Source organism: Electrophorus electricus, chromosome 6 (genome assembly GCF_041902795.1).
Source record: "Electrophorus electricus isolate QZ-2024a chromosome 6, ASM4190279v1, whole genome shotgun sequence".
Lineage (NCBI taxonomy): Eukaryota > Metazoa > Chordata > Actinopteri > Gymnotiformes > Gymnotidae > Electrophorus > Electrophorus electricus.
The window spans coordinates 16,992,625-17,055,000 of NC_137502.1; the positions used below are offsets into that span (position 1 = coordinate 16,992,625).

The following is a 62,376-nucleotide window of genomic DNA, read 5'->3' on the forward strand; positions in this document are numbered from 1 at the left end:
CAAGAGCATTACCCTTATCTTATTGGACATTGAAGAAAATATTTATCAAGCCAAATTAGAGGAAACCACCTCCCAATGGACCCACTGATGGCCCATTCAAAGTCCACCGGAGAGTATATAAGGTAACATATCGCAAGAGGAGTATCTAGCAACTTTCATACCTCGAGCCTACCCTGCTGCCTCACCTGCCTATTAACGACTGGCCACAACTTGTTCCTCATTTAAGGACTGATTAGCTCTTATTCCCTTGTCTCACAGTTAGTCTTTGCAAGGTCCGTTTTATCTGGAGTTACTATAGACAATATAGTCTGTGTCTCTGGTTTTTGATCCCTGTTTGTTCTGTTCTCATAATCTGGATTTTCCTGTTTTGGCCTGTGCCTGTAATTTTGACTATTCTCAGGATTCCCAATAGTAGCCTGCTTGTCCCTATTTTGCTCTGCCTGTCTTACACTTTACACCTTGTCTTACCGCTTGCATATTCTGCCATCTGTACCAATCTCCATTCTGAGTGCCCGTTTTGATGGGAGAGAAGGCAAGAAACGAACACAGACACAGAGCAGGAAGCAGAAGCTTATCCTATAATATTTTAGCTCCTAACGTGCGCAGTGGACATTTATTTTCATTTATGCTCTGGTGAAGTTATTTTTCCTATTTAAAAACATTGTAAGATAATCTTTATCAAATAAATTAAAGAAATACACAAGCATGAAATTGACACATATATTGCATGTACCAAATGTTTGCACATCAGGCCTGTGCAATATTTAAACTGCCATCCGGGGAATAAACAAATGCAATGAACAGGAAATCAACACAGCATAGGGGATTAAACAGTAACGCCACATGAACAAGTGAGAAATAAGATAGTTTTCCTCTACATTGTGCTACACAGAAGGGCTTCTCCATCTAGTCCTTAGAGGCCCCTCATACAGTCTTTTTTGTTATGTTCTCTTTCCTAAAACACTCGAGGTTTCTCCAGCCCCTAATTACCGGAAGAAGGTGTGTTCAGAGCAGGCGGCAAATAATCATGTGGACAGGCTTGCCCCGAAAGTTTGCAATATGATGTGGTACGATATTCAGCGGTAAGAAACATTTGTCAGGACCTAAAAACATGGTTTATATCTTTACTGAAATAATTTCAGCCATACCCATAACCACGAATCTCCTCTTTTTCTTTATACTGATTAAAATGATCAGAGTTACTGATTCTGATCACAGTTCTCAGGTTTATGTAGCAGCCTTGTTTCATCACGTAAGTAGAGGTGATGTATTTTAAAAGGTTTTAAGTGAATATACAAGCAGTCATCACCACATCCCGAATTCATAACAGGACCCCGAATTCATACAACGCAAACGTCCCATCCAACCCTCGCGAGGTTTTCCCCAACTTTGACAGAAGAGCAGATGGCACAAATCGCTGCTATAGAAACATAAGCAAATGTAGCAGCTGTCCGCCGTTAATATATCCGTGAATAGCATATTACGTTTCCTGCCGCGCTAGAAGAACCAAACAAAACAAAGAGCAGAGGCAAGATAGAAAAGGGTAAGTGCCGTGTGTTTCGTGTTTTTTTTTTTTTTTCGACACAGTGTTTCAATTTCGGTATCCACAAGCCATTGATCGCACCCATATATACCCTTTTATAGTCCGAATAACATCTTACGTTTCTGAAACCACTTACGCCTTTTAAAGGGGTTGATTCGAACGAGGTCTATTTATACGCAGCGAAATGATTGCCACCCCATTAATCCGACTGCGTTTGGAGGCGTCTATATATTTAGATATAAGCATGCTTAATTGTTCACGGCCTTTTATGCAACATTTACACGGCCATCCCATGGATTCCCTTTTGTCGCGATTCTTTCCTGGGAATCTCCCATTTGCGTCATCGGGCTCTCAGTAGTTTCACCACATTCAGGTTAGCCGTTATCAGGTCATTTCAAGTTCCTTATAAGGATTCGTGAGGGCAGTTTTATTTAGCCACTGTTGTCCTCATAATTTTTCTTTTTACGAAAGAAGTGCATTGCGTTTTATATTGTTCTCTAGAACGCCATGCCCTACAAAGTGAGCACCTTCACTATAACTTGTGTCGCCCTATAACTTGCTTTGCGTGTCTGTGGTTTGCTTAGATTAGTAAAATTTCACGGTTTACTCCTGTTTTTACAACGTTTTCAAATACATGAAAGAAATTTGACAGCCCCCCACGTGAGATGTAGCCTATCAGCAGGATTGCTGTTGCAGTCTTTATCTCTTTATAAAGCAGGGGTTGGACTGCATCTGTACTGTTGGCCCGGCGTGTGCCGTAGAAACGCTGGCAGTTCAAATAGACGCCAGTAGGAACCATTGAGACCAGCTGGGCTGGGTCAGTAGCTGCCACTGGATCACTTGTCTAGACTTTCAGAGGCATGGTGCACTCAGAGTGCACAGGTCTCATAGTATTTTCAGCTCACTGCAACTACTGATCCTCTGTTACTTGATAGGTGATTCAGAAGCATTACTCTTGGTATCTCCTGTGTGTGAACATTCGAATGACCAGAATGACTGGTTCCTCTTGTAGTCTTCTATCTCATTCACAGGTGCTTATAAATACACTTTAGGATGAAGCAGATGCATTTATAATTACAAGCCTGTTTGTATATACCAAGGTAATTGTGCAATGATTTGTTAAAGAGCACATGTACCAGGTCATGTGATGCCTGTAGGTCTGTCAGAGAGCTAAACAGCTGAGAGTCTGGGGCCATCTATGCTTCCAATAATACGTGCTGGTCATAAACCCTTGCACTTGGGCAAGCCACTGGGACAAATCTAGATTAGGCAACAGTACAGGCTGTGACTTGTTTATTGTTGATGTAATTACATTTAGCCTGGTGTGTGTGTGTGTGTGTGTGTGTGTGTGTGTGTGTGTGTGTGTGTGTGTGTACCTGTGTGCACCTGTGTGCATGTATGCTATGTTCAGGGGTTTGAAAGGACATTTCAAAACCAACAACAGGTGATTCAGAAACATTACAGTTGCCACTAGAGCTGTGTGCGTGTGTGTGTGTGTGCGCGTGTGTGTGTGCGTGCGCACGTGTTTGATTATTTGTTAAAAGACAGGCATGCACTGTCTCTCAGTAGCTGAACTTTTGCAGACAGACATCTAATTTGATATATATCCACTGGCCAGACTTTAGAATATCACCTGGATGCCTCTCTCTCTCTCTCTCTCTCTCTCTCTCTCTCCTACTGTTTAATTTCATTGGTTTCCACAATGTTGTGACACAATGCCTTATAACTGTCTTTAGCTTTTTACATTTTATATCTTCTGTTTTAAGTATTTTAATTCTCATTTATAAATGCCAATATAGACTTGCATTGGTATGAATATGATCCTTTTATTGTAATCTGAGACCCACGGTACCGATTATCTTATACAATATCCCATTTCCATGAGTTCTCCACTGCTATGGTTCAGGAAACGTGACTACATCACAGTGCCCCATTTTAACATTCCAACTATTCCATGGTGATTTCCCATAAAAAGCCATACTGTTTTGCTGTTGCACCAAGCTGCATAGATCAAACAGTCAGAAGGATTGTTTTGAAATTGTCAACACAAAAGACACATAATAAATTATGAGCGATCTGTACTCTGCAATGGCTAGATAAAATCGCTTCTAAATGGAGTTGTGATGACCGAGCCCTGGGAGATGGCTCACGCCTCCCCTCCTAGTTGATATGACCCTTAGCCATGACTCCTCATCTCCTCCCAGTTCTCCATGACTCCTGCACTCCCCTCTTGGGCCACCCTACAACAGCAAGCATCCACCTCCCAACTAGTCAGATCAGTCAGTAAAGGGTTTGGAGGCCTTTCCCCTTTCTTGTGTTTTGCAAACCATAATTCATTGGCTTCAGGCATGGTCTGCACTTGAAAATTCCTGCTTGCTGCAACTGGTGTTTGAGACACCAAGCAAAGGCAGACCCAGGCCTTAACCCATGTAAATAATCTTTCAGTTTGATTTCTGGGAGTACAGATGAAGCCTAGAACCCCAGAGAATGTGATCAATTTTGTCCTCTTTTTGAAAAATATGATTGTTAATTGTGATTAACAACAGCACGCTCTGCTGGGATGCTCAAAATGTGCTTGAGATTTTCTTCTCTTTTGAGGGAAAAAAAAAAATGCTCACACAGTGTGCATGGGGACAGGCTGGTGGTTGAGCACGCTCAGTACACCCCCGCCTGAAGTCGCCGTGATCTGTCAGAATGCTCCCACTGTCTGTACCACTGCTTATGACTATCTCCTGAACTTTCCTTCTGGTCAGATAGTCTGTGCTTCATATAAGACTTCCAAAAAGAATAATCTGTGTTGGCTAAATAGGTGTTATTGCTATCACAATGGAACATTAGCATGGACTTCTAATACATTTCCATCAAACTATATTGAACTATATTTGATATTAAAGTATATATTTAAGTCTGTACTTTCCTAAGTGTGTCAGATTTAGTTTGATCCACTTAATAAAAGAGCTTCAGCACATTCGCTTAAGGTTGCTTCCCAAATGAGCTGTAGCCTGCTTGATGTGATAACCAGCGGGTTTATGGTAAAAGCGATGATCCGAGAGGCATGGCACATGCTGTGGCTGTATGGAAGCACTGAGGGACGATCTCCACCTCTTAGGCACTGACCAGCTCTGGGGGTTTGTTCTCACTGATTTATTTTTAAGCACCTCTCTTCTGTATGCAGGGCTCATCTGAATGGGGTTATTTCCAGGGTTTGTGAGAGTGTGTCTTTGGCAGTGTTAGTACCAGAACTGGGGTATTACCAGAGTCTGTTGGCAGACTGGTGGCAGACTGGTGGCAGACTGGTGGCAGACTGGTGGCAGCAGTGCCATGCTATGATTGCGTACTGAATAATGGCTCAGCTGGAACTGCTGGCACATTCGCAGTGTGTGTCTTGCTGCCGGACTGGGTACTTTACAAGGTCATGCCAGTATAACGGGTTCGATTCTCTCTGTCTGTCTGTCTGTCTGTCTGTCTGTCTGTCTGTCTCTCTCGCTCTGTCACTCTCTTTCCTTTTCTCTTTCCCTGGGCATGCATTAACCTTGGACAGGGATGTTTGTTCCCCGAAACAGGGACAGATAGTGTTGTTAGTACTAGCTCATTTGTTCTGATAGCACTGGGGCCCCTATGCTGATGAGAGGGCCAATTCTGACAGAACTTCCTTCTCCTGATGTGTCAGTTTCACTTCACACATTGGCACATTATTTTATCTGGGCTGTTGGGCTTAGAGATCAACACCGCAAGGCTCCGGGCCGGCCTTTGAAGACACTTGAATCATCTCTGTGCTCTCTCAGAATACAAATGCCATTATTTTAGTGCCAGTAAACAGGTGCCCTGGTGCTTCGCACACTGAATCCTTATTAGCTCAGCCTGGTGTTAAATTGCAGAGAGGGTTATGTTACTTGTGTACATACATCCTAATGTACATGACGGCTAATAATAAGCTGAATAATGATCAGCTCACACCGTGGACAGTATCGTTTTTCAGTCACTTCTCAGCATTTTTGCCCATACTCTATTCTTTTACTCCCTAAAGAAAAACTTGTGATGAAATACTGTGAATTTTCAGTATGCGCTTTACTAAAACCATTTCCAAGGCCGACGGCCGCGTTGTCCCCCATCTCTGGAAAAAAAAAAACGACCAAGGTAAGTGAAAAATAAAAGTAGGCCAAAAAGCAAAAGAGCACCTTTTGTGTTCCCGCAGCGGGGCCTTTGTGTTTCCTGCGTGACTCACTCAGAAAGTTTGTACTAGTTTCAGAAGCTGAATAATGTGTCGTCGATGAGTGAGTGGCGGAGATGACATCAGTGTCGAGAATCTGAGCGCAGGTCTACACTGGATGTTGATCCAAGGATGGGTTGCATGCCACCAATCACAGCTCTCCACTTGGAACTCCAGAACCAAACAGCAGATTGCGTGGGGGTCTCGGACAGAAGTGTCCGTGACGTCCGCAGCTGTTATTAACGACTTCTTGACCATGGAGATAGTCACCGGACTATGGCCGGCAGAATTATTTCCGAGAGAGAATCCTCACTCTCGGTTCTGTGGATGCCAAACACGTGTGGGCAGATCTTTGGAGTTGTTGTGCACCCACACTGGGCCAATATTGATTGAAAAGGCGAGCATGCAGATTTGATGAGTATGTAGGATTCTCATTAGCATTTTATGAAATGGCATCACAAGCATACTGACAAGGGCCCCGTTTCCAAATACCATCGCAGCATGATGACCATAAAGAATGGGAGAGACTGGTGTTGTTAGTTTACGTGTCCGTCGGTAGCACCTCAGCCTTGCCTTATTCACCCAGTGCATTTATGATCTACTAATTGTTGTCTGGTCACTCGATGATCTACCAATATTAAACTGGACATTAAATGGATTTTTACATAAATTCTGTAAAACTGTGCAGTGTGAATATTGTTGGAGATGGGAAGGTCAACCCGATTCTCTTTGGGGACTTGCGCCGAATGATTAGACGTGTAGGGAGAGAGAAATGAGCTGAGAAGGGCAGAGGGAACCTCTCTGTTCTTCTGAGTCTCCCACGACACAGTCTCAACCAGCCTCAGTGTGTGAGTGTTGTTAAAACAGAGTTTCCCAGAGAAGTGTGCTTTGAGTGTAGGGGTGTGTGTGTGTGTGAGTGAGTAAGTGTGAGAGAATGAGAGAGAGAAGTGGGTGATTGAAAAACAAATGTGCCTATAGTCTTGATCTGGAGGGACTAAATGGAAGAAAGAAGATTGGAGGGAGAACTGGCCTTATCTTTTTTTCCTTTTGATGCAACATACACCAGAGATTAGCAAATTCTGTTTATGCAGATGTGGGTCTAAAGAACACGTTAAAAGCCCTTTGGGACACGGTGACATTTTACGTGCCATTTCTGTGCACCCGATGCTCATGATACGATAATAACGCTGCTGTCTGTCTGATAAAGCAGTCATTAAATGTTCGAGTGGCATTTGTCCCAGCGGTCATCTCTTTACATTGCAGAGCCTGAGCCTCATGGTGTCAAACCATCACCATCGTTTTATTTATTTATTTACTTGTTTGTTTAAATTCTTATGTGTGTTTCATGAATAATGATATGAGCAATGCATGTCAAAGCTTAGAAATTGAATATAACCTAATGGGAAACACAACAGACGCTCACTCTTTCTTTCCCTGAAGGTTTCTGCTTTGGGGTTCCATCCGTCACGCATGAAATTGCTGGGCTGGTGGTCTCCTTACGTTTGGGGAGTTTGTCACACTTAAGATGACTAAAATGGACTTGAGTGCTTTCTATGACCTTGCATCTTTTTAGAGAGAAAATGCCTGGATCAGAGGCGCATATCTTCCCGACAGAGATTATTCTCCCTTGTAAAATGAAAGCAGAGACAAGCAATTGCTGGTGATCCAGCCTGTGTACAGGTTAGTTCAGTCCATACTAATGCTCTCACTAAATGCCTGCAAAGATTTCATGGATTTCATGCAGCCTGGCAGAAGTAGATGTTTCAATTGATTTTGAGCACGTTTTATTGTTCCTGTATTTTACCTTCTCTAATGCACTCGACACAGCTTGTGAAGGGCATGATAACAGCCTGATGAGGGCAAATGATGGAAAAAATGTGTAAATGGAGTCCTCAGGACTGGTATTAAAAATCACTGAGTTACGGAGGCCAACCATCCGCTTTAGTAATAATAAGAGGGCTTCACTTAATCATATTTTATCATAGAATCAACTGAAAGTAGGAATTCCCTTATAGCCGCTACGCTAGTTAGAGGCCTAATGAGGGTTTGATGAGATTTCAAGGGAGAAAATAAAGTCAGTTATTAATTTAGCATGTCACAAACTCTCAATGCACCTGTCCAAAATGCCATCACACTGCCTTTAGAAAAAGCTTCAGCATGGCTTACATTGCATTTGCCAAAACTGTGTTCATTTTCACAAGCACAGGAAGTATCAACCTTTTGGACTGTCTTATGCAGACCATATTATTCAAGCAGGATTAACCCATTATCACAACAATCAATAAGGGCTTCTAATTTTGGAAATTGATCCCCCCGCGGCAGTTGAGTAATCGGGGATAGTGCTCTCCACTCCAGAGACGGGGTAGCTGGGCCGACTCTTGCTGACTGAGTCACTGAGAGCGTTTTGATCGTCTCTGCCTTCCACTCCATTGGGTCTCAGTTGTACCTAAGATGTCATTAATGGCTACCTGTCTGTGTGTGTTTCACCTAGCCTGTGCTATAGCTGTTGTGTAACAAGTATTAAAACGCAGTGTCACAGAGGAAAATGTTCTAATCTAGTGGCATCGCTTCCGGTGTTACAAAACATTGTGTGACTCCATGCTGTTCTTCTTTCTTCTTTCTTTTTGTCAAATCAGACAAGAAGACACCATGGTGAGACATTGTGTCAGCATCTCACTATGGCTCTTGGCTTTTCTGTTGCTCCATCCAGCAGCAGGGCAGGATGAACTGGTGGTGTCCACAAGCAAGGGAAAAGTCCGTGGGGTAAGGCTCCCTGTGCCTGGCAGCAATGGCCCTGTGGTGGCCTTTCTGGGAATTCCCTATGCGAGGCCCCCTGTGGGTGTGCTCCGTTTCAGTCGCCCAGAGCCTGCTGTGGAGTGGGGTAGCATCCGAAACACGACCAGCTTTTCTAATTCCTGCCTGCAGTACGTGGACGCAACATTCCCAGGCTTTGCTGGGGCTGAGATGTGGAATCCCAACACCAGGCTCAGCGAGGACTGCCTTTACTTAAATGTATGGACTCCTAGCAGACTTCAGGACCCCAGCCAGCCCTTGGTCCCTGTCATGGTATGGATCTATGGAGGCAGTTTCTCCACAGGCACCGCCTCCTTGGACGTGTATGATGGACGGTACCTCAGCCAACTGGAGCAGGTCGTGGTGGTTTCCATGAACTACAGGGTGGGAGCCCTGGGCTTTCTGGCTCTCCCAGGCAGTGAGGTTGTCCGAGGCAATGCAGGCCTGTTTGACCAAAGGCTGGCTCTGAGCTGGGTCACAGAGAATATTGCAGCCTTCGGGGGAGACCCATCCTCCGTGACTCTTTTTGGGGAGAGCGCTGGCGCAGGGTCTGTCGGGCACCACGTGCTTTCCTCCGGCAGCCACGGTCTGTTCAGTCGCGCGGTCCTACAGAGCGGCACCCCAAATGCTGCCTGGGCAGCTGTGGAGGCAGCTGAGGCCTGGAACCGCTCCTTGACCCTTGCCCAGCTTCTGGGCTGCCCGCTTGGGCCTTCTCCCGATGAAGGGCTGGCCTGCCTACAGGCTGCAGATCCAGAGAAGATCATTGCGCTCCAGTTCGATGTAGTCCGTGACTCCATGATTATAAGTGTGCCCTTCCCTCCGACAGTGGACGGTGACTTCCTTCCGGACATGCCTGATGTCTTGATCCAGTCCGGACATTTTTTGAAGACCAATCTTCTGTTAGGCCTGAATAAGAATGAAGGCCCCTACTTTCTGATATATGGTGCCAGGGGCTTTAGTATCCACCACCAGAGCTTGATTAGCAGAGAGCAGTTCTACCAGGGGGTCGCCAACAGCCTCCCAGACTTCAGTGAGATGGCGCAGGAGGCCGCCGCCTTCCAGTACACAGACTGGACAGATGAGCTGAGTGGGCAAAAGAACAGAGATTCCCTGGGCTGGTTGGTCGGAGACCGCTACTTCTCCTGTCCTTTGCTCGACTTTGCCCGCAAGTACGTGGAGCACGGAGGCAATGTCCGACTGTACCTGTTTGGCCATCGCTCCAGCTCCAACTCCTGGCCTGAGTGGATGGGGGTGATGCATGGGGATGAGATCGAGTTTGTGTTCGGGATTCCTAATAACCATTCTCTTGGCTACACCGAGCAGGAAGTTGCCATAAGCAAGAAGATGATGAGCCACTGGGCAAACTTTGCTAAGACTGGGTGAGTATGAATTCCACATATTTAATGTTCCTAAAATATTTTATTTAATGCTTATTTATTTATGAATGAAATCTCCTGAAATAAGAGTCAGATTTTACTTTTGGGATTACATTTTTTTTTTAATGATCTGGGGATGTTTAATCTATTCAAACAAAAGATGAAAAACACAATGTTAAAATGTGGTCATGACAAAACAATTCATTATATCAACTCACTTTATTAACAAAATCATCTAACTTCTGCCAGGAGACAAATATATTACTTAGAGATAGTAAACCAGGAAGGCAATAAGGGCACATTGTATCTAAAAGCACCTATAACAAACTGAGGGCCACACTGTGATGTCTGTATTTTGCAATGGAACTGAGTGACTGTGAATGACTTTGCATGCTTAATGAAGTCAGCTGCTCACATTCGTGTTCTTTGTTTCCGGAGTTTGGGTTTCGACGCCCTTGGACTTAGAAGGCCATGAGCTGTTCTTTAAAGAAGCATGTAAACGTCTTGGCTATTGAATAGTTTCATTGATTCCATCTGATGGCTGTTTTGCTTAAGTGCCGTAATGTATCGATGTAACTCTGTACATAAAATTACATTTGGGCTGTTTTTCTGCTGCTTGTTTTGTTTTTATTTCCTTTTTTATTTTTATTTTTTGGTTTTCAGGGATCCGAGTGTTGACGGATGGGCATGGCCGCCCTTCACCGTGGAGCAGCAGGAGTATGTCACGCTGGATGGCCGGCCCCCGCAAGCTCTCAGGATGCTCCGAGCCCAGCAGTGCAAGTTCTGGGACAGCTTCCTACCTAAACTACAGCACGTCACTGGTGAGGGCGTCAGCTAAGGCAGAGGGAGTGGGAAAGAGAGGACGTGTGCGCACACACACACACACACACACACACACACACACACACACACACACACACACACACACACATTTCACTCCCACACACAGATCAAGCACTGCACACTGAATACGCTTACAGAAGCCTCGTATCCACCCTTAGACCCTTCAGTGTCATTCTGTCTTTGGATAGCTCTGCCTGCCCCGTCACACCTCGGCATTAAAAGGTGCTTCTGTGGTGAGGCTGTTCGTGGTAGGGCTGCCCTCCTCGGCTGCCTCTGTCTTCGTGATCCTGGACCTTGACGGCGGGCTGTAGGAGACTCCGGTTGTGCAAGGTCGACCCCTGCCTCAGAGCGTGATGCTTATTAGGGCATGAACAACACCTGCACTCTGCTTAGTGTGCTTATTATGCAGACACGAGCCATAGCCCTTGTGGTTTTGAAGATGGAAAATTATGTATCCCATGTTTTTAAATGTTTCGACTTGAGATTTCCATGTATTTTGAGATATCAGGTCAGGCTGTTTGGATGTTCAACTATTCAGCCAACTAGAAGTCACTGAAAATAATAAGCAGTACTCTGGGCAGAAAACGAACGTGCAAGGTCTCTTGGTCGAGGATTACGTCATATTCGAAGCAACATATGGCTTTTCCAGGAAAACGTGACTCTTTGTGAACTGGAAAGGAAGCCTTTCACTATAGTTAGCTTGATCATTTAAACCATGTGAAAAAAATGTGATGCTCTTCTGCTATTTGCTACCCAGGACTGGAGGCTGTGAGCCCTATGTGCTGTACTGAGAGACAGAGGGAAACGTTATTCTAAGAGCTTTATGCTGAGAGTTGTTGCTTGCACATTAAAAGGGCTGCAGCAATCGCCACAATTCCTCTTGTAAGCCTTGGATGCTATTTTAGAAGCAACTTTTTAGATATCGTTGCACCTTAAACCAATGAAACTTGTTTTGTGCTTTTATCAGGATTTGGAGGTCTTTGCAAGGTGGTGTTTAATAGTACACTGGATTGGAATGCTTGAGATGTAAGCTAAAGGAGGAGTACAGCTGCAGTTCCAGGCAGTGCAATCTTAGGGACCAGAATTGAATTTGACACTGAGATGGAATGAATCAATTCTGTTTTGCGCTTTGGTGAACAACTGCACACAGCTTTGCTTGAATGAGCTTCGTCGTCTTTATTTATTAGAACACACATACAGTTCAGGCTCACACGCACGCGCACACACACACACACACACACACACACACACACACACACACACACACACACACACACGTAAACTGACCAAACCTCCACCATGAAAATAATCCAGCAATAAGGAATGCCTCTACCTCAAGAGATCAATTGATGGTGTAGTATTACGGTACATTCTGCAATAAGAAGATAGAATAATAGTAATACATCTTTATATAATTTTAAAGCATGTTCACAAAGACTTTTACAACATGATGAAACTAAAACAGATTATGAAACTGAAAAAAAGACAATAAAATTTGATAGATTTCAAATAAAATGTACTATATACGACACTGTATCGCATGTGAATGCAATTGTGCATAATACAGTCGGTATAAGTTTTATACATCATATACACTGTTCATTGCTGGTATTGCTTTATCTCTCTTTCTCACTTTCTGTCTCAGCGTGGAACACAGAGAAGAGTAGCATTCTGTTGCTAGGCAATTGATAATTCCTAACACCTATCAGTGTTGCTTCACTTCCTAGTGGAACTAAAAATGTAACATCATAGTTTCCTTCCAAATATCACTAATTCACCTACAGAAATTGCAATGCAAACTTTACCATTACTATGGGATATTTAGTGTATCTGTCTCACTGCATTACATGTACAGTGTTATTTGATGTACTACAGCATGGAACAAAAGACAACTAATGAAATGAAACTTCTGAGCAGCATGCATCTGACTTTTAAAGGCCACTGTAAAATGATAGATCGGCAATCATCATCACTGACTTGCTGGAGTCTTAAAGACATCTGAAAATTGTTCCTACTGGCCGCTGCTAGAAAACGTTTCCTACACACCTTCTGGTTGACACCTTAAGAGCAGTGTGTGAATATTGTATGGCCAAGACTATAACCTTGAGAAACAAGGCTTGGTTGGGAAAGGATAGTAGATCTGGGCAGTGTGGCTGTGAATGATGCATGCACAGTTAGTTGTGCACGGAGAGAAAAACAGTGTGTGAAAGGGCTTTAGTCCTGTGGTACATACGGGTGTTACCATAGCAATTAAGTTACAGAGAAATATGCAGGCAATTCAAATGAGGACTTGCTGATTGTGTGGCTTTCTGGTCTTTATTCTTTTTTTTTTTTTAAATAATCTTTTTTCTTTACTCTCCTTTCTGTTACTCCTCTCTCCTCTCCTCGGTACAGTGAGTATTGATGAAGTGGAGCTACAGTGGAAGAGTCAGTTTCATCGCTGGCTTTCTTACATGCTGGACTGGAAGAATCGATTTAATGACTACAGCTCAGTGAAAAAGCAGCAGTGTGCGAACCTTTAACGTGGCCATGCTTTTCTTCGTCAGCCCCGGCTAGTGTGCTTTACAAGTCAATAAGACCACAAAAGCCAATGCGTGCGCAGGCCAGGGAACTCTCTGTATTCTTGTGTATGATCCGACTACAGGCATACATGCATCTTTTTAAGTATGTGCCTTGTTTTTCTCCAGTCGCACAATCAATAGGCCTCAAGCAAGACTTGTTTTTTTGCTTGGCAAGTGGGTCAGATGTTGCAGAGTTTATAATGGAACGTTTTCTTATTTTTCTTTTTAACATTTATTTTAAACTCTTTACATTTATGATACATGTACTTATTGATTCCTTTGTACATATTGCTTTGAGTGAGAAATGAATTTCACAAACTGTATATGTGAGTTGGTTTTTGTTTTTTTTTAAGTTGCAGTGTATTCTCTTGGTTGTTTTGTGTGATGAGGAACAGACATGCATTCCTTTTCAGTTTTCACTTTTTTATGTTCTTTTTAGTTTAGTGTAAAGACAATTAAAAGAGCCAGTGTAGGGTAGTCATGTGCCATTGCAATCAAACCTACCCCCTTTCTCCCACAGAGGAGGAGAACATTCCAGTTGATTTGTTTCTGTTAAATGCCACAGATAAGGGTTATGTTCTACAGTTAACCAACACAACACTCCTACAGGGCCACTACTACAGGCATTTTTGTCCTATAAATAGCTTGTATGAGAAGTTTTGAGAGAATATGGTGCTCATTTTATCAAATTATCTCTAGAAATGAACAAAATTTAAAAGTCGTCCAAATACATGGACTAATAGACTAAATTTGACTTTTATTCTGCCATTCTGCCATGGCATTCTAAATCACAACAGAAGCCATTACTTTGACTGACAGGCTCTGATGCTACACACTGCCACTGACGTTATATAAAGTGACAAATTAGACTTAAAGTTTATTTATGTCATGCAAGTTTTAGTCATTAAACCGACTTTATGTCAAGCCATCACGTGACGGTACGTACATTAAGTGGTTGTGTGAACAACAAAAGCTTTGAGCTTTGGCAGCTCTTGGCTTTAGCCACTCCACCACTGGTGTTGTTATGGTGATATGTTTTCTCTTTCCTCCCTTTGGTGGCATTTTTATGAATGTCACTTCCAGACACCATGATAAAAGCATTTAACCTTATATGGAAGTTTTGGGATGTCATTTGCTAATTCATAGTTGCAATGAAGACAGAGCAGTGACCACACCCATGGGATGATATTATGGAGCCGCTGGGAGTGTGCTCATAGATAAATTAAACCCTCACTGAGGGGAAGGTGTACAAAGCCCCGGGGCATGGGTGTAACCCGGAATGAAGGGTGGATGCATAAAGATTATATGGAAAGTGAGATGCACAGGGGTATAGTCCCCTAACGAGATGGCAGTGTGACAGAGAGTGTCACTCAGGTGACTGCTTTGACCAGAGATCTGGCTCTCTGGTCTGGTGGTCATAGTGCACCTTTACCACATGGAAGTCCTGATAAATTGTCTGCTTGTCCTACACATTGGCAGAGGGGTAGCTGTTTTAAAAAGGAGAGTTTTTTGTTTTGTTTTGTTTCCATGTTATTTTCTACTGTGCCAGATGTATGCCAAAATGTATATATCTAAAACTTCCTCTATCTATCTATCTATCTATCTATCTATCTATCTATCTATCTATCTATCTATCTATCTATCTATCTATCTATCTATCTATCTATCTATCTATCTATCTATCTATCTATCTATCTATCTATCTATCTATCTATCTATCTAGCATCAATATATTTGATATATTTTGATATCTGCATCACTCACACACACACACACACACAAACACAAACAGACAGACTTTTCTTTTAAGCACTCACACTTTATTTGGGCATGAGATTGGTTTTGTAATTTAGAAGATGGCAATATGGTAGTGGCCCTTAAACTTTATACCATCTGTTAATCACTGCAATTGTTTTTAAAGAATCACTGATGTTGTGTACCCAATCATTCTGTGCTGAAGTATGTTAATTTGTAAATGTGTTTGAACCTATACATGTTGTAATGTTCTTACTTGTAGTGTTAATAATACACTTAATATGAGATTAAGTGCATGATCATACAAAGCGCATATCTGATTAAAATGTATGCGTATATAAACGTCCAAGCTGTTTGCTGTTGTATTTTAGCCTGGAATACTGTGGTAGAGATTTTGTGTGTGTGTGCGTGTGTGTGTGTGTGTGTTCGTTCGTTCGTGCATGCCTAAAATTGTTTGCCCACCCTCCGGTTCATATTTGGCTGAGAGGAGTGTTTGGTGTGTGGTAGTGTGAGCTTATTGGTCGAACAGATGGAGTATGGGCCTTAAATGCCAAAGCTGTTCATTTGTACGCTAATCATTTAGGAATGCTTCATGTGTGACCTTTTAGAAATGGTTTGGTGGAGGATGACTTTTGGCTTTCTTCCAGACAAAAGGGACAACAAGAAGAGAGAAGCAAAAAGAACAAGAAAAAAAATATACTTTGTAATAGGATCTGACCTTTTTATTACATTAATGACATTGCAGTATAATTTAAGAAAATATTTGATGTTTCTAAATATACTCACAATGAAATAAATAACTAGCTATTTTCTTGCTCTGCAGTGTTTTCTTAGCCTGTGTTTATGGTTGTGTGTGGGTGTGGGTGTACATTCATAATGTGAAGAAATCACACCAAACTGCTGTCTTTAGCATGATTTGAAACTAATTTGAATTCAGCTCTCTGCCAGAAAAACCAAACAACAATAGCTGAACCTCTCATAAACATAATAAGGCACTGTAGATGAAAGACATCGTCCAGTAAAAGTGAACCGCAGAGAGCACATCTCTGAGAGAATTTTGACCTTCTATTGAGTTTCAGGCTGTACAACTCTGCATGCAAAAATGCAACCTATTTACTGTTTTCTACACTGAAGTGGTTATCGCTGGCCGCAGCACTGTATAGCAGACTAAGCATGGGATCAGAATTTGTGGGTCAAATGAACAATTTTGTACACTCTGCTGTTAATTCAGGGAGTTCACATGTGTTCATGCATCATCTTTAAATGCCAAGAGGACCTATGGTACACTTTGGACACAACCTATTTCAGCACATTTTATGAGTGCTGTGGACATAATTACTAAAAGGTGGGCAATCAAAACAGCGCACTATGGTGAGAACTGGGAATGGTTTAGGATACAGCCATGGTGTTCTGCTTTCCGTGGAGGCCTGACACCATGCATCGAAAGAACAAGAAAGTACCAGTGTTTCTAAATAGGGCAGTAATTGCGATGCAAAGAAGGGGTGGATCTGGGTCGAGTTTGTCGCTTTCCTCGCTCGTTTACGTTCTCGGGACGGCCTCGAGGGGGATCCCGCAGTAATTATGTGAAGTTTAAGAAACGCAGGAGCTGGGAACAGTCAGGCCTCTGTTGCTGATGTAGGTCAGTCTTCCCTGTAGAGACAGTGGTTTGCTCTCACCACACAGCAAGAGGAAGAGTTTTATCTCAGGCATTAATGTGTTTCAGCTTAAGGTATATACCTTTTTATATGCATAGATACAAGCTATTTAGTTTCTCCACAACGACTTATTAACATAAAACTGTCACAGTGTGAAAGTGTATTGGGCATTCATTATGGATGTCTACATTGGGTCAGCTGTCTCACTTTCTCAGGATAGACTTTTCTCTTGTATGCCTACTTTAGTCTGAGTCCCTACTGAAACCATGTCAGGATATTGTGTATATATATCAAAAGGTGCGAAGGTTAACACATTAAATGGAGGGCCTCCAGTGAGAATTTAGTCTATGACTTCCTTCATTTGCTGTAAGGATGGCTGATCCCAAAGACGCTAGCCAACAAAGGGAAAACAAGCTCCAACGTGCTTTAACATTTGGGAAACTTTTCTTTCCTCTCATGTAAATCCATCGGCTGGCACAGTTTGAAGCAGGAGGGTGTCAGGCTGCCTGCAGCGGCATGGAATTCTCAGATCTGGCAAGCCCTGGAGGGCTTCCCTCTGCTCCGGGAGTCCGTCGGCTCTTCCGATCCGGAAGGAGACAAGTGGGAAAGTGGAGGCACCATGGCAACACGGGACGAAAGGATGACCTCAGCTGCCAGTGAAGGATTCCACGTTACACCATTCAAATGAGCAGCAGGCCAAGATTAGATGTTGGTGAACAGGAGAAGAACAGAGAAGAGGAGCGGCGGGTGGACTATCAAAGTGGGCTGGGATTTCTTGACATTGAACAGCTGAGGATGAGGCGGCCTGGATACTTAAAGTTATTTATAATACAAGAGTTGGGAAAATGCAGAGTGGTGTGTGGGCTGCTTGCTGCCAGTCCACTCACTTTAAGTTTCTATTCACACGATGTCAGGGCGATGATTGTTCGCATTGGTGCAGCAACCATTGTGTGTTTGTGTGTGTACGAAGACCAATTCATGCTAGGTTTTTATGTACATGTAATTAGTCATTTGTTGTATTGGTATTATTTCATGAGGCCTCTTTCTCTTTTCTCTCTTCTGTGCTATGTAGTTCAGTTCATTGAGCATTTCTATCATGAACTAATTAGTTTCTCTCTCTGGCTGTCTGCATTTCATTTTCTCTGTGTTTAATTTTTTTGTGTAGATGATGGCTGCTTTATTGCAAGTGAGCTAAGTAATGGTAAACTAGGCCAAGGTGGGTGTATTGATACTAGAATAGTGTTAACCTTATCAATCTGCCTAAAATCCCACTCTCTCTGTCTGTCTGTCTGTCTCTCTGCGTGTGTGTGTGTGTGTGTGTGTGTGTGTGTGTGTGTGTCTTTAGCAGGCCAGTTCAGGTTGGGTTGATTGGCAAGATTGCACAATGTCTGATCGGCTATATATGTTAGTAAGAGAATCATACTGTGTAGGAAGGTGAGTTGAGTCAGTGTTCAGGGCTGGTGAAATGATTGGGCACCGTGTCACGACTCGTGAAGGACAGAGAAAATGCATATGTGATTTAGAAACAGTTCGGTTCAGTACCGATCTTTTAGCAGAAAAGGTTCATCAGCCAAAGCAAACTACGGGGAGCAATGCATTTCTATGTGGAACAGAGGGTCCGTGAGCTGCAATTGCTGGGGGGTTAGGAGAGGGTCAGGCTAGTCCTTAAAGGGTTTTGAATCTACTTTGGCTCGGAAGGGGTGGTGAGGAAGAACTTTGGTGGAGGAGCGCATACCTTATCGATACCTTATAGACTATCCAAATGTAAGTGGCTGCTTTCTTACAGTGGAATAGTGTTGATCTCAACACTAATGGTGCCATTGACTGTGCTGAATGTCCTTCATAGTCTGATAAGAAAGACTAGGCCTCTTTTTTTAAGTTCTGAAGGTGTGGTCTTGCGTCTCACACATCTGTGCCTCGTTTGTACAAGGCATGAGAGCTTGTGATTGCTATATGTGAAATATGTGGAGCACGAGGGAGAAGAGCTACTCCTTCATAACCTGTTGATTTCTCAGGATGAACTCAGTTATTCTGCCAAAAAAATGATTGATGAGAGCTGGGCTATCTACCAGTACTGAGCCATCTGCCAGTACCAGGCATTGCCATGGTAAAGCCTGCGGGTGAAGCAGAGCATCTCAGCTCAGCCAGGGCTTGTTGAGGAATTACCTGGAGATGCTCCTCCACTGTTTCCGCCAGCGACAGCCACTGCTGGACAGTGGCGAGAGGGTAGCTGCATGTTACGGACCCTAAACATTTCCAAGCCTGTGCATCTGTGTGAGGGTGATAAATATGAGGGCCTTAGTGGAAATAAGAGCAAAGACAGGCGTGCTGGGAGACTGGTGCATAACATGGTTTCAGTGGTGACTACTGCACAAGCTACCAGTACCACAAAAGGCTGGAGATTTGCATTGTAGAGCAACCTATGTGACTCTAGAAAACCAATAAACATACGACCAAGGGGGTGTTTTGGTCAGACAAAAATGTTAGAATTTATAGAATGTATTGATGGGGATAATAATGTTTGCATATATTGTTCTTTCTCCTGGCAGGGTACTTTGTAATGAGTATGTGTATTGGTGGTAGCTACAGTGAATGCTTGGGGGTTTATATCAGGGGATAATGGGTAGTGGGTATACGTTGAAGGGAGCTTCTTTTAAAAAGGGTAAGCTAATATGTTAAAAGCTTCTTAAAAGAAGTCTGTCCTCTACGTATGTGCCTCTTTTTCTCTCTTTCTCACACACACATGCACATACACACAGAGTGGTCTTTGATGTAGGATTCAGACCACACAGACCAGGAGACATGATCAGATAAAACACTGCAAATCTCAAGGAGGTAAGCAAGAAAAAACGACAGGGACAGAAAAGGAGAAATGCGTGACTTGTTTTCTGTTTGAGTGCATGTTCAAATCGTGTCACAGTAGAAAAGCTCCACACTAAGTCATATGCACTGTAATCACTGATTGACATTTAACCACAATTTATCAAATCCTGTTACCAAGCACGCATGTACTGCTTGTACAACGTATCATGAGCAGGCAGTCGCACTCTGCCGCATGGCCAGGATGATAAGCATAGCTTCACAGCATGATGCCATCATCCTAGAACCTGTCCTATCCTCTTAATATATGGGAGAGAGAGAGAGAGAGAGAGAGAGAGAGAAGGCAGTGGGAGGAAGAAGAGAGGGCCCTGTAATCAGGAGGGACGAGTATGGCCCCTGATTGAGGGACTGCAGGAGGAGAACGTCACCCGTGCTGCTCCGCCTGGCTTCATCATTTGCAGCATGGCTTTACACGGCAGGAGAAGCTGAGGACCTCTAAGGGCCTGGACTGCACCATCATCCCCCAGACAAGGCTACTGATGAGAGCCTGAGCAGCGGTGTGATGTCCTGATCCAGTTGCCTCTCCTTATTCAAAATCATAGAGATGGTAGAAGTAGACTGATATTGCACTGATGTTATAGACTTGATACACTGATAGTACAAATAGTAGTGGAAGACAAACTATGCTTTACACCCTTTTGACTTGGCTAGTAGAATATTTTGGATGTGAGTAACCGAGCATCTCGTGGAGGGAGAACAAGCGCAAAGTTTTTTGTCTTCTGTGTCTTAGGCTTTGGTCTCTCTCTGTCTCTCTCTTTTTCCCCTCAGCTGGTGATTCACTTTTCATCTTAAGGAGGTTTAGGGCCACTGCTAGCTCCCACACTGACATCATCACATCAGCTCTAAGTCTCTCTCTCACACACACACACACACACACACACACACACACACACACACACACACGTACAATGTCTCATCTTTAGACTTGGAATTTCAAAGCAGAGAGATACGGAGAGCTTAGAAAAATGAGATTGGCATGCCATAGTTAATTTGATTTGCAATAATGGAAACTGCCGTACGCTCTATGGGCCTGTTTTCTGTTCGAGGTGCCTCCAAGCATCTGAATTATAAGTACATGACAGCGGATGTCATTGAGGAAGACAAGACAGGGAAGAGGCCTGGGTCAGAGGCCTGGCTTTGGACAAGCATCCCCCTTCTCTCCTCTCTCTTCCACACAAAGGAGGACTGAGGACTGTCGTGTGTTGACACTGAATGGGAACTCTAACGGCGCTGAGGGTTTGGAAGACCCTCCATGAGGGTTTGGAAGAATAAAATAAAAGTCTGGGTTCACTTTTTAAAGTTTCAGGAAAAATAAAATTTTCCACTTACCACAAATGTAGTTAATGAGCCAAAAATAAGTTTTAACAGGTTTAAATTTTAATTTAAAAGGCTCCCCTAATAGGCACAACCATGACTTTATTAATTAGACTGCATCATTAAAGGAAACTGACAGGTTTTGATAAAATGTACCACCACACCCTTCCCTGTGTGTGGAATGATTAATGGGTGCTGTTTAAAGTTGTAACTATGATGGATACTAAATGTGGCAAAAAGTAGACTAAGAAACATGCTTATAATACATAAGATTCCCTCGCACTTATTAATCCTACTGTCTGAACGCAGTATTAAATTCGCTTTAATCAACGCAGGTGTATAGGGAGCTGAGAAAAAAAATCCTTGAACTTGCTGACACATCTCCTCTTGCTTGCTCTGAGCCCCACGTGCAGTGAGGTAGGAGGGAGCAAGAGAGAGATCAGAAATAAAGTAAGTTTAAAAAGCTGGATTTGGCTAAGAAATAGAGCTTTTGTTTATTTAGCCATCCAAGTTCCTTCTTTGATTGTATCTTTAGCCAGCTACTCTGTGCTGTCCCTATAACTTCTCACTTTTCCTTTGTGTCTGCATCTCTCTCTCTTTCTCTCTGATTCCCTACCAAGGTAACTCTCTCTGTCAACTTCTTTGTGTCCGTGTCTTTCTCCCTTTCTCCCTTTCGCACGCACGCACGCACGCACGCACGGGGCGAGCTTCACTTTCTGCAGCCCTTTCTCCTGCCTCTTGTTCGGTCTCGCTTTCCACACACCCTACCGCTCCTTCAGCAAAGCTTCCGCTGAGAGAAACGAAATCTGTAATCAGCTTAGACACCTCATTTCATCAAAATGTTTAATCAACAGTTTTCAAAGACACACGTGAGAGGGTGAGTGAGCTTGTCTGAGCTTGGAATCACCATGAATTCAGGAAGGGCTTCTCCCACTTTTTTTTTTTTTTTTCATTATTCATTTATTATCAAAATACTGTTTCCATATCTTACCCTGTTGCACTTATCCTCATTACTGCCGCCTTACTGTCTCTTAGGATTGTATTAAACTATACATATGCAACTAATTTAAACTCAATGGGACAGTTCGTATTCAGTCACAGATGCAGCATTGGGTGAAGATCTTTCTGCCATTCAGGAGCTACAGAAATAAAACATGAGCAAACCAGAATCTTGCGCTGTCATTGAGTTTCGAACCCTGCTAAATACTATTGCATAACTGGACTGTCCAGTGTCATGCATATTAAAGAGATTTTCTGCTCCTTTTCTGCATGAAAGGATTCCTGACTATTTTGTGGCTAAAACCTAAAACCTATGTATCTTTTTTGAGTGTGCAGTAATTTCATATTTCATATAACAGTATATTGCAGAACCTCACATGGAAATCAGATTACTGCTGGTTTGTAAAAATGGGAATTACTGCTGGTTTGTAAAAAAGGAGCATCTGTGAAGTACCAGTAAGGATGTCATTTTACAGCCTCACCTTAGATAAGTCAGAATGCACGAACTGACCTAGTAGGCAATGCATATATGACAAACAAATGTAGTTTTTCATGACTTTTTTTTTTTTTTTTTTTGCAACTCACAATATCTTTGCAAAACTATTGAAAACAAACAACAGCAAACACATATACAAGAGCTGGGTTACCAGGTTGCCAGTGGTGCTAAAACTCCCAGATTACCATAGGGTGTCGTCTTCAACTCATTTGTGTGAGCACCTTTAGATGACAGGAAGTCATCTGAGCTGAGTTCCCGTTCTGACTGACCTGCTGAAGGTTGCTGATCCTGCATCACGGTTGACAGCATGCTTAATATGAAAAGGAAGTCAGCCTGCACCGCACCCGGGGAAGAATCCTAATGACCATCGGATCGATATGTGGGAGGTGGCACAGAGGGGTCTACCTCCGCCAGCTACATTAATGTAATGCACTGTATATATTTACACAAAATACCAGTCAGGGTGGGACAGCTCTATCATAATTGAATTGGCATCTGAATAAATGGAGTTATATGACTTGGACGGTCATGGCATCTTCGTTGTGGGAGAGAACATGTTATGTAGATCATTGGAGTGTGCACGTGAAAATTGGGAGTGATCCACAGAGGGTGTCTGTGTGCCCGGCAAGTGTCCTGTTAAGTCTCTCCCATTTTTTCTCATCTGTCCTGCATTCCCTTTGGTTGTTTACCACACACTTGTAGGAATATTTTATTTAAAATGAATGTGTATATAGTTTCTTTTTTCCAGTCTTACCCAGTTTCAAAGGTCTGCTTACCAAAAGAATTGCATACAGACTAGCGTGCATTCAGTGGGACCGAGGTTCATGTAAGAGCTATCTACCACTGTGTTAATCTCAAACTCGAACCTCACCGTTGCTTATTTAAGACACACCGTTCTTTGGTTGAAACACTCCCAATGGTTATTGCTCGATGAGCGATCGCACCGGTACCTGAACTGTTTCCGTGGTGTCTCTAACAAAGACCTGAGTGTTGCCTTTATTACCAGTGAGATGGATCCTTTAATCTCCAATGACCTTTACAAAAAGAGGAAAGAGATCAAAGGAGATGCCTGATGGACAGGTTGTTGTAGAGCAGGCTGTGAAAAGAGAAAGCATCTGTTTGTGCATCCTTACATTTTTTTACTTTCTCGACCTGGTTGTTAATAATTTAAAAGAAGTCTGCAATCAAAAGAACACGCAATTTACTACCTTGTACCATAGCTCATCCATATTCAACAGCCAAGACCTATTTAGCAGCTGGCTTTGCCTGCGTCTCACCACACGGCACAGCAGGAAATGGAATCAGAATTCTTTTTTTTTTCTGACATTCTGCAGTGAAGCACATCAAGTTCCATCCTATCTCTCTCTCCCTCTCTCGCTCCCTCCCTCCCTCCCTCTCTCTCTCTCCCCCTCTCTCTCCCCCTCTCATACTTTCTGCATGTGTCTATGTGCGCTTGTGTTTGTCTCTTCCACTTCTTCTGTTACGCTTTCTAGTACAGTAAATATATCTTAAGTTATGTGTCATTCAATAATCACACAGCGCAGAAACGTGGGCCTGTGCTTATCTCTAAGTGGAGTCACCAGGCCCCCAACCCTGCGTTGTTTTTAGAACACCCTCCTCCTCCTCCGATCCCTGTGTTCTCTTTTCTATATTGCCTCTCTGTCACTGTTTGAGTGCCAGGCCGATAATGGCCCGGGTATTACATCATGCTTGCAATGAATTTGGACTTTATCACCGTTCAGGCGAGTTTTGTGTGACTGACCTTGAGTGGTTGATTGCTTCGCAGTTCTCTTAAGAGTGCTGAATGCAAAGTTCCCATCATGGGATCCTTCACACTTTCAAAGAAGGAAAATGGTTTGTTGTGGCAGGCTTGGGGGAAAAAGGGAAAAAAAAAAAAAGCTTGTTGACAGTCAAGCTGATGGACATTCTTGTAAAAGCAAGTCAAATGTTGCGTTCACCGCAGTAAATGTTTGTACAGTTGGCTGGGTTCTTCTCTCTATCATTTTATCTTGAACATACGCGGGGGGGGAATCAATTTTACTGCTTAACCTCTTGCTTCTTCTGCAATGGCTCAGAGCTCTTCCACATGAGAAAGAAAACAGCCACATAACCGTGTCACTGACCAGGCCAAAGGTCAATGCTCAATTCATGTAATTTCTCATCTGCTGTTTATTTCAGTGTTCCTTTTTTAACACACAACCAGGGACTGTGACTCCTGATTGGTTAGTAGAGTATGAAGTAACACTTTGACATAGGGGTCTTATCACCCTGTATTAAGCTTTAATGAACTACTCTACCCAGTGTGTTAAGGTCAAAGCAAGACATCTTCAGTATTCCTTTTATAGATCTGAAAGGGAAGTTCATTTTATCATCTTTCTTGTTTCTAGTGACAAGCAATATTATTCCACAGATATACCATACACACACCTGCCACTTTAAACACGTTTACTTGTACAAATAACATCTGTGGTCTAGCTGCTGTCATGAACAGGTTGTGTTAGCTGTCTTGTGTTAGCTATCTTTGGATAGAGTTGACTGGATATTTTTGGGTGGCAGAGCACTCTGAATCTAGCAGTGATACTGACATTTGTAAAATGTCCAGCAACATTGCTGTGGCTAATAAACCTCTAACAAATCAGAAACTACATTTGTGCCATTACCATGTCAATGTCACTGCTGGGTTGGCTGATGAACTGTAGCTACTTGCCCACAGATACAGTTTATAGTCTATAACCCTGTAACAAAAGTGTAGTTTAGAAATTGGCCACTGAGAATATATACTTGGGTTCTCATAAAGTGACTTGTGATAAGATACATAAAATTCACTCCCAAAAGATATGCAACATTTTATTCAGTCTTCATGTTGTGTCATTCTGTCAGCTAAAACCTAAACCAGTTTAGTAGGATTCCCCACTACTACTTACTGTCTAAATCACCATTTCCAAAATTTTGACTAGAATTTTCCTCACAACAGCTTTGTCTCTAATTAACTTATATACCACATACTGTTTCTACTTTAACAGTTTTTATATGATAGAATAGTAAATAGGTTTTTTAGATTTGTGCACTTTTAACAATTTTGGAGTTTTTGTTTATAATTTGTGAGATTATAGGGTGTGTAACTGGGAAAACAAACTATGTAATGTGAGCATTTAAGTGATGCTTTGTTAACATAACTCACGGAAAAAAAATGGTTTCAGGTGAGCAAATGAGAGAGAAAAAAAAATCCATTGCGAAAAGACAGAGAAAGAAATAGATTGTAGAAATGGTGTGAGCTTCATTTCCAGTGGTGTCTTGCACTGAAACGCTGTGGTTCTAACCATACTCTCCCAGCCCCTCCCTCCTCTGATGCCCCAACCACGCAGAGCCACCCCTGCTGAGCCACTCAGAGTATTTGACCCAGAGAATGTTTAATACACATCCCCCCCCAGACGCCCAGGACCAAAGTGCCTGGAAGAGTCACGGCTGATTAGGAATCAGGCCAGAGGCCGGCCAGACCGCAGGGCCTCGAGTCAGAATTCGGTGGGGGAGCCGTGGACAGCCTACTGGAGGCTTGGACAGCTCTGCTAAAGAGGATGGAGTGCAGAGAGGCCTTTCTAATCACAAGCTGCCGTCGTTTGCGGCTCCCGCGAGCCGGCTGCAATCATGCCACAGCGCGGCGAATGGATGTTCATAGGGCGCATTATGTAGAAAGAGGCCCCATTTATTGCACTCTGATTAGAGCTGTCAGAGATCATTCCAGGCATGTTTATTTATTTATTTATTTATGTATTTGTTTGTATTTCAGAAAATAAGGCTGGAAAACTGCAAGGGAATTTGTAGCTTTTATTTAACAGTAAAGGGGCAAAGTGGAATGGGATTTTGTTGGTAAAAAAAGGAGAGAGACTGTTTGCAGAGGCAGAGTGTAACAGACACAGAGAGAGAGAGAGAGAGAGAGAGAGAGAGAGAGAGAGAGAGAGAGAGACTGAGTGAGAGAGAGAGAGGTGAGTCCCATTCTACACAATGAAAAAATACTTTAGCCATTAATCAACCTATCAGAAATGTTTAATTCTGGAGAAATTAGAGAGCGTCCCCCGAGCTGTAGTAGCCTCACTGTTCTCCCAGTGGTCCTCACTAGCCTATTACTCAGATAGCAGCAGTACCAGATCATACTCCCCTCTTACAAGAAGCTCCAGCCTGTTTATAGGACAGATATAGAACTGCACAGGAACACAAATAAGACAGTAGACCATTTTCCTCTGATGACAGAAGCTGGTTTTACCATATCCATGGAACAAAAGAATGTGTAGTAAAATATTCTGCATGTTTGGCTCTTCCACAGGCACTGTGGTGAGAGGGTGGGTCAAACGTTCAGTGGGACTTTTGCTCTTGACTGAGTAAATAAGTAGGTTATTGACCCTTAGACCAGCTGCTTCATCCATGTGCACTCTATTCCAACTCTGTGGCCAGCATTGAGATCTGGCTCAGTGCAGGTTCAACTCCCTCAGACTGAACTTTCCTAATAATCTACAGTGCAGAGGGACTTTCTGAAGGGATGCGATGCAGTAGGTCTGGGGTAGACCCTATATCTTCACTGATCTTCTGTCCGTGGTCCTGTTTCCCAGCTACTCCAGATTGAGGAAGCTGCCTGCTTGTGTTTTGTGCTTTGGGTGAGCAGGTTTACTCTCAGGTGGGAGTGAGCTCGTCTTCAGCTCAGAGAATCCGTGCAGGAAATGTTTCAGGCAGGTCAACGATGTCTGTTTACAGTGAGAGCTGATTGCTTATATAAACTGGCATGCCTAAGATGTTCATGCTGGAAAGACAACTGAGAGGAATTTATTTGGATGCCAGAGCTTTTAGGCAGTAATGTGATTTTTGATTTTGCGATTCACATTTGATTACCTCTGCTTGACTTCTCTCCCTTGTGTTTTCTTTTTTCGTTCTCTCCTTTTATGAGAGAGAAACACATCTGTTTGCTGTCATCTCTTGTGTATTTACTTCACACTTCAAGTGGTAAGGGTCCCACAATGTAGTGAGAGAGAAAGATAAAAGAAAGGAAGAGACATATAGAGACTTGTACAAATTAAGAAACATGAACATTTTTCCTGGCATCTTGTAAATGTAAAGTTTGAGCAGTGTGGCTACTACTTAGGGTGTTTTTTCTCCTCACTATGTTGTTCCTTTATCATAAGAAATAATGATAAATAATATTCACTGACATGAATAATATTTACTAAAATTTACTGACTTGAACATCCTTTTTTAGTTGTTAGATAACATGTAGTGATTGAACCAAATAAACCAGTGCTTAAGTTTTTGTGGAACAATATATGCCATCTAATAACGTCAACATATTACTTGGCTCTCTTCTGAAAAGTATAACATTTAAATTATTCATTAAATCAAATTATGTAACTTCATCTTGAGCTACGATGACTGAAGTGATGAAATTAAATGTCGTCCTTGGTATTCTATAACATTGAATAGATTTATATGCTTTAACTTTCAGCAGATTCAACTTGTGGCCTTCCTGTAGCTCTACAGGCTGCTTTAAGTGAACAAAATGCTTCTTTTCAGAGATGGTTATCTGGTGTACCCTTCTTTTTAGGCTTGGTGATTATCGATCAGGCTGCAATTGGTCCGCATCATGGCTGATCTGGGACCAGCCTGGTGCAAGCTATCGCCGTGGTTTTCAGAGCAGATCAGACAGCCAGACTGATTCATTTGGGCCACATTGATTTTCACCATGGCGATAAAGTAAATTAGAGGAGGCTGGCAAGCTGGAAGAGGTTTGCCATTCCGAGCAGCTTGTGGTTTGGCATTGCTGAAAGGAACAAAAAAATCTTTGAGAGAAAGAAAAAAATATATAAGGAGAACTTAACCAGAAAACACAACTTCCACTAAGTGAAAGTTAGTAGGTAAAGACAGAGAATAAAAAATATGGTTCAACAGTGTACCTGTACAATCAGATACACATATGTATACATATGTGACGTGACCGCCCTGGGTGGCACACGCGTGCAACACGTCACACATATGGCGTTGCTATCATTAGAATGTGGATGTGGAATGGATGTCCTCTGAGGTTTGCTGTGTGCCTGCCATTGGAGTGAGCTCCCCGTTGGGAGAAACGGTGGGTAAAGAATGGCCACGATCTCAAGGTTGGGCCGTGATCAGATAACAGGCAGTGATGAATGAGTTATAAAGCCGCCGCAGAGGGCAAGCGTTAAGGATGTGTACACATGTATGTCAGCCTCACAATTTGTAGTCGTCAACCTTTTCTGCAGCACTTATGGATCTGAGGCATCTAGAGCCTCTATGAAATTCATACCTATCTGGGGATAATATGTGTATGCACGTGCCAAACCTACATATGAAACATGGGCCCATATCAGGGACCATGACTGATGAGTGGTCCTATGAGAATGAAAATATATGACAAAGAACTCAAAACTATGAGATCCTTGCATGCTTAAGGAGCTCTGGATACAGACAGCACAGCTGGAATTCAAACCTAAAAAGAAGGGATTTGTTCCCATGCTGAATTCCTCTTCAGCTCTGTTTTATGGAGGCTCCTCTCTACCACCTCTCTCTGTGCCTCATAAACTCAATTACATTCTCATTCTTTTGTTCTTCGTCTTAGATTTTTCAGCTCAGCAGAATTTTTTTTTACCAGTAGGAGAATCCTCAACCACAGGTGACATCCAATATATCTCATCATGCATGCAGGAAAACAGTGAATTTGCAAAACAAATCTAGTCGGTGACACACTGCACGAGAAGTGTGATCAATACATGGTACTATAGCTTGCTCTCCTTCTTTCTCACACAAGCACACAAGAGCATACACTGTCCACTAGTGTCCACTGGCATGCATTTGTGCACACATGGGATCACTCTTGTAAAGCCTCTTTGCAAGTGTACTTGTAGAGTGTGGTTTTCAAGAACAATGCACAGCTCACCGTGGCCATGTGAGTCTGGAGGCGATGTGGGAGTTCTTGAGTGGAAGGGTAGCCCAGAAAAGTCTTTCTGTCTCTATCTCTCTTCCCACCACACGGAGCCACTCTCACCTACTCACCCACGCGAGGGTCAGGCTTCACAGAGCTGAGAGAGAGAAAGACAGAGAGCGTGAGAGAGAGACGTCACAGTACCCACGCCTACAGTACCCGCAGTTTCACACGGCTGGCGCGACAGGATTCACCCGCTCTTCCTGTCTCACAGAGTTTAATAATAGCATACAAGCGGCACAGTCATTAGTGATGCTCAACAAAGAGCTTCACGAAGACTTGAGAATCGCTGTGACCTCACTTCAGCAAGCTTACAAGTGTGCACAGCACACAAGTGGCCATTTTAACATTATATGATCACATTGAGGTGAGTCATGGAGCAAGCAGGAGAATGCTCAGGGCATACACAATGAAAATGAAAGTTGTGATTTAAGACAGATAATTTTACAAGTACTCCCCCGTAAACATCATCTTTTTTCTGGAACATGCTTTCAGAAAACATTTCAGTAACATTTGTATAGGAGATTGTTTAATTATAGCTTAGGTGTTTGATTTGACTTCACAGCTTCATTTAGAGGATTTATTAAATTACTGTGGTTTAAAGATTAGATCGATACTAGATTATCGTCCAAAAAAGTTGTAGATGAAGGGTTGGTTTGACACTTAACTCCTCGTAGATATATATCACTAGTTTTAAAGGTCAGAGAGATTGAGGGCATTACTGTCCCATCTATTTCTCCCTTTCCCTATCTCTCTCTCTCTCTCTCTCTCTCTCTCTCTCACTCACACTCACACACACACACACACACACACACACACACACATAGTGTTAGAGCCTGGTTTGAAACATCCTGTCGGATTTTGAAGATGAACAGATAAGGAGCAGACGGATGCATGCGTCCCTAACCATGGGCCAACGGAGTCTCGCCACGCATCTCTGAGGAGCAAGGCGGAGGGCGCAGCCCAGCTCCCCCGCCGCCAGTCGCCGTGGCAGTGACGAATGATGGACATGATGTGAGACAGCCCTCTTAAACAGTCCCGCAGAGCCTGGAAAATGTCACAAAGGATCAGCTGTGTTGCTGCTCATTCAGAAAGCACGGCTGGAGCCGAGGGGGAGTTATAATAACACAGGCATAAAAGGTGGGCCGGGATAATGCCACTGTGCTCCTGCTGGTAGCATTGCTCAGGAATTGCGCATGCCCTGAGGTAGATGTTAGAAGGGCACAGTGGACAAACATTATTAATACACCTATCAGATGCAGTTACCACACTGGCTGTCCCAGGGGGCCCTAATTAGTGGTGCCGTCCTCCTACTGTGGCAGCGCCGCTCTATTTATGCATGCAGAAACCGCGGCGCATCACTGGGGCCTCTGAGATATGGCACTCTAACCTGAGAAGGTTTCTATATGGACGGAAAACACCGGAAATGCAACCGCGATGACTTCTTGCCAGATCAGGTCTGTGCCTATGATTACTTGTGTGGGCAATCCTACTCAGAATCATGGACAAGGTCACGACATCCGCGATGTCTCTATCCAGGATATGTTCACATGGGACTTTTTTTTTTTTTTCAGCGAACAGGGTCTTATTGGAGACGGAGATCCTGACCAGATGTTTAATCTTTCCTTTCATCGAGCTCATAGCATTATCCGTGGCTTTGGATACACTGAAGACAAGAAGATGAAAGTGTGGGGAATCCAGCAGAGAGCACATGGTGGAACGCATGCTGGAAATCCCGGAGGAGTGTCCCTCCTGGCCCTTTTCCGGAAGCGCATATTTCAGCAGTACTTTTAGGCTATGTACATGTTGAGTCAGGAGACGCAGATTCTGAAATAAACAAGGCATGTGTGGGTGCATGTGTAGGGGGTGTTGATAAGGGCTTGTGTGTGTGGGTGTGTGCGCGTGGGTGCATGTGTATGTGTGTGGCAGAGGTGTTGACAGGCTAGTGAGCATGTGTATGTACAGATACAAGTGCTTGTGTGTGGAAAGGCAAGAGAGATATTTACTGTCTTTTGAAGAAAATTACTTTCTTTTTTCTTAATATTTTTACTGAGCCTGGAAGCCAAAGTAGTTTAGGTAAATTAGCATTTTTATTTATGACAGCGTATGATATGTAGATTTTAAAATATAAGTATAGGAAGATTTTAAATGCTAAATTCATGTCGTAAACAAAATGGTTCATGCACCGTAAATGCTAGCATCTATCATTTGAAAAAGTTGTGACTTTAATTGTTCTCCCAGGCACACCGATGCTTAATTACATGCACCTGGCTATATGGAGAACTGTGTATCCCAGCAATCATCATCCTGCCACTGATTAGCTGACACAGCATTATATAACATCAGAAATATACAGACTGGGTCAGATCCATTTAGTACATACACACACACACACACACACACACACACACACGACTCTCAGGAAATCCCTTTTCAGTGCTTCTAATGAATGTTTCCTTCAAGCGCCATTATTTCCACCTTTAATTCTCTTTACATCTCTCTTTGAACCTCTCATCAACACCCATCTCTTTCAGAACCCATGAAAAGTGTGACTCATCCAAACCTGTTCAAGTTGTCTCTGTAAGATCTCTCAGCAGATAAATGAGAAATGAATAACAAATGAAGCAAATTATGTGTACTGTAATCACCAAATGTCCTCTAATCATAATCAAGCCCATAATTTTTTTTTCTTCATGCCCTTGTGCAGGATCACATAAAGGGTGGGGAATAAAAGTGGAGCTTATGTCTTCTGTTAAGAGGTCAACTTGCATCCGTAAGCTGAGTGTCGCTGGCTCAGTCCAAAATATTCCAAGTGTGAATGAACCAAGAAGCTCTGTCAGCTGCAGTTTGGCAGTAAACTAAGCCTTCTACAGACTAGCCTTTTCCCATTCCAGTGTCTTCTTTCTAATCTCTGTAAATCATGTCTGCTTTCTCAGTAACTTAAAACATCCGTTCCCCACAATGCAAATGAATCACGGCACATGACTCCAAACTTAACAGCACAGGGGAATTTACATGTGGCTCAAAGCCAGTGTACAAAAATGGCAGAGGGGGGTTGTCAAATTGTACTTTCAGTTGCTTACACAAAACAACAGACTACACCTGAAAAGCAACTGCAGTATCCTGAGAAACATCAATGGAGATTGTACACATTCAAAGCCCTTTTTCATTATTTCAGACATGAGTGTATGTCATGTTCATTATGCATAGGTTCCTGTCTGCATGCTACTCACTGCACATGGCGTTTGGGACTACGATATATGCATTCTCTGGTCAAAGGCTTTCATGTGTTTGAAGGGTTGTCGGTGGGTCAGAGGTAGAGAAAGCTGAGCTAGAGAATAGAAGAAAACAACAGAGGAAGCCTTGCATGAATGTTGAGATTGCTCATCCTTAGTTTGAAGGGAGAGAGAGAGAGAGAGGGAGAGAGAGAGAGAGAGAGAGAGAGAGAGAGAGAGAGAGAGAGAGAGAGAGAGAGAGAGAGAGAGAGAGAGAGAGGAGAGAGAGAGAGAGAGAGAGAGAGAGAGAGAGAGAGAGAGAGAGAGAGAGAGAGAGAGAGAGAGAGAGAGAGAGAGAGAGAGAGAGAGAGAGAGAGAGAGAGAGAGAGAGAGAGAGAGAGAGAGAGAGAGAGAGAGAGAGAGAGGAGAGAGAGAGAGAGAGAGAGAGAGAGAGAGAGAGAGGGAGAGAGAGAGAGAGAGGGAGAGAGAGAGAGAGAGAGAGAGAGAGAGAGAGAGAGAGAGGAGAGAGAGAGAGAGAGAGAGAGAGAGAGAAGAGAGAGAGAGAGAGAGAGAGAGAGAGAGAGAGAGAGAGAGGAGAGAGAGAGAGAGAGAGAGAGAGAGAGAGAGAGAGAGAGAGAGAGAGAGAGAGAGAGAGAGAGAGAGAGAGAGAGAGAGAGAGGAGAGAGAGAGAGAGGAGAGAGAGAGAGAGAGAGAGAGAGAGAGAGAGAGAGGAGAGAAGAGTTTTAAAAATGTGAAAAAAGCAAAGGAAAAGAGTGGATGACAGAATATTCACAGCATGCTCTTCCTTTGGAGCAGAGTGAAATGTGTGAGGACTGGGAGAAGCTGACCCATACTCTCAATGCCTCGCTTTTATCTGTCAACTACAAACTGTAGTCTACCCAAGAGGTGTAGTGTACACACACACACACACACACACACACGCACGCACGCACGCACGCACGCACGCACGCACGCGCACACACACGCACACACACACAGACACACAGAGTGTCTGGCTGGAGATAAAATCTTCAACACAATGTCTTCTTCTTCTTCTTCTTCTTCTTCTTCTTCTTCTTTCTTCTTCTTCTTCTTCTTCTTCTTCTATGTACTCTGAGGTTTTTGTTGTTAAAATCTATAGCAGTTTTCTTTTTACAAACATGTAGTGTTGAAAAAGGATAATAGTAGATATTATCTAAACACCAAAAACCTTCTTTCCTAAGCACTACTTTAATTGGACAGGAAAGATGGAAATTGTAACAGCTTTTCAAAGATGACCTAGTCAGGCCCTTATTTCCTGTCACTGTTGAGAAATTCTTTCAGCTGACAGTTAATTTATTTATTTATTTTTCAAAAAAGCCATGCTTCCAGCTTAGAGGTCATGACCTTTAGTCCTTCCATCACCAGTGTGACTTCCTTAGTTTTCACCTTGCCCTTTTTGTTTCTTTCCTCCTTCAGTTTCTGGATTTTCTCTAGCATCTCATATTCCTTTTTGCCATCACTGGGATCACCCCATCTGTCAATGCTGCTGTTTTCTGCTTCTTATCCTTTTTTTGCTGTATCTGGTTGGTTTGCCATTACTTGTCTATCTGTCCAGATCTGAAAGTCCCACAGGCCCACAGCAGAGCAGGGCCCATGCCTTATTAAAGTGTAGTGATGGAATAAGGTGGATGAGGCAGGCAGGACAGAAGCAATAGGTCCCTGACATTTAATTTATTTCCACAGGCCACCGTGAAGGGAGGTTTGTGCACTTGAAGCAACATACCACTGAACCACTTCTCTGTGTTTCTCCATAGCTTGCAAAATTTTACAAAATGCCTGTGATAATGTGCAGCAGTTGGAATGATTCCTCAGATTGGTAAGAGTTGCACAGAGCGATTTGGAAGGCAAAGTTGTTAATGACGTTTGCCATGCAGCCTCTGACATGGAGCCACAGTTCCACATTCCCACTCCGTATCTGCCTCCCTCCTCGCCGGCTCCATGCTGACACCTCCCACTGAATACCCATGCAGGTTGTTTATAGACTCTTACAAATTAAATGAAAACTTATGGACTCTTACAAATTAAAACGCTTACAAATGCTCATGTTCTACTGATTGGACTTGACAAAGTCTTGCTGTTTTTTCTTCTGCTATAGGTAACAGCATTGATTATAGGATTTGCTCAGATAAAGATTCTCTGCCAATGCTTCCCATTTGTTACAATGGCAAAAATGATATTGACAACCCCATAGCTATTCCTTGATTGCTTTTATGGAGCACTGTATTTAAGCATGTGGATAACATAATTTTCAGACTTTCAACCAACCTGAACACCAGTAGCCAAGTAAATAACTTTGCAATGTGAAAGAACTGTGAAGTCACCAACAGCCCAGGAAAAGACAATAAGGGTGAAAAAAATATAAAGATACAACACAACAGAACACTTCAGAGAAGTATGTGACCCAGGATAGGTCTTTATTGATCCTTTTGCAAATTTAGCTCTGGTATTTCACTTTTACTCTTGATCTTCCAACAGGATCTGCCAAACCAAGGGCAGGGTTCACAAGCAATCCAGAACTGCAGCAGGGCATCCCAGGGAGAAAGCACCATGAGGTTGCTCTGCCTTAGTTCTCCCAGTGCGAAATGATGTATGCTTTGAGCTTGAATCTGCACAATCCAGGACTTAGCAACAGAGGGGAGGTGACTGGCTGTGGTAGGCCTGTAGAGGAGAAGCGCAGGGGTTGAAATGCCACTGGATATCCAGGCCCAGTCTGAGTGGAATGAGCCCAAGCCTGGCTGTGAAAATAATGAAGGAAGCTGTAGAGAAATATCAGCTAAAGGGTTTTGGCAACTGTACGCTATAAGATGATTGGTGATAGATACTGCAATATATTGATTCGTTACTGTGTTTATGCCAACCCCCTGCCCTGGAGATACACTCGGCCCAGTGTAATGTTCCCCTGATTCAACTTGTGAATCAATTAAGTTAGCTTGAATCAGTTGTGTTAGAGCAGACGAACAGGACTGAGCAGTGCTGTGGTCCATCGGGACCAGTGTTTAAGAGCCCTGCTGTTCAAACGGATTTTCTAGTCACGAGCCAGGAGTACTCATGCTGTCAACATTTTATGCTTTCCATTTCCAGACTAACACTCCCGTTTTGAACTTATGAGGGCCCTGGCAGATAGCCACAGAGTTAAGCCATGTCAGAGAAGGGAAAGGGTGTGGTGCACAACCAGGACTGGGAAACATGGGTTTAAGGCAGAGGGCAAAGAAGGCCAGGTTGATAATATGCTACAGTTGCAAGCAAAATTATTCAAAATATTCAACTCCCAAATTAGATTTATTAGCCACATTTACAATTGTTCAGCTGTTTGCAATTAGCAAAATCAAACAAGAACAATTTTAAGTAGCTCAACACAACTAATATAACAAGTGGTGTCTTCAAATTAAATGCAAAATGCCACTTTTAATGACTACTGCAGGCGCAGAATTATTCAACTCCTTTATGACAAGCATATTCAGTACTTAGTAGAGCACCCTTTGTTGTTATGACCTGCTGCAAACATGATGCATAGTCAGACACCAGCTTCTGGCAGCATGCCTCAGGAATCTTAGCCCATTTCTCATGGGCAATGGCCTCTAGTTCACTAATATTCTTGGGTTCGTTTCTTCAAATCCTACCAAAGACTATGGGGGTTCAAGTCAGGTGACTAATGGCTAATCCAGAATCTCCCAGGATTTCTTCTGAAACCAAACCTTGGTGGATGCTGATTCTTGGGATCATTGTTCTGTTCGAAGGTCCAGTGACGCCCACTCTTTAGCTTCCTTATAGAAGGCATGACGTCTTCTCTGAGGATTTCCTGAGACTTATTGAATCCATCTTGCCCCCCACATGCTGCAGATTTCTAGTGCAGCCCCAGAGCATCATCAGGCCATTGCTATGCTTTTCTGTAGGCAAGGTGTTCTTTTCAGAGTATGCTTGATCCTTTCTCCTCCAGACATTCCACGGAGCCATAGGCCCAAAACGTTCCAGTTTGTTTCATTGCTCCACAAAACAGAAACATATTGGAGCCAACTTTTCTTGTGCTTTTGGGTCAGCAGCACAAACACCTTGGAGTTCGGGTATGGAGACCTTCAGCGTTTAGTATGCGGCTTACTGTGCAAAGTGAAACCTCAGTGACTGCTACCACCAAATTTTGGGGAAGATCTTTTGCAGTCACTCAAAGGTTTTTGACCACCTGCCTCTTTAGTAATATGGTGGCTGCTGGTGATCACCTCCTCTTTCTGTCACATCCAGGTAGTGGAGCCATCATTCCTTTAACTTTGAATTTGCAAACAATGCTTCCAACTATATCTATAGGAACATTCGGTGCCTTTGCTCTCTTTTCCTTGTTTGTGGAAGGCACAACTTTGGTCTTTTTTGGACAACTCTCTTGACTTATTTCTAATATGTAAGCAAATTTCACAGTTGACAAACTCCTAGCCAGTCTAGGTATATGATGTGTTTTAACTCAAGTACACGTGATGCAACTAATGAAGCCCCTATTTAGTTGCATCAGGTATATTTGGGACAACACCTGATTTTTCCAACGTGTGCTCTTATGAGGAACTTTGTTCAGGGGGTTGAATATTTCTGAGAGTTGCACTAGCCATTAAAAGTAGCATTTCATGTTGAATTTGGAGAAACCACTTGTTATAATAGTGGTGTTGAGCTATTTAAATTGTTCTTGTTTGATTGGTTTATTCCAAGCAGCTGAAAGTTTGTAAATTTTGCTAATTCATCTAATTTGCAATGGGGGTTGAATAATTTTGATTACTATTGTACTTTTTTTATTGTACTCTGTGGATTGAATGGGAAGTTGGATAGTACTTTCTCTCTGTTGATCTTTCATTCCCTACATCCCGCTCATACACTGCTTTGAACAGGTAACAATGGCTACAAGTGACTCATGAGAGAGGAATTTTCTAGCCACAAGTCACACACCTCTAGAGATAAAATGCCTCTGAAACTGAGTAAATAAGGCTGCACAGACAGCCACATGCCGGACCACTAAAACTGTTCAGTTCAAAAGCCAATAAAAATTCACAAATCCACAGATCAAATCACTGTCATAAATCCTCTGGCATGCCAGACCAAATTTGTTTATTACACCTCTAACATAATACAATACAATACTCATGCAATATTACATTCTGTTTTCAGATAGCCAATGTATGGGCGAGGTAAAATGCCGTGTCATATAGTCCTATAAGGGAACATTTTTCTTGCTGTGTAACTACATGAATTTGATTGGCAAGTCAGACCAACAGACCAACCCCCTCATGCATATTGGCGGCATGTCTGCCAGCCACTACTCTGGTCTTCTTTCTTCTCCTTCAGTGATTTTCCTTTTAAAACTGTACTACTTTAATTGTATAACCACACAAGTCAAGGTAAGCTTCAGAGCACCAGGTATGCAAATCACAAATAATGATATGCATCCATCTTTCGCAAAAACACTGAAGTTACCGCATTGAAAATGTTTTGAAAGCATGCAGATAGGTTTGTCATAAATATGCATAAAGGTCAGAATATCACTAATGAGTAACAGAAGGAGCAGAAATACAACACACTGTGGGTTTTCTTGCATAGGCGCTAAAACAAACAGGATAGGCTTGTTTCCTCTGTTAGCTTTATTCTTAGCTGATGCTAAAGGCAAACGTGTGCATGGGGTGTCAAACGTGCTTGTGTTCAGGTATGACCTCGTGTAATCTCAGTGATTCCCTTGTGTACCTACTCATGCAGCGGAAGGTTGACGGGGAAAGGAAGACACCCGCTGTTCTCACCTCCAGGAGAGAGGTGTGTGCTATGCGGCTCATGTTCCTCCCCCTTCTCCCTATCCTTGACTCACTTCTCCATCGCTAGTATTTTTTAAATGTTCTTAGATTATATTAAGCTTATAGTAATTGTAAGATGGGATCTCCCTCCTCTTCAGCACAAGCATCACTCCAAAGCTGTTAACCACCCCTGTATTTATTTGGTTATATACTTATTTACTTATTTATTTACTACATACAGCTTACTCTCTCTTATCCTTCAGCACGTGAGTCAGGGCTGTTACCCGCAGTGATCAGTCCTTATCTCGCCGGCGCTTCAGGGGGGCCTGAGGCTGCTTTGGACATGCTGTGTCACGCTTTGATGTTGACCTCCACATTATCTCTGGCTAAAATTTCCCCTGCATGAGATGCCATGTTTGATCTTTCGCTATGGTAGCCCACAGAAATGGCCCAGCTTTCCGATTAATTGAAATGCTGAGATCTTTGAAGTGCGACTACAGTTTAAGAGGTTAAGAGAAAAGAGACTGCAGAGGAAAGGAGGAGGGGGGGGGGGTAAGAAAATTCCCCCCTCTCATCTGTCTATATGAATGAAGCAAAGCTAGATTGAGTGAGCTAGGTTTATTCTGGAGCAGACTGCAAATCATAGTCATTGAAACAGCGGAGGGTTAAGGCACAAGCAGACAGCCACATCAGTGGCTTAGAGAAGGCTTAATATTAGAGAACCAGTAACCAACAGGTCGTTAACAGTGAAGGGAAACAGACAAAAAAAAAAACCCAGAGGAACTAGCAAGCTCAGGAACTAGCAAGCTCAAGGAAAACCTTGAGAACAAAGAACCAGGAACAAGAAGACTAGAAAAAAACAAGGAAACTGACTTGGCACAAGACAGGAAGAATGGACATAATCACAGTGGCTAATGGCGATGGAACAAGAGACATGTGTGAGGGTGGGGTTGAAGAGTGAATAGGCAACATCAACGGTGGAGAAAGAAACACCCATAATCCAAAACAAACACAAAGGCAAATAAATAAATAAGCGTAAATAAATAAATAAGTGAGAGATCATAATGTTTGGATAGTTTCAAATACTAGGCTTCTAAAGAGATATGAAGATGCTTGATAATTTTTATTTATTTATTTATATTTATTTAGTTATCTAGCTAATTATATACTTAGCCTGGATAAGTGTAACAAGTGAGAGTAATTTAATTGGATTTCACATGGATTCAATTCATATGAAGAAAAACTGCTACTGCTAAACCTGCTTCAAACACCTAAACTAGTACTGGCTTATATGCAACATAGGCTCCAAAATCCATTTTGAGGTCAGAAGTAAGGAGTAATGAGAGGCTACCTAAGACACATCATCCAATCAGAATTATACTTTTTTTTTTTCCAGATGAATTCAGATACCTGCAATCAGTACAGTCATTTGTTCCATTCTCAGCTAATATCTATTTGTATTTTTCTTGCATTTTCCATCCGTGTTTTTCTTTCCTCCTTCCTCTGTCAGTGATATAAATCCACATTTGGTCTTTTCTCATTTGTGTTCTTTGCAGGTGGTATACTTGTTTCATTCCACTTTCTATTCTTTCTATTTCATAGTTCTTGAGAGGGTGTCTGGTATGATCAGTGAAGTGTTATAACCTGCAGTGACAAATATATAATGGAATAACTCCAATGTCAGGTAAGATAAGTCACAAGTGGAGTCAAATGGATTTATGGGCAAATGCCCATTAATGTCACTGATTAGGTATGCACATAATACAGAGTTAGGGAAATTCACATATTTGACATAATGCATATATTTTGTAGATTCTATGTTGCTGAAATTAAACAGTGCTGATTCATTTCGAATGCTTCAATAGATGCTTCAATTCCCTCAGTTTGACACCAATGAAGCTATGGTCTCATACAGCATATGCTTTTCCATTTATCCAGCTAACAGACCTGCTGATTAGAGCTACTTTTGCAACGCACACATCCACACAAAATGACCAATAACAAAAGCTTTACACAATAGGGTTAATAAAGGTCATGCTAGTATGGTCAGGTCGACACAGCCATGCTGCTTTTAAATGTTACATAAATATCTCTTTCACACACACACACACACACACACACACACCCACCCACGTACGCACGCACGCACACACACACACACACACACACACACACACACTTGCTTTTTGACATAGATGCTCCATTTTGTTGGCATTTATCTTTCAGGTTTATAATTTCAGACAGGACCTCTGTTTTGCTTTGCCACATAAACTTTCTTACACCATCATAAAGCTCTATCAATATTTTACTGTTTGTTTCCTGAAGCGCAGACAGCAACAACTGATACTTAGAAAGAGGAAACACACTAAGTGCACTTACCATGTCTTTCCAGATGTAAAAAACCCTGATTCTTTAATGGCTCTCTTTTGATGAGACTGATAGATCTCTGCTTCCATTATGTTTGCTGGCTGATTCCCGCACAAGCTATGATGGACCTTTAGACATTGCTGCATTTTGCTTTAATGCTGAATGCACTCTGAATTGTCCTGAAGTCAGCAACAATCTGTACATTACAGACTGACTAGTCACTTCATTACAGCAACCTAACCTGCATCTACACTGACTGGCCATAATCTCATATGTACCTTATAAATGTTACCTATTCAATTACAGACTGTAAACAATACGCTGTCATGCAGTTTGTCAGTTACCCTCTACCCCATTTATCACGGATTAGTTCCTACACCACAGCTGATCAGATAATATTTTCAACAGATGGCACTGTCATGGAAGTGGCATGGTAGAAGTGTATCAGGCACAACATTGTTGCTGGGGTTTTTACTGTCACTGCTGGGCTCAAAGAATGGGCTACTATCCAAAACACATCCATCCAACAGCAGGTCTTTGGCCAGAAACTGATAACTGCTTGAGAGTTCTAATACATGGTTTAGCGAACACTAATAGCACATGGCAAAAGATGCATGTTAAAGTCTCTAAATGTACTATAAGGTGCTTCTAATTAATAAATGTTCCTAATAAAGTGGGTGGTGAGTGTATTGCTCCAAGTACTGGGATAACTCACATAAATCCCAGGTTCACTGAGGAGGAGTTAGCATGTGCCATCTTCGGATTACTATGCTCACATGTAATATTATCACACTGTCAGCAATTAGTAAGAAAAATTCAAAAATTCAAGACAACATGAGTCGTACACATGAGAGGGTCAGGGAGAAACACAGAGAGAGAGAGAGAGAGAGAGAGAGAGAGAGAGAGAGAGAGAGAGAGAGAGAGAGAGAGGTGCATTTGCTTATAATTATTGCATTCAGTATGAAAGTGAAGGAACATGCTGGATTGTAATGGTCCAGAGGACAAATTAATGTACATCAAGGGAACATGCCAGAAGGTGCATTTTGACAGAGGCATGAAGTTGTTCCTAGAAACAGGCTGAAGGCCAACATACAAAACACACTTCTAAAGAACATTTATTTTTATTTATTTTATTTATGACCTACGCCACTTAAGCCTTGCTTGTGTGAATAGGAGCTGCAGTGTGTGTATGGGACAGTCTTGGTAGCCTGTATAAGGTTTCAGGTTGAACAGACATCTGTCCGTGACTGCATGAATCAGGCCTTTATGAGATTCGTAGATTGCCTCTGTTGTGGTGCCAGCATACACTAGTGGAATTGGTCTTAGAACAGAGCCTGGAGCCAGACAGGGTAGACTGCACACAAATGTTCAGGTGAAATTATATTAATGCATATGGATATAGGTCCAAACAAGAAAGCTGAGGTGCTTTAGGCACACCTGTTTATACACATGTATAAATGCATAACGTGGACAGTGAACAGATCCTTGGTTTTTCAGCCCATACCTAAGTAAAATTGTTGTTTCCCTTTATTTATAATCACACATAGCACAATCGCATTGGTAACTTTAGTATTCAGTAACTTTCTACACCATTGGTTTCCCACTGGCCTAAAACACACTCCATTGGGGCGACTGTTTAATCCATCGAAAGCCCAGATAAATCTCCTTTTCAAAAATGAGAAGCTTACCATGAAGTCATTCAGGCTTAGTGTATTTTATGTTTACTCAAAACATGCTGAATAACACTAGGCTTTGATACTGTGGTTTTTTTTGGAGCGTCTCGTAATCGGAACAGTATGTCCTAAACAGTATGTAAACATCCACACAAATAAAATCAATGAGACCCAACAGAAACCATAGTTTGTGACTTTTTATCATTATCTAAGTTCACACATCACCATACTGTGTTTCCAGGTTTTGTAAAAGAGATTTGACAGGGTCTTTATTAGCCTAATCACACAGTTGGACTGTGTTAAAGGCCATAGGGAACCCAAGGTGTAGCATTATGTTTCTCATCTCTAAAACTATCAGCAAAATTGTGCCATGTACGATTATAAATTATGGGAACTAATATTTTTAACAGGGTAGAAAATGGTAAGATAATCTTTTAAAGATTTTATTTCTGGGTGCAATCGTCATTTCTGATTGATGGCTTACAGATGGCAGCCATCCATTAAACATAAGACGAGGTGGTGAGGGTGTACCTGAGGTTGAGGTTCAGGAGACTCATGGGAAATGGAGGTTAGTCTGCTGAAAGCTACATGAGCACTGCTAAGTCCTGGTCTTGGTGGAAGTGAACCCATGTTTATTCGGAGCTGTCTCATTTAAAGTTTGCGGCACTCTTCGAAAATGTAGTCCAGGCTGACTTTGAATTTCCTATCATTCTACATATTTATTGAGTGCGGTTTGAATTGCGAGGAAAGAATGGGCAACCATAAGGTAGGTGGAACAGACAGAAGAAGATACAGGGAGATTGATATTTAACAAAAAAAGGCATGTGTTTGTATGTTTATGTGTGCATGCAGGTGTGTGTTGTGTGTATGTGTTGCACACACAGCAGTCAAGGGCAGATTAGGCCCACTGGATTATCTGATGCTTCTCTGATTTTGCAATAGCGGCACATCTAACAAAACAGGGTGCAACATGTGAATGCTTGGCAGCCCAGTGAGATTCTAAACTAGACTCCCCCAGTTTCATCATGCAACCTACTCACTCACACACACACACACACACACACACACACACACACACACACACACACACACACACACACACACACACACACACACATACACACAAAAGAACACAAGAAGAGATTTTGGTTGATTTTTCCAAGTAAACCTAGAGTCAGTATTGCTCACAGCTAAATTACATTACTCTTTACTAGTATTGCCCTGATGCTAAGAAAGCACTAAAATAAAATAAGCTTTAACCGTGACAAATGTGAAGCACAGTTTCTGTTGCAATACCCCATACATTATCGATTTTAGTTTGACTATACACACAAACATCCCCCAGGGCTCATCTGTTTTGGTTGACAATTAATAGTGCCATAGCCCAGTATCAGACAGGGGACATGTCTAATTTACTGACTGCCTTAAAGTCCCTTTGGGTTGCCAAATAACTAAGTGCTAATTGAAGGACACGGAGAAGAGAAATGAGGAATGACATCAGAGTCAGTCAGGCATGACAGGAAGAAAAAAAACGCCCTTTGCGGAGACGACTTTAGATATTTGTCCAGAAAACAGAATCTATTATCTCTCCAATGTTAAAACTTTAACACTCAAGAAGGAGAGAAATGTCAGAATCCCCTTACTGGCTGTAGACAGGATGAGAGGTTGGATGTGGGTTATAGGTAGGGTGTGGATGAGTAAGGATGGGTTATAGGTATGAGTGGATGAGTAAGGTTATAGGTATGAGTGGATGAGTAAGGATGTAGTGTGTGTCTGTGTGTGTGTGTGTGTGTGTGTGAGAGAGAGACAGAAAGAGTGAATCTGAGTCTATGAGGCACAGCTATTGAGCACTGGGCCAAAGAGGACTAAAAACCCCTTACTTTTATTATCATTCCATGCTTGGACACAAGAAAAACTCTTGTCGTGGGTTCATGGGGAGCAAGGGAGAAAAAAACAGGGACCATTTCACCCCACCCCACTGGAGCTAGACAGCCTAAGTTATAAACTATTATGAAACTGCTATGAACCATTGAGCAGTGATGGACGCTGGTGAGGATGGAAGCATAGCTTTTGGTTTTTCCGTTCCATTCCTTTCATTTCCTTTCCTAAGATCTGATTTAAGTCTGCAAATCACATTTCTCTTCCTATATGTATCACCTTTCTGTCTGCATACTTCAAGCTTGTGGCAGGGAGAAGACATCTACACTGTTTTCTTGAAGATGCCAGCTGTAGCATTTGCAAGAAGTGCCCACATTCAAATCTTAGAGAGCTAGCAAGTGACAAAGAGTTTATCTCTATCTCATCTTTGAAAGTGTCTTTTCTTCACATTTCTGTAGCTGTTGTTAAGTGCTTCTTCTGATTACCCCTCATATGAGATAAGAGTTGAAGTGTGGTGTAAGTGTCAGTTTATAAACCTGTAAGGTTATCATCTCAAACTTTTCAGCATAAATGAGGCTGTAATTCTTTGAATGCTGAAATGTGGGGCGCAGGAGAGTTTAGGATGGAATGGCGGGATGTTGGATAGAGTAGGAAGCCCATTCACCAGAATGCAGGAAGCTCCTTCTAAGATTGCAGTAATCATTTTTTTACGCACCAGCAATAATGTCAAACTTACATAAAGCAAACTTCAAAGCTACACTTCAGAAGTAGAGGTGCTGTCTCAGATCTTTTATCTTTCGTGTGTAAACTTATATTACACCAAACTTACATTTTTTGGAGAGAACTTTATTAAAATTGCTCAAAACTTAATCACATGTTCAAAACTGAATCACATGAATCATCACTAACATTTTTATGTTTTCTAATACCTCTGCTTTCTTTATGGAGGTAATGAAAGTCCCATAAACAGTTTAGATTTGACACTATAGTTGAACTAGCTTAAGTAAAATCAACCTCAACTGTGTCACCTTTTGGCATACTTGTATAATATGAGATGAAAAATCTCTCAGTTGCATTAAAACCCAAAAGATTCCCTTATTCCCTTCCCCTTGAAACATATTGGAATGACACTGAGCAGATCTATGGCATTATCATTATATAAAACCCTACAGCTGTATGGAACTCATTACCATAATAACAACTATGTAAACATATAAATATGTAACATTGGGGATATAATACATAAATGATATGAGCTGTTTCTTCAGAGGTCTCCTTTATGTGAATGAGAAATCAAATATGTGTAGAGGAGAATTTCACACATTGAAAAAAGTATATATTTGCTTATATTTAATGTCAGTGTTACTAGCTGAGCTAGTGTTTATTTCTGTATGTTCATACATCCAAAGACATTTGTTGCCCTCTAAAATCTCTGAACTAATCTCTTAAATACCCCCAATAGGAGATTTTGTCAGGTACTGACCTATCAGACATGTCAATGTTGGTTACACCCAAGAAAATCCCTGGTTTACAGTGCCACACTGTGGGAAATGGGAAAGACTAACAGGGGTCAAAGAGGTGACATGTCATGCGTGGCAGAGTATCACGGTCGTGCTGTTATGACCTTAAAGCAGGGAGATATAATCGTGCTTTTTATAGATACTATTCACTCTCCAGTCATGTGTGTGTCAATAAGCACATGGAACAAAAGCACCAGGACCAAGAAAGCTATTCTTAACACACCCACATACTCTCACACACATGCTCTCTCAGTGGCAGCTGGTGGAAAACATTACCTACTAGGTGGGGCTGTTGGTGACATACTCCCTCCAGCAACCAATACAACTTAACACAAACTACTAGGGCTCTGTGAAATAGCCAGTAATTTCTTTTCCATTTTCATTAAAAATCAACAATAATAAATGACAATTATCATTGATTGCAACTCTAATGTGTTCAGATAGAAGGGACTTTATGCGTCATTATTGCAGTGGACTTAATATTATCTAGCTATAAATTAAGTATCAAAAGGAAATTAAACATTAAAACTGCCTGGACTGCCTTATCTCAGTTCGCCAGAACCACCACTGAAACACACAGCTAGCTAGTACCTAAACCAGTTAAGCTAGCTAGCTAATAATTAGCGAACTAAGTTAACGTTAGCTAAAAGTTAGCGTTAAAGAACACTAGCGCAAACCGGGGTTTCACGAGAAAAGCTAACCTAGTTCATTGGTACTATAAATGAAAAACTAATACAAAATACACAACTTCGCTAGCTATTCACTACAGTAAGCTATTCACTACAGTATAGTTTCTCCACCAAAGTTCTAACCAAAATGGATTTTAGAGAAAATATCTTAGCGTTACTGAATTTGGGGCACCTGAAATGTCGCGTCTCGAGTAACCGCGTTCACCACTGTCAATACAGTCAGTTGTCTCTACTCCACCTCTGACTGACTCAATGATCAATAACGTCAGTTGTCTCTGCTCCAGCACTGACCGACTGTCATCAATAACGTCAATTGTTTCTACTCCACCACTGACTGACTCTGCTTGGGGCGCTAAGTTAATCAGATTCGAGGACGCTGATTGGCTACATTTATGTCGCTGTATGCGTATTTTGTGTCAGCAATTGGCTGCGCTGTTCCTCTGCTTGGACAATATTTCTAGTGCCCCAGAAGAGAGGCAATGGACCACTAAGCTAATTCCCCCCGGTATACGTGATATATTATACATTATTGTTCATTTTTAATACATTCATACTTAAAATAAGTAGTTATAAATGATTATTTTAAAACTGTTCATTTTTAAAAATGAAAATAAGTAACAATTAACATCAGGGCGTGCCCTAGCACTCTCTCTTGGCCAGCCGCCAGGGCTCTCTCCATGTTTGTCGGTAAGCTAATGGAGAGAGTACCTGAAACTATAAAGCTTTTGTACACTAATATACACATAGAAACGCACAAATCATAAAAGAGAAAAAAAAAAAACATATTGATGTCTATCTCCTCTTTTTCTTTGTGGGGACCAGCCACATGTCTCTAGACATGGTTCTCATGAAGGTCCAAATAACTAATCCCCCCCCCCCCCCCCCCCCCCCCACACACACACACACTCACACATACACAAGGAAGCACTTGCCTTTGTAAGCACCTTTCAGCAAAATCTCCCATGTTTCTGCCCTTCTGTTTGGTATTGCCGAGTGAAAACTTGCCGATGCGTCATTCGTCTGCTTTTCTTTTATAGAAGTGTGCTGCATACTGCCAGTATCACAGCCGAAGCAGCAGCAGTGGAGTACAGTGAAGCTGGAATTCGTTTGTCTTGACACGAAAGTTAAAATAGAAACCCACGTTCTTATATCTGACTGTTGTATGTCAACACAGAAGTACTTTGATGACATGAATGAAGACAGAGATACTGTCTGTGTGTGTATATATGCTTGTGTGTATGCGTATGTTTGTGCTGTACACAAAAACCACTCTAGAGGATTTGGGAAAAAGTGGTGTGTGTGTGTGTGTGTGTCTGAATGTATGTGTGCGTGTGTGTGTGTGTGTCTTTCTGTGTGTGTGTGTGTGTGTGTGTGTGTGTGTGTGTGTGTGTCTGAATGTATGTGTGCGTGTGTGTGTGTGTGTGTGTGTGTGTGTGTCTTTCTGTGTGTCTGCCTGTCTGAATTTTTGACTAAGAATATTTTCTAGTATATTCTCTCTCTTTCTGTCTCTGTCTCTCTCTGTCTCTCTCTCTCTCTCTCTCTCTCTCTCTTTCTCTCTCTCTCACACACACACACACACACACACACACACACACACACGCGCGCGCACTCATACACACCATTTTTTTGGCAAATCCTCTACAGGGTTTTTTGTGCACAGCACTGCATGTACCTCTCTGGTACATTGTGTGGATTTTGCCTTTGATATTTTTCCTGCTGGTTCACAATAAACATGACTTTGATTCCAAAATCTTGACCCACCTCTTCATCATCATCATCATCATCATCATCATCATCATCATCAATATCATCAATATATGCTGCTAGGCACTTACAGTACCATGAAACCATACACAGAAAAACAACATTTGTATGTACACTTCCTTGCCATATCTTATAGGTGCATTTAATGTATGTACAATTACAGACTTGAGTGCATCTGTGGTATTACACAATTTGATAGCTAACCCCATTCATTAATGCTTAATTTCTGAGCACATAACCAGTGCTAAGTGAATATTATTTGGATGGCAGGCCATTCTCAGCAGCAGTCACACCAGCATGGTGGTGTCATAGTAATGGGCATTGTTTGAGAATGAATGTATTAGCCACAACAGTGTTGCTGGTGGTACTACACATATCATTGTAACTGCTGAGTTGAGAATGGCCTTCCACCAAGCCAGTAGTGGCCCAGTGACCACAAACTCACCATTAATGAAGAATTGAATGATGGGTATATATTCTATGCAACAGATGGGTAGTTTCTAATTGTACACCTACAAGATATTTCTAGTAAAAATATATATTTCAAGTAAAGTGGGTGGTGTGTGTGATCTATAAACCTGCAGTTCACACAAAGCCTGTAAACAGTGAGTAGCAGAAAGGCATTTAAAAAGCATCCAACCTGTGTTTGAACTAAAATGACTTTCAATCTGAGAAGTCAGAGACATCGTAGCTCCCTTCGAGACTCACATTTTTTTAATCAAGTGCTAAACTGCCCATAAAGAGAAACAATGATCAGTTAACTTAGTTAGATCACTGCACATGTACTTATGCAGATGCATGGATGAGTGGTCTGTGTGTTTAGACATGACTCTTACAGCCTTCCGGACCTCCCTTTCATATGTTTTGTGATGACAATGCGAAACGCTCACCTCTGACTTTTCACTTGTCTGGTCTCTTCTACAAACTGCGGTTTCATGGTGGTAATTATTGTAATGAATTACTGTAATTATCACTCTGGTCTTTTTCAATGAGCGCTCCTTATTTTCTGGGCTTTGTCTATGATTGGTCACTGTCGCAGGCATTCCAGGCTATTGTTATTGTGAAAATGCTGCCTTGGTTTATTTCCTATTTTACGCCTCTTCTCTTTGGCTGAATTCTATTTTGCTTGTTACCCTAATGTTACATCTGTAGACAGCCTAATGCCTTTGGGAAACCACAAAAGCATTACGGTAGAGATTACATAATTTAAGAAATTTATTCAACTTTTAACTGACCTTCATCTTAGAATCTCAGGAAAGAGAAGTCACTGCTTACCTAAATAAAGTGGACACTGAAAGGGCAGTGACATTTTTTAAACTGTATTTTTATTCACTTTCTTTCTTTCTTTCTTTCTTCTTCCTCTTCTTCTTCTCTGACTGAACCAGCATAGACATGAACAAACCATCCAGTGTGATTCAAGACTAAGATCAGAAAAAAGTGAGTTCAGCTGAAGAATATGAATCCAGATTCATGTCATAATTTGAAAATGGCATGAAATAAATAACTTAGCAAATGCAAAAGCAAAAACAACAGTATCTTATAACAAGACAAGAGTTTTGGTGAAATACTAGCACATAGATTAAATGGTCCTTGATGTTTGAGAAACAACTTAGTAAAAAATTCACCCAATTAAATAATCATACTGATATCTAACCCTGGAATCCAACCTGAAGTTAAACAGCCATAACTTCTCATTTCTCATTCCTTTGAGTTTGCTTTTTACCTTTCTTTTAAAAGAGCTCTCTGAAAGTACCATCTCTGTAAGCGGTTGCTCACAAACTACCTTAAGTATTGGACAAATTAACAATGCACTGTACTTAGAGTGAACAAGTGTAGTAAGTAAAAGCTTTTGTTTATGCAGCATGCAGCCTTCCGGCATCACTCATGTTTGACACAAGCAGCCATCAGATGTCTTGTCTCCTTCAATCTGTCCATTGGGACATTCTGCATCCAATTCCCAGCATTTCACATTGTTACAGTAAACAATTACTCATAATCAGGAGTAATGGATTATGTAACAACTCTGTTGTGGATTCTTCTCAGATTAATCCCTCGGGCAGTTTCTTGGGACCCTGCCGAAGGGTGACTGGATATTTGACCTGGACTCGGGTGGGTTATAAGGGCCTTCTAACCAAATGGCAAAAAAAGAAAAGAAACAGAGGGGGAGAATTAAAAGAGAGCTGAGCTCTGCCTCATATTTTTGGATTGTTTTTGATGTTTTAGGTCAGCCTTTGAGAAATCTCTGCCAGAAATCTGGGACAGTGCAAACCAACCAGAATTTTCCTCTCTGAGACTTTTGACATCCCTATTTTAATTTTTATTTTTTCCATGAGCTATTTTACAATTAGGTCTCGGCTGGTGGAGGGGGGGGGGGGGGGGGGGGGGACCCTGTTTGACAGCAGGAAACCTGGGGAAAAGAGAGTGAGAGGGGGGCTATCACTGGGCTCTGAGCCATGTGGAGGTACAGCATCGTGGCTAGCTTCATACACACACACACACACACACACACACACACACACCACAAAAAAAAAACAACACATACAAACACATACACAAACACACACACCATTTTTATTTTGGGGAGATTCCAGTTGCAAACTCTCACTTGCAAGAGTGAATGAAGAGCCTGGTGGAACCTGTGGTGTGATATGATGAGCAAGCTCTCACAGGGCTGAGAAGGCAGGACACACGATCATTCATTTCTCAGACTTTTCTGGGCATATTAAGGGGCAAATGTGACATCTGTGCATGTGACAAGGCCAAGCAACAGACATGTGTGGAGAGAAAATTCAGTTAATAAATAAACAATGCACCCAATTAATAAAAATATACATGCATACATAAAGGCATGCGTACAGAATATTTAAATACATGGTACTAAAGATGGTGCACTGATATATTAGAGACAAAGAGGACATAGGGCGAAGAACTTGGCCCGAGGACAGGGTGAGTGGAGATTGACTGACATGTTCATGCTGCCTTTTCTGTGCTATGTAAGAGAGCCCAAGGTGGCTGACAGACCATGGTAGAATCTCTGACACATCCCAGGAGGACCCTGAGTGTGGCATTCTCCCCCACAAGCATCTCAGCCTCCACTGTGCCAGGTGACCTAACAGACCTGAATTGGGGGAGGGAGAGAGGCACCAATCCCCCAGCACCAACTCTTGAGCACCTCATTCCTGTCAGTTGACTTAGGCTGAGAAGTCCCAAGCTGTGACTTCAACTTGCAACTCCATCATCATGTAACAACATCAGAGTGGATGAAGGTAGTTGCCAGTTGCCATGACAGTCTTTCTTCTGCCATAGAAGCTATGTCCAACCAAAACGAAACATGCAGCAAGAAACATAGACAGAAAAATGAGCAGAAAGACAAGAGGTAATGTCAGGAAAAAGAGAGAAAAAACTGTAATATGGTGACAGGAGTAATGCAGTTGGTGATGCAGGCATGAGAGCATAGCCATGTGAATGCATGAGTGTCCCGCAGGCCTGAATGACAGAATGACAGGAGCAGGAATGAAAGAGCACTCACTCATAGGGGACAAAGTGGCAACCTAACCCATAGCTGTTCCCCATGCAGCTACCCCCACCCTTTCTCCCTCTCTTTCTCTCTCTTTCACTGTCTCCCTCTCTCCCTTCCTCTCTACCTCTTTCTCTCACTCCCTCTCTGTCTAGCTGTATCACACTATGTGTATCTCTTGATGGAATGCCTGGTGGTGGACAGTCAGACAAAGGTCTCCCAGGTCATGCCAGTCCCGAGAGACCCTGAGCCTCTTCAGATTTTTTGTTGGTTCCAACCTCTTGTGCACCTGATCCAGGTAAGGCAGGGCTGCATAGCTCTCTTTTACCAGTTGGAACAGAGGTTTGGGGATCCCTGGAGACTGGATTGAGAATTGTAAACACCCCTGGAGTGACGAGCAGTTGCTCTCCGGTGTCCTTTCTCATCTGCCTTATAAGGGTTAAGATATAATGGCTACTTTTAACATAGCTATAGTCAAACATTCGTTAGAAGGTAAGTCATGTAAGTCACGGTGAGTAAAAAGATTTTTTAAATTGTTTTGTGCTGTTTTTTGGTTTTATTTTTATTTTATTGTATTTTATTTATTTTTTTGATGACATTGCATAAGAGATACAAAGGTAGATGCTGTACTGATTATTATAAGTAACAGTGTGGGGAAGAATTCCAATATTTTTATATTTTAACAGTTAGATTATTATTGTTGTTAATACTACTACTACTACTACTACTACTACTACTAATAATAATAATAATAATAATAATAATAATATCTAACAACTTAAAAAATTAAAATAAATAAAATTTAAAAAATGAATGTTATGTTGTTATAATTCATATAATTCTAACGTACATATTTTGTTCTTATGAAGAATTTATAAGTTAATCTATCACGCAGAGAAAGGCGCCACACTTCGTCGTATTGCAGCCCACGCGCGGAACTCGGTTGCCCGCTGCAGGAAGGGCGCGGGAATACATGCTGAGCACCACAGAGGAGGACCGAGCGCAGTGTGGAGACAGAGAGCCTTTCATTACTTCGTTCTGCTGCAAAGAGATCGAACCAAAATCCAGAGAGAGAGAGAGAGAGAGAGAGAGAGAGAGAGAGAGAGAGAGAGAGAGAGAGAGAGAGAGAGAGAGAGAGAGAGAGGAATAGAATAGAATAGAATAGAATAGAATAGAATAGAATAGAATAGAATAGAATAGAATAGAAATGGCCGGGACATTGAATTACTTGAGTTAACCTTCCCGGATGCGATGCGCTGATCTTCCAAACTGAAATATAACCTCGCAGAGAGAGAGAGAGAGCGAGCGAGAGAGAGAGAGAGAGAGAGAGAGAGAGAGGCTGACGCGCGCCCCCGGTGCGGCACTCAGCGCGCTCTACAACCTCTGCCTCCTCCTCAATCCTAACCGCCAACACCACCAACGCCAATGTCCCTCCAATCTCTGTTCCTCCCTCCCGCGCCAGTTTCGCTCGCTTTTCTTCAAGCTCATTTCAGTGACGTCTAAAAACGACCCGATCCAGTGCGTTTCTTCGGTATGATCCTACATTCAAGTGATGCTGGTGCACTAGGAGGATTGACGCCCGCTCGGATCGGACCAGAGCTGCATCTGCCGGCTTCACTGCTGGAGCTATTAACTGCATCATAAACAAACCTACAGAAAAGGGACATTGCATTCCAATCACGTCTTCATTTCCCCTCGTTTGCCTCGGTCTCATTGGTAAGCGAGCAGAGAGAGAGAGCGAGAGAGAGAGAGGGAGAGAGAGAGAGAGAGAGAGAGAGAGAGAGAGAGAGAGAGAGAGAGAGAGAGAGGCACAAGAAACGCTGGTGAAGAAGAAAAGATTCAACAATCTTTCAACTCTTTTTTTTCGGATGCTCCTAAACTCCATAACGACAAGAGGTGAGTGTTGCGCAAATTCGCTCGTGGCCCTAATACTCGAACGTGGGAGGATAAATGAGCTCAAATGCATCGCACTCTCTGTATTTGATCTGAAAATGCTGTATACTCATTGACTTTCGTCTGATATAACATCTAAAGGACCGTTTTTATGCGATATGTTAATCTGAGCAAGAAAGTATGGTACTTTTCAGTGACGCTTTGGCAAGCAACTGTCAACATTTTGAGAATATTTAATTTGTTCTGCTGGACGTTGTTACGTAGCGATAATGCATGCGTGGTATTGTATGGAGATATTTTTCTATGTGAACAGAAGAGATTTTTTGGTTTCATTGCAGTGAATGTCTCCTTCCAGTCAACAATCGGAGGCACTCCGGGACCGCCCGTCTCCCTATCCATTCCGGCAAAGGAGATGTAAAGTTGGACACCATTAAAACCGAGTAGGTACCTTCTGCCACGGTAATATAGGTGTCATATCTGAACCGACTGTCTGAGTCCGGTGTGTTCGGATGTCCGCCAACACACAGAGAAATACCGAAACATAGCGTACGAGATGGCTGAAGAGACATCGGCACAAAGTGCGCTATTCATGCTGCGATCACTTTTTGCCCTCCCCATTCCGCAAGGATGTAAAGCAAACGTCGCTCTCCTGCCTTTGCTGGTTAAAAGGAGTCTTTCATCAAGTCCGAGATCGTGTTCTTTTGCAAAAGTCATCACGATCAGACATTCCGCGTTAAGCGGAGTGTTTGGGACCGTACCGCGCTCAGACCCACTCGGCTATATAGTTTCCCTGTTGACGTACTGGCAGCATGCTACTGCGATTTTAGCTAATTCAGTCTGTTCAAAGAACACGCAGCCTTAGTTAGCGTTGTAATTGGACTTCATCGATCTTTGGAGATGCGCCAGGCACGATTTACAGAAATAAATGAATGTTTTTAAATGTTTGTAGCGAACAGACCTTTCAGTTATTTATAGTATTATTAAAATATTGGTCTCCTCGCGATAAAATTGGAAGAGCACGAAACCGGCGGGCGAGACGACAAAAGCGTTAAGTTGTCGAATGTCCTCTGTCCCGCTCGCTGCATGTGAGTGCTTGCGTGTGTGCGCGCACGTTTGTGTGTTTCGGAGAGAGAGAGAGAGAGAGAGAGAGAGAGAGAGAGAGAGAGAGAGAGAGAGAGAGAGAGAGGCGACAGCCGTTGTATGATATAATGAATGTAAAGACAGTTAACGGGAAAAAATATATACGAAAAATGCCTCGTCACTAAGATACCTAATGATACGTGCGACCTAACAGATTATCGTGATTTAGGCCTTCGTGTGGGTGTGTTTCTCGTCCCTAGAAAACCAGAACATCACGTCACTATCGATCTGGTGATATTCTTCTTGATTCTTATACTGAAATGTGATGCGCGTTTTTATATGCTTCGGTTGTGTGTTGGCTGTCATTTAAACATGATCTTCATCCTCACATAGGCTACTGGCATGATAATGAGGGGAGAGAAGTTGTCGTTTGAAACTGTCATTTCAAATTGCGCATAAGCCCCAATATGTTACCGCGAATACTTTATAACAATAGCGCACATTCCAACGGAGTCAACGGCTTACTACTTTGAGCTCTGATTCTACTCTCTCTGTCTGTTTCAGTGCTGTGAAGTGGCTCTTGGCCGTAACTTCATCAGGTCTCGGCGGAAGGATGCTGTGGGTAACCCTGCTAAGCACAATAGCTTTAGGGTGGACTACACCGATCCCCTTGCTGGATGAGTCAGAGGAAATAGATGAGCCTTGCTTCGACCCTTGCTACTGTGAAGTCAAGGAGGGCATTTTCCATGTCCACTGCAACAGCAAAGGATTTACAAATGTCAGTCAAATCTCCCAAACGTGGACGAGGCCCTTCAAACTCAACCTGCAGAGGAACTCCATGCGCAAACTGTATTTCAACAGCTTTTTGCACCTCAACAATGCTGTGTCACTAAATCTGGGGAACAATGCACTGCAGGACATTCATGCAGGTGCATTCAATGGTTTGAGCATTTTGAAAAAGCTTTTTCTGCATGAGAATAAGCTGGAAGTGTTTAGAAATGATACATTTCTCGGACTCGAGAGTCTCGAGTATCTACAGGCGGATTACAACGTTATAAAGAGAATAGAGAGTGGTGCTTTTCGGAACCTGCACAAACTCAGAGTACTTATCTTGAATGACAATTTGATACCTGTGCTACCCAATTTATTATTCAGGTCTGTGTCGCTAACACACCTTGATTTGCGGGGTAATCGGCTAAAGACCTTGCCTTATAAGGGCACGCTGGAATACGTTGGTCGCAGCTTGATGGAGATTCAGCTCGAGGAGAATCCGTGGAACTGTGTGTGTGAGATTGTGCAACTCAAAACGTGGCTCGAGCGCATTCCATACACTGCTCTGGTGGGTGACATCACGTGTGAGTATCCATTTCATTTTCATGGCAAGGACTTGCGCGAGATCAAAAGGAGTGAGCTTTGTCCCATGCTATCTGAAGCTGAGATAGAGGCAAAACTTGGCATACCAAGATTACCTTTCAGTAATGAGAATACGTGGCCTACCAAGCCCTCCTCCATGTTATCATATTCCCACAACACCGCTTCCTCAGTAGAGTATAGAGAGCGGCACATTAAGCCAACCAAACGACCCAGACCCACAAAAACTTCACCCACCCCACGTAGCATTTACCCTGGTCCAAACCAACCCCCTATTCCTGCCTATCAAACCAGACCACCTATTCCAATAATCTGCCCTTCGGGATGTATCTGCAATTTACACATCAATGACTTGGGGCTCACTGTCAACTGTAAAGAGAAGGGATTTCACAACATCTCTGAGCTTTTGCCACGGCCACTAAATGCCAAGAAACTGTACCTCAGTGGGAACTTGATTCAGAAAATATACAGGTCAGATTTTTGGAACTTTTCCAGTCTGGATTTACTCCATTTGGGTAACAACCGGATATCTTACGTTCAAGAAGGCGCCTTTATCAACCTGCCCAATTTGAAAAGCTTATACTTGAACGGTAATGACATTGAAAGGCTGAGTCCCGGCCTTTTCCGCGGCCTGCAGATGCTCAGTTACCTGTATTTAGAGTACAATGTGATCCGAGAGATCCAGCCAGCTGCTTTCAGCTTAATGCCCAACCTGCAGCTGGTTTTCCTGAATGACAACCTGCTGCGTACGCTGCCTGTGGATGCTTTTGCAGGCACGTCTCTGGCCAGACTGAATCTGCGCAACAACTACTTCCTGTACCTGCCTGTAAGCGGAGTGCTGGAGCACCTGCACTCCATTGTGCAGATTGACCTGCACCAGAACCCGTGGGACTGCTCCTGCGACATCATCCCACTCAAACAGTGGATTGAGAAGCTCAGCTCCGTCATCGTTGTGGGGGAGGTCATCTGCAAAACGCCAGAGTTCGCGTTGGGCAAGGACCTGCGAGCCCTGGAGGCCGAGGTCATCTGCCCTGAGCTGAGATTCACCGCCCCCTCCCCTGGCATGACCAACGACATAACGTCGACCAGCGGCTCGGGACTGGGGCGTGCCCCGGCTGGGGGTAACGTCCCCCTTTCAGTGCTGATCCTCAGCCTCCTGATCTTGTTCATCTCCGCTGTGTTCGTGGCTGCTGGCCTGTTCGCTTTTGTCCTGAGGCGGCGCAAGAAACTACCCTTTAGGAAGCGGCAGGAGGTGGACCTGACGGGCATTCAGATGCAGTGCCGGATATTCGAGGAGCGGCAGACTGCCTCGCCTGAGAAAGCGCCTGGACACGTCTATGACTACATCCCTCATCCTGTTACTCAGATGTGCAACAACCCCATTTACAAACCACGCGAAGGGGAGATCGAGGGAGAGCAATTTGCAGAGACCAAGGAAAATAGCAGTAATTATCGAACTCTGCTGGAGAAAGAAAAGGAGTGGACGATGGCTGTGTCTAATTCTCAGCTCAACACAATTGTCACCGTCAATCAGTCTGGTGACATAGCAGGCTTTCATGAGAATGGTGTGCTTTGCCCCACGGTGATTGACAGCCAGAGACCAACCCCGACAGTAGGTTTTGTAGACTGCTTGTACGGAACGGTTCCAAAATTAAAGGACATGCACGTTGCACATGCACACCCCCCAGGAATGCAATACCCTGATTTACAGCAAGATGCCAGATTGAAAGAAACACTACTGTTCACTGGGGGCAAAGGATTTTCTGAACAAACAGGAACGAGTGAATACCTCGAGTTAAGGGCCAAACTCCAAACCAAGCCGGATTACCTCGAAGTCTTGGAAAAATCGTATAGATTCTGATTACAGAGAGTAAGCTCACTTCCATAGTGACCCCCTCACCACTACCACCACTACCACCACAAAAGTATCAAAAATAAATACATTTTAAAAATTAATAAAATTTTAAGCATGATGAGTTTTATTTATATATATATATATATATATATATATATATATATATATATATATATATATATATATATATATATATATATAACAAAAATGTTTTCCCCAAAGTCGCTTTGGAGGAAAGGCCATACTCAGTTATTCAATGAAGTGCCTTTTTTCAGAGTAGCCAGCAATGTTATCAACCCTTATTTTTATATGGAACAGATTTGTTTGTGTCGTGGGAGCCATCGGGAGAGCATCAGACTAAATATTAGACGAAGCCTTCACGGCGCTCACGCGCGACTGCGGGAGGAGCAGGATTTTGCCACGTCTTGTCTCTTGCGCGCTCGGATACTTGCCCCAGGCCAGGCACAGTTTGTAGTATATTGCAGTTTGCTGCATGCATTCAACTGCAGGGTTGGGTATTGCTGAAAAGGATAATTCACCTTCAATAGAGATACTGCAACGCATTACTGTTCGGTGGTCTATTTATTTTATATATTACCTAAAGACTTCAGAGGTCCTATCTCAAGGACTTACCCAAGGATCAACGTTTGTGAATACATTATGACGCTCAAAGTTTTATGGAATTCAACGCACTTTCTTAAGACAGAACGCTTCTGGATATTATCACTAACGGCTTTGTAGAAGCACTTTTAATGTTTTCTCTCTCACAAAGATTTAAAAAGAAAAAAATGTGCATATATTTATTCTGTAATTTCAGTGAAAATTTAATTGTAAAGGTAATGTTAAATCTATGTATAGTGATTATGCGTCTGGTATAGCCTTCTTAATAAAAAGGAAAAACCGTATTAAATCAAATAAAAAGGGTACCAATGAATATCATTTGTGAGAAATACAGTTGACGTAGTGCTATGACGCTGTGATACGGTGCAGTGTCTTTTCTTTTTCCTTTTTTATCTGCAAGGCAAATTAGAAAATGCCTATAAACCTGCCGATGTCTGCCGCTGTACGTCAAATAACCTCTTACTGCTGCTATGAAATTCGAAAAGAGGACCAAGATGGTGCAGGTCTGATTTAAGAGAGAAACTACTGCCTTCATCTACGTTCCAGTAAGCTGTGCGAGCAAGATGAAACAGATATGAACCGTGCTATATAATTCGTTCCGATTTAAGCATTCACTTGGAGACTAAACACCAGTGAATTACAAGCTGTCAAACATACGAGATTTAGAATTGATGTCAATTGTCACTACTGAAATTGTCCACAAGAGGGCAACAGCGAGACACCCGCGCAAAGTATTTACAGAAAGGGGGAACCTGTGCACAATAGGTTGCCAAAAATAGATAGTCGGTCATTTGAGCGAAATGAATGTTGTACGAGAAGGAATATTTCTATATCGGTTTTTTTTTTCATGTTTCACTTTATTTCTTTTGAAACAGTTTGGATTCCACAAAATATATTTCTCTTGTGCAATGGAGAAAGAAACAATGGTGAATCAAATACGGGCATGAAAAGGTCAAACATTCAGTTGAAAACAGGGCTTCATACTTTATTGCTTTATTCATACCGTCAACCCTGGGTCAACAAAAATAACAAATGCCTGTTGCTGTAGATCAGAATAACCACATCCCATTGTCCACGGAATGAAAGCTTCATCTGCAAACATTTGCTATTTGCTCTTTTATTTAATCACTTTGAACATGCAGAAAACAGTCACATGCACATCTTGAGTTTTTTCCTGCTAACGAATGTGCAGTTTTACATGGATACTAAATAATGTGGTTTTCACTTGACATCAGTAACTATTTTTTTCTCCTTTTTGTTAAAATTTTATTTAACTCTTTTTACATTTACATACCCTGAAAAAGTGTTTTGCCAATGATTTAATAAATCATGTTTGTACCCATGGACAAGAGAGTTCATTTTGTGCGGCTTCATTGTACACTGATGAATTTGTGTTAGTGCACTGGGATAACGGATGTTTGTCTGTCATGTGAGAATATTCTTTCTTGAACATTCTTTATCCCACTAGTGCAGAAGATGTGAATGTAGCTATCGTATGTCTAATGGAACAGTGAGACCATTTGCTCAAATGGATATGAAAGGAAGTTTCCTGTTGTTTGTTTTTACATGAACACACTAAGGTTGTGAATCTTAAATATTTATATTTGGGATGTAGGAAGCATTCTAAACTAGGATTTCTGTAAAAATGGCTGTTTTTTAATTTTACACACAAGGGACAGCACAAATATCTGGAATTCCACATTTTTAAGTGTGTATCTGCATGTGTGAGTGTGTGTGTGTGTGTGTGTGTGTGTGTGTGTGTGTGTGTGTGTGTGTGTGTGTGTGTGTGTGTGTGTGAGAGAGAGAGAGAGAGAGAGAGAGAGAGAGAGAGAGAGAGAGAGAGAGAGAGAGATTCATATAAGTCATTACAACCAGTCATTGTGCTTGTTGTTTTTATTTTTTATAATCTATGAGACTATTGGTAGCTGTCAAGGCACCACCATGGACAATGTTTGATGACACATATATAATAACAGATGTTGCATAATTATGATATTGTTTTCATCTGTATGACACATTTAAATGTGCAGTGAAATGGCTATGGGACAAGCCATGCGTAAAGCTTTAGAGGGCAGGTTATTGCCCCTCTCCTACATCATCAGTGGGCTACATTCTGCATTTTTCCGCATCCCTGTCACCTTCTCAGGTTTTTTTTCTCAATTTCCACCTGCCATTGAAATCTCCCCACTGGTTTGGATTCCAATTAGTCTGGAAGCCAGAGTGCAAGCATGTGCTCCTGCTAACACACATGAAGCTGGCCATCGCATGTTTTCAGTAAACCAGCCTTCCACCCCACAGAGCAGGAGCACTCAGGCCCTCTTGAACATTATGAACAGCTGTGGCATCTGTGGAATTTGAATTCAAGACTCAGTGACAGGGCACAGTGCTCTTTTGCCCCTTCATATGAGGGGCAAAATGTCTTCAGCATTATATCACATATATCAAGACCAGTAACCTTCGCACACTTCTACTGGACAAGTCAGTGACTTGGGTGACAGAAAACCTGTGCTTGGTTGATCATTTGACTGGTTGGAGTTTCTATAATCCATACCATCTCAGCCTGATTTGTGCTGTTGTGCGATTGAAAGGTTTTTTGTTGCATCAGTGGAATTCCTGTGTGTGGTCGTGGCCCCGGCCGAGCGTGTTGATATTACAATGCCCTCTCTAGCTGGTGCATCTGCTGTGCATTGTTTCCGTTGTTTTCTTTCTGTCTATTGATGTGAGTGAGCTCTCAATCTACAGCTGGTTCTCTTTTGCTCACCCCTTTCACAGTAATTGTCTGTTATTTTGCTTTGCATAAAACCAGAGCGGAGAAATTATCCAAGGAAACACGCAGTAAAGGGACAAAGAGAAAAAAGTGAAGAAGGAAAAAGGCAGTTGTGGAGTGTCAATCCTCACACTCTCCTGTGTTAGTATGCATAAATGTCAAGCCTCACACTCTTCTGTGTCAGTATGCATAAATGTCAATCCTCACACTCTCCTGTGTCAGTATGCATAAATGTCAATCCTCACACTCTCCTGTGTCAGTATGCATAAATGTCAATCCTCACACTCTCCTGTGTCAGTATGCATAAATGTCAATCCTCACACTCTCCTGTGTCAGTATGCATAAATGTCAATCCTCACACTCTCCTGTGTCAGTATGCATAAATGTCAAGCCTCACACGCTTCTGTGTCAGTATGCATAAGTGTCAAATCTCACACTCTCCTGTGTCAGTATGCATAAATGTCAAGCCTCACACTCTTCTGTGTCAGTATGCATAAATGTCAAATCTCACACTCTCCTGTGTCAGTATGCATAAATGTCAAGCCTCACACTCTTCTGTGTCAGTATGCATAAATGTCAAATCTCACACTCTCCTGTGTCAGTCTGCATACATGTCAATCCTCACACTCTTCTGTGTCAGTATGCATAAGTGTCAAATCTCACACTCTCCTGTGTCAGTATGCATAAATGTCAAGCCTCACACTCTTCTGTGTCAGTATGCATAAATGTCAAATCTCACACTCTCCTGTGTCAGTCTGCATACATGTCAACCCTCACACTCTTCTGTGTCAGTATGCATAAGTGTCAAATCTCACACTCTCCTGTGTCAGTATGCATAAATGTCAAGCCTCACACTCTTCTGTGTCAGTATGCATAAGTGTCAAATCTCACACTCTCCTGTGTCAGTATGCATAAATGTCAAGCCTCACACTCTTCTGTGTCAGTATGCATAAATGTC

The 62,376-nt window shown here is 42.3% G+C and overlaps 2 protein-coding genes and 1 long non-coding RNA gene across 6 annotated transcripts; 2 read left to right on the forward strand and 1 right to left on the reverse strand.

The window, feature by feature from the left end:
• The first annotated feature begins 1,364 nt into the window (after positions 1-1,364).
• Positions 1,365-15,900, forward strand: LOC113576961 (cholinesterase-like). Of its 2 annotated transcripts, XM_027009360.3 has the most exons (5): positions 1,365-1,543; positions 7,327-7,433; positions 8,390-9,925; positions 10,586-10,743; positions 13,160-15,900. In XM_027009360.3, the coding sequence occupies exons 3-5, from the start codon at positions 8,403-8,405 to the stop codon at positions 13,285-13,287; spliced, it is 1,809 nt and encodes a 602-aa protein (XP_026865161.3). In that variant the 5' UTR covers positions 1,365-1,543; positions 7,327-7,433; positions 8,390-8,402; the 3' UTR covers positions 13,288-15,900. The 2 variants fall into 2 exon arrangements, with proteins under 2 accessions (XP_026865161.3, XP_026865163.3); XM_027009362.3 differs by lacking the exon at positions 7,327-7,433.
• A 10,335-nt stretch (positions 15,901-26,235) lies between these two features.
• LOC113576967 (uncharacterized) lies at positions 26,236-47,675 on the reverse strand. Its single transcript, XR_003410567.3, has 3 exons — positions 47,483-47,675; positions 29,366-29,507; positions 26,236-28,228 (listed from the first exon to the last, which is right to left on the reverse strand). It is a non-coding gene; the product is annotated as an uncharacterized LOC113576967 (long non-coding RNA).
• A 5,876-nt stretch (positions 47,676-53,551) lies between these two features.
• On the forward strand, positions 53,552-60,049 carry slitrk3a (SLIT and NTRK-like family, member 3a). 3 transcript variants are annotated; one of them, XM_027009339.3, is made up of 3 exons: positions 53,552-53,727; positions 54,063-54,164; positions 55,369-58,151. In XM_027009339.3, exon 3 carries the CDS (start codon positions 55,418-55,420, stop codon positions 58,034-58,036), a length of 2,619 nt encoding a protein of 872 aa, XP_026865140.1. In that variant the 5' UTR covers positions 53,552-53,727; positions 54,063-54,164; positions 55,369-55,417; the 3' UTR covers positions 58,037-58,151. The 3 variants fall into 3 exon arrangements, with proteins under 3 accessions (XP_026865140.1, XP_026865139.1, XP_081572555.1); XM_027009338.3 differs by lacking the exon at positions 53,552-53,727 and adding an exon at positions 58,349-60,049 and having other exon boundaries at positions 54,075-54,164; positions 55,369-58,045; XM_081716429.1 differs by lacking the exon at positions 53,552-53,727 and having other exon boundaries at positions 54,075-54,164.
• The last annotated feature ends 2,327 nt before the right edge of the window (positions 60,050-62,376 follow it).

Coding starts and splice junctions, on each gene's coding strand:
- LOC113576961 (XM_027009360.3), top strand. CDS start 8,403: ATGGTGAGACATTGTGTCAGCATCTCACTATGGCTCTTGGCTTTTCTG. Junction 9,926..10,585: donor GCAAACTTTGCTAAGACTGG/GTGAGTATGAAT, acceptor TTTGGTTTTCAG/GGATCCGAGTGTTGACGGAT. Junction 10,744..13,159: donor TAAACTACAGCACGTCACTG/GTGAGGGCGTCA, acceptor TCCTCGGTACAG/TGAGTATTGATGAAGTGGAG.
- slitrk3a (XM_027009339.3), top strand. CDS start 55,418: ATGCTGTGGGTAACCCTGCTAAGCACAATAGCTTTAGGGTGGACTACA.